The 60,948-nt window shown below is 42.5% G+C and overlaps 2 protein-coding genes across 3 annotated transcripts; both read right to left on the bottom strand.

Annotated features, from left to right (window-relative positions):
- Window positions 1-333: 333 nt before the first annotated feature.
- TBPL1 (TATA-box binding protein like 1) lies at window positions 334-14,809 on the bottom strand. Of its 2 annotated transcripts, none has more exons than XM_054819978.1 (7): window positions 14,032-14,572; window positions 8,123-8,309; window positions 7,380-7,462; window positions 6,412-6,475; window positions 4,693-4,796; window positions 4,498-4,592; window positions 334-1,594 (listed from the first exon to the last, which is right to left on the bottom strand). In XM_054819978.1, exons 2-7 carry the CDS (start codon window positions 8,255-8,257, stop codon window positions 1,524-1,526), a joined length of 552 nt encoding a protein of 183 aa, XP_054675953.1. In that variant the 5' UTR covers window positions 8,258-8,309; window positions 14,032-14,572; the 3' UTR covers window positions 334-1,523. The 2 variants fall into 2 exon arrangements, with proteins under 2 accessions (XP_054675953.1, XP_054675952.1); XM_054819977.1 differs by lacking the exon at window positions 14,032-14,572 and adding an exon at window positions 14,603-14,809 and having other exon boundaries at window positions 335-1,594.
- Window positions 14,810-25,057: 10,248 nt separating this feature from the next.
- Window positions 25,058-27,795, bottom strand: TCF21 (transcription factor 21). The gene is made up of 2 exons (XM_054822484.1): window positions 27,097-27,795; window positions 25,058-25,598 (listed from the first exon to the last, which is right to left on the bottom strand). Exons 1-2 carry the CDS (start codon window positions 27,544-27,546, stop codon window positions 25,509-25,511), a joined length of 540 nt encoding a protein of 179 aa, XP_054678459.1. The 5' UTR covers window positions 27,547-27,795; the 3' UTR covers window positions 25,058-25,508.
- Between the last annotated feature and the right edge of the window lie 33,153 nt (window positions 27,796-60,948).

The following is a 60,948-nucleotide window of genomic DNA, read 5'->3' as shown; positions in this document are numbered from 1 at the left end:
CTTTTATGAATATATCACTTCAGGCTCGTGGCAAATTTTTGCTTCTTTCTTTTTGTTCTGAGGGGTTTGGTTGAACATTTCCCATACTACTCCTTCCTTTCCATAACTTCTGCACAAAGACACTACAGATAGCCCCAACTTCTGTACCATCCCCTCAAACAGATTAAATATATTATGCTAGGCTGCCTCAGGACGTTCTACCTTTCTTTCGCAGCTGTGACTTCTGGTGCAGTAACAGCTCACCATTTACTATTTTTAGCACCCACTAAGACTGCATATTACCTGCAGCATACAATGGTAGCGTTACATTTCTCTTCAGTGAGATAGGGAAAAAAGACATACATACATTTATACATATTTATTGTATCTTTTTAAAAGTAGCATTTGCAGTTACTTTTAAGCATTCACCTCTCTTCTGCTTCAAATGTGCACTTACGAGAGAAACATCTACTGGCTTCTGAGTCCAAGATTAATACCAATAATAATACATGCCAGAATCAAGCTTCATTGCTTGCTGGCAGCTCCTGTCATGAAAATATTATACAGTAAGAAGAGTGTAGAAAAGGTCTGCGTTAATCATTCAGCAATAGGCTGGGGCTGGATTAGCGTGACCGCACCATCTTCTCGTGCTGAAGCACAACAACACTTTCCTGAAAACCGAAGCTCACACAGTGACTTTTTTCCTTTTCATCCAGAAGGTGGACAAGGCAGTTGGGTTTTCTACAGTAGCTTCTTTAGTTGATAAGATTTCCTCACCATCTATAGGAAAACACTTGCTGTAGACCTTTATATTTAGAAATGTCTTCTCTTCACATAACAGCAAGAAAATACTTGAAGTCTGGCATGTAGTTAAGAGAACTGGGAACAAACCAAATTTCATCCTCGGATAAACATACGTAACTACTATAGATTTCGATCTAACCCACGCACAAAGTTTTACACATACTACAAATAGAAACAGAAGGTATCAGCAAAAGACTATTCTTACATTGTTTCAAATTAATTTGCAACTATACAATTTTAACTGTAATAGAAAAGGGAAAGGAATATAACAGAACAGGTATGAAGAGAAATATTTTCAAACTTTTATTTGTGCACATTCATCAGGTGAAAAAGATAACTTTTACAGCTTCTTTGGTGCCCAATATTCAGCATACAAAAATGTAAAAGACTATTCACAAATAAAACACAAGCTCAAACTAAAAAAAAATAATGTTTTAAAGGTAGTGCACATCGTGACAGCTTTGCTTATGAATACACAGAAATTACTGCAAAAATAAATAGAATGTCTTTTTAAAAGCAGCAATTTCATATCTTGTAAACTTCTGTTTTTACAATACAGCACTGTTAAGAGTAAAATCCAAAAGAACTGGAGTTTATACTGTGGCCATGAGCAAGTAAGAGAGTCTGTATTCCTCTGCTACGGTTGGTCCAGTTTTCCTTTTTGCTTTTAGTCCAATGTGCAGCAGTCTTTAAAGGTGCTTGGTTAGGAAACCTAACCATCAAGTGGTGAATTATAAAATTTATTTCCGGCTTTCAAACACGAATGGGTAAATCTGCTCCACAGCACTGGCAACAGCCTTTACGTTTGGCCCTGAGACATATTAAAAAAAAAAAAAAAGGCAGTAGCAAAAGAAAAATCAGCGAATCATAAATTAAACCAACAACAGTATCTTTAAAATAACCTTAGTATTTTTAGCTACTACAACTTTATACTGTGGACAAAAATAATTTCTCCTCTGTTTCTCCCAACTTAAGAAGGTGTTTGATCACTTTTACTTACAAGAAAAGACCCTCGCATGAAGTCTGCAAGATGTTCTACACTGGTCAATGGCTAGACTACAAATAAGTAATACTGTCATTTAATTTCGTAACAACTCGGGTGCTTTTCGATTTACTGGTTTAAACAGCCTAGAGAAGAAGGTAGAAGCTGAGTGGCAGAGGTAAAATATACTTTTACTTATGCTAATCTTCTAGGAATTTGTATTACTCAAAGCCTAGCCACTTTTATCTCTTCTTTTAAAAACCTACCAACAAAAACTACTGCTAAGTAATGCTGTATGTAACCAAAGTGTGTTTCAAGCAAGGCTATTTTATGTTTTAAAATTACAGACTATTACTTTCTAGTCTGGATTTTGCAAATAGCTCCACCATTGATCTCAGGACAAAACCTGCAAGCCAGGGAAGGGTTATTGTCTCAGGATGAAGCATACAAAGGTTATCTAATGTGATCTGTGAGTATTTGGGGAAAGAAAAGGAAGAATGAACCAGCAATGCCTTCTAATGGTACTAGACCATTTTATGCAATGAACAATTAAGAGTGCAAATAGGTGAGTAGTGACATGCCAGAAGAAATTCATCCTGGATAGAAGTTTGGTGATGCAGATAAATGAAAACAGCAGTTTTTCACGTGCTTTGATGACTCTGAACTCAAGGGGTTTTCTACGTCACTTCAGACTTCAAAAGTTTCTTCCAAGTATAGAGAACTGTTCGAAATGGTTCCCAAAAACCATAAATAACTTATTTAAGTAAATCTGGAAATACTCTTTTAATTTACACGCTCAGTCAGAAGAAGAGTGGAATGGAATAGGATTCTTTCTGTACTTTCAAACTTGTCAAGTTGAGTTAAGCACTCACCTAAAACAAGCCTGGTGAAAGATAACCTGCCTTCTGGGCAGACACTGCACCTTCCTTAAATTTGTCTGCTATTATAGAAATGCACGTTCTAGAGAAAGCCTTCAGAAAGCGAGAGTATGAGTAGGCAAATAATTCTTGTAAGAAAATGCTACTCCCTGTATGGGTGGAAGAGATGTAAAAACTGGATCATAATTGCAGGGAGTATAAGAGAAGAAAAAAAACCAAACCCAAACAAAAAACCCCCAAACCAACCCCCTCATCACTCATTTTGGAGGAAGAAAAAATTCATACTTCTTCCTATTACATATCAGCTCTTTTCTTTTCTCAATGGAACTCTAAATCTTTCTATTATTTATTTTAAAAAACCCACCTTCCTGTTTTTTTATAACATTTCTAATTATGTATCTCAAATGAAATTCTTGGAGTTAGTGGCATGACAAGTACTAGTACTACAAAAGTATGAATGGTCAAAAGGAACCTCATCTGAATGCACTTGAGAGTGAGTACAGTAAGGTTGAAAAGTAATTTAAAACGTTTTTAGAAGCGTAAGACTGTGGACATTTTTTTCCCCCTAGAAGAAAGGCCTAGGCAAAACAGAAGCCTTCAAAACCAACAGAGGTCTGAGATATTTCAAACTCACTGTAACAAATAAACCAGAAGGAAGTAAAACTTTGTTGTTTACTGTATTTGCCTTCATATTTGAAAGGACAATTCTGGAAATACGAAAGTGATTTTGTCCCGTATATGTAGTAATAAGAATCTTACAGAAAGGCTAAATCTCATTAGGAGGCTGACAAGACACACTGAGGACCTTTTATTACTGCAGTAATACTCAAGCTTCTGATTTATCCTAAATTTAGTTTCTAGTTTTGGCTAGACCAGTTGCTCTGTTGAGAGCATATACTGGAATATCGAAATACTTTTCAGCCCTATATTTTCAGATTAAATCTGATGGAGTTTGTCATCTTTAAAAAAGACTTCTCCAAATATCTTGTGAGAAACATTCCCCATAAAGCCAAGTATTTGTTAAGGAACTAAGATGTGAAAATAAAAATCCCTACCTGACTGAGCTCTCTAACAACCACAAGACAGAATTCCTGCTAAAGTGATATAAAGTGATGGTTTTTGGTTCTGTACCATTTTAACACATATTCTCTAAAAAACCCGACTTCTCATATCTGGAAACCTGTGGTGGATACTTCACAAGCATACATAACAAAAAATGGAAAATGAAAATTAGGAAGAAAGAGTCCAAAACATGGCATGGCATCTCCAAGACCCAGGACAATCATGTCTCTAATTACATCGGGGAAAAAAAATCACTGATGCCTGCGATTCAGGTGGTGATTCTCTCTCACTTGAGCTTTAACAGAAGAGAGCACAACTCTGGAAGAACTGCAAGTATTGGTCAACTTCAGTTATGACAAAATACTATGCTATCCTTTACATTTCCATAAATCTCAAGTTTGGAAACATGTATTTATGAAAGGGATGTTAATGCTACATGCAGTGTAGTTTACAGCACTATGAAGATGAAAAAAAGGAAGAAAATTCAAATATTTAAATAAACACTAAAAAACTGCATTCTCAAGTCCTATCTCACTTTTTTTTTTATAAAAACCAGACTACATTCAAAAACCAGATTACATTCAAAGTAATTTTTGAGCCTACCAATAATAAAACTTTCTCTACAACTCTTCTGGCAATTTCACTCAAAAACAAACTGGGTGCTAGCACTGGGAAACAAAATCCCTTCCACATATCTTTTGACTGTTTTAAACATCTTCCTTTCCTAAACCTACTGGCCCTAAAGTTAAATATTCCCCAAAAGTTAAATATTTATTTTTGACATCAAAATACCTGTAACTGTGATACTGCCTGTGGAAAAAATCTGTAAGGTAGCTCTGAGAGTTTTTATTCTGTAACACACGGCAGGATGAAGTTCTGGTTCATAACTAGAAAACAAAATAAAAGGTAAAAAAGATAGATCTAGAACTGAAAAAGAAAAGCTTAAGAACTATACCAAGACTGTAATTCATTAAAGTCCTACCGTACCTCGCATGAGGTCTGTTATTCTTTGTAAATTCTGGCAATCTGATCTCAAAGGGCATGTTGCACACTGCTAAAACATTCACAACTTTAAAATCTGTGAAAATTACCTTTTCAGAAGAGGGGAAAAAAAGACATTAGAAATTTAGTTTACAGCAAGGCAGATGTACAGGTTGCAAAAAAACCCCCAAAACCCAAACACACCCAAAAAACCAAACCAAAAACCACCAAACCTGAAAACAAAATAAAAAAATCAACTAATTAGAATATTTTGATGAGATTTCAAAATGAAAACCTTGTGATTGATGCATTTCTAATAGGAATCTAAACTGTACTTAATGGACTCAAATCACTTACTTTATCCTTCTATGGTACAGTAACTGTTGAACTAGATACTTCACAGTTGTATTATATGGTTATAGTAAAGCTTAAGAATGAGACACAGAAACAACTTGTATTGCTGTACTAAACACCTCCAAATTGAAAATAAGCTAAATTAAATAGCTCACTGAACATCAAAATAAGCAGAGGAAAAGCTTAAATTTCATTGTTACAAGAATCTGAAGCAATTTGAAAGCTTCTTTAATGCCTTGTTGCATTCCTAAACAAACAAATGCACTTCTGAGAAGTCAGTGTTGGCAATACCACTGAAGAAACCTTTGATCGTTTTCTGAGATTGCCTAAACTTAAAATGACCATTCCTCAGTCAAAACTTTTCAGAAGTAAACTACCAGTATAAGCAACTTATCCTTATAAAAGGTCAACTATCAATTTAATCTTCAAATACACTCCACTTAAACTGCTCACTTTATAATAAAACTTGGTGTGTCCACCCTGGAAGCAACATTTACCTCACTGATTTAATGTTCCATTCCAACTTTAAGAGGCTGGGTCTAACGCATGCATTCGTAACAGTAAGAGTGTCTAACTTCTGCTTGGGTCTGATGCATCATTACCAGGATAGCCTGTCACCACTGCCTTTATACACTACAATCAGAGGTAGCCTCGCCCTGCCAAAGGACTGCCACTGTCTCTATTTAATTGTCTGTCCATAAACTGAAACTGTGGGTAAACAGCACAACTGACTACTAGGAAGTTTTAGAGTACTAAACCATGTCATTTTAAGTCATTCACGTTGCTCTCTTTCAGCCTTCACTACGGTGAAGTGGTGTTTTTGACTCGTAATGTTAACTCAAACCCAGAAAAAAAGAGGGGTTTCATGTCCTAAGTATTTTATTTGGCTTATTTCCTGCCACGCAACCTAACAGCACAGAAGCACTTCCCCCCCCCCTTTAATTAAAGGGGCTCAAACTTGCCTTTAACAAGATGGATGTGTATCTGCTGTTCCATCAGAAATGAGGGAAAATTATGTTCAAATGACAGTTAGGTTTATAATCTTCAGCACTCATTCCAAATAAATCTTTCAAGATATTGTAAATTCTATCCAAGAAACATCTGTGGGTGGTTCATTTATTAAACAAATTTTGTTGTTCATTAGCCAGTGAAGAAGCTGGCTACTATGAGCTGCCAAATGAAACTCAAATCCACAAAATAAAACAGCTTCTCTTTAACCAGCATCTGGAAAATGTATGCAGACACAAAAGGGGCATCTGAGTGAAAACATGTTCACTGCTAAATTGTTATGCTCCCTCATTTTTGTTTCTTTCTAAAAAATTGACTACCAGCATTGCTTGAGTCATACAAGTCCTTTTTCATTAGAATTACCTGAAAACCTAGTTTCTGTAGACTACGAGCTAATCGTCTGGCACCAAATTTAGCTTCTTCTTCACTATAAAGGAGAAAGAAAAGAATCTAGCATTAACAGAAATAGAGTATTTATTTGTGTGCACACATACCACAATAGCTTCTCAGACTATAAAATGAACCGTTACATCACGTAGCACATGAACCATGAGTGCATGGACAGCCTTCATTTTATCCTGCTATATGTATTACATTTTAACTATCTAGATACTCAAATGGAGTCCTTTATGCCCTATTTGAAGAATATCTTGGCACTTGGCTCCAGCTGAAGTGGGAGATGTATTGTGATCATACACGATACTAAATACTCTTAAGAGACAAATACGATCACGGGTAGTGTGGAGTTAACATCCTGAACAATCATCTTCCATTTTGAGACAGAGATCATATACAGAAAGTACGCAAATTTACTTACTCCACAATGCAGACATATCTTAGAGGAATTCAGTTGTTAAAGAGTTTAGCAAGTCTCAGATGTATCTGAACTGAAAGTCTGCTTTTGCTTCTCTCCAGTCCCTCAACACTGTATAACCTGATTAAATTCAGGCAGGTTTTCATAAAAAAATAACAGATATCCCTCAAAAAAGGCATTCCTTCCGCAGTTTCAAATTCTGGCTAAAAATATAAAATTCTTAAAGAGTTCTCATATGAAATCTCTAAGATTTTCTTCATAAAGTAGTTTTCCCTGCTGCTCTCCCAGAAGGGTGAACTGATGTTGCTTAAGATTTCAAGTGAGTCTGAGGCAGACACTTCACATAGAAAACTTCCTCCCAAATACGGTGCTTGGCAAGGATCTACATGTGATCCAGTGTGAGTGAATCTTAACAGTGCAAAGTACTGCCTCTTGCCATCTTCTTCATTTATAACATTCTATTTTTAAAAAAATACACAAGAATTTACAGCTAGAGAAAGAATCTTCACGAACTCACCTTGTGGCTCCTGTGCAAATAACTTTTCCTGAGGACCAAATTGTGGCCGTAATCCTAGGCTTCCTAAGCTTCATTAATACTTTCTAAAAAGAAAAATAAAAGTGGAAGAACTGGGAATTAGTGGTACTTCAATTTCATACCAGAAAAAATAATAATACTGTTAGACAAATCAACTGTTGCACTAATAATAATTCCTTTATTTTTGATAGCTTTGAACTGTTCCTTCATCTCTTTCAGTAACTTAAAAACAAAACAAAACCAGCTCCTGAGAAGAACAAAATAAGCGTGGGATACCTCAGCCAGTGATTCAGTGTTCACAAAACAGATTAAATGAAGGTATTTTCTTCTGAATAAAAAGCTGAAAGCCAGGAGCATTGTGCTATTTTTTTTTTTATTACAGTGACTCCTACATTGCTGACTCCATATCAAGATATATTTTCTTGACAAAACCATCAAATTTCAGGAGGCAAAATGGACCCTGAGGTATAAGAGGTCTCATCACATACCTTATACTAAATATTCACCTCACTAGTTGCAGTCTTCTGAGACAATATTTACCTACTCCATTTACCTACTCCCCTTACTGTACATTTAGTGTATGGCAAACTAAATGTCTATCAAGACAAATACAGAAATAAAGCTATGCTTTTCTCTATCCACCATACATAGACATCAGACACAAGAATGTTTAGCTTAAGGAACATTCATAAAAAGAGATAATTGAGGTATGTTGAATCTCTTACCCCAACATCACGCTTGTATATCACATTTGCTCCCTCTAATGCGATCTTCCTCAAGTTTAAATGACATCTTGTTCTAAAAACACACACTACATTTGTGATTAAAATGTCCAATGCAACATCACTGTCCGCATCCATTGGGGTGATTTACAACTCAGTTTTCCCACCAGCTCACCATGAAGATCACATCCTGAGAAACAAAAATGATAAAATTACACATACCAGTAGAAAATTGCCTACTAATACCATTGTATACATCTGTCCCTTAAATGAAACAAGAAGCAGAAGCAACTACACTCTGACTCATTTAAGTGAGCTGTGTGTGGGGAAGGGGGGAGTCTGCATCCTGTATACTAGAAAATAGGTTACTTGTTTGAAACCATGTTGCCAGACTTAACAGAAATAAAGTGTGTATAGATATATATAATATTTAAACTTGCCAGTTAAATATGTTACAACTCTTACCAACTATATTAGGACACAGTAAAGATTACTGAAACTTTTTCCATAGCTCCAGTGGATAATCTTTCCTCAGCTCATTTGAGGATGTCATTAGACACCTCAGGAAAATGCACTTCTCTGACTGCTGAAGTTGATAATTCTGAACAGCTTGACATTCGTGTTGGAATGGATGAGCCTGCTCAATAACTTTGAACTAACACGGGTTACAGAAACTACAGTCTGTAGACAGCTGGCTACCACAGCTTTCCCATCTTCATCCAGCACTCTTGGCCTATCTCTCCCAATATAATAGCGCAACGCAAACTATACAAAATGTCTTGGTGGCAACAAGAGCCTGGGCTGAGCCACAGTGGCCTCTCACCCCTTTCTGCGCTGCCCACAGGAACTGTATAGAATGAACGTATTGTACATGCAGAGTAAAATTGAGTGTTTCTGAGAAAAAGCATGAGTAACTGTGAAGGCACAGGACGGGTGCCCAGTGCACACCCTGCAAACCTAAGGCAGCCAGAAAGCACTCAGTCTGCCCGTGCACATTGAAGGTGACACTCCTAAAACACATCTCAACTCAAATAAATCTCAGGTGAAGTATTTGGAGAAAGGAGAGCAGAAAAGAGCATGAACATTGGTATACAATGAAAAGGACTTATATCAAAATACTGTAGTTGATTAAGGAATTTTTCTTTGTAGAAGAATGTAAAAATCTTAGTTTTACTGCAAGAGATGTAGCTTAAGTAAAGCACAGCATAAGAGATAGAGGCAATATTATCTTGATCCATTAATCTAAAATTCTAGTAGTATTTCATCCAAAATGAACAGAACAGAAAGCAAAGAACAAAAATTAAAGAAAAATAGTCAGACAAATGAAATGCTCTACATGATCATCACTATGGAAGAAGCAGGAGACTATGTATCAAGAACCACAATATATGTAATGCATTTATACCACTTTAAATGTTTTGGCCTTACATTCTATATCAGAAATCTTCAAGATACAAAATTAACGTTACTCAGTATTTTCATCTGACTACAACTTCCTAAACATCATGCCATAGTCTCCAACTGAGAACTCCCTCAATGTGCATCTTTGACTACAACTCACTGACAATACAGAAGTAATAAACTACAAGGCAGATGTGCATGATGTACCGGGTCAACTGCTGTGATGGTTACTGCTTCTACTGTGCAGCCTGTTCCCGGCTGAAAAAATTATTCTGTAATTGTTGGCTTGTCCAATATCAGAAAAGGCAAGATGGGTGACAACACAGAAAAGAGATGAAGAAACAGCAAGAGAAAAAACAGAAAAAACAAAGGCTATGTGTGGGGGTGGGGGGGAAAGCAGGCAAAGAAGAGAACGAACAGTAACTAATTAGTATTCCTGGATTTTTTTTTTTTAAAAACCCAAAAATCACATGAATCCTCAAAGTTAGAAATGACTTATCCCATCTGGTTTTGATGGACTACTACAGATTGGGTTGGCAATTTATGGCACCAGATCCAAAGATAGCACATGTGCAGATTTTGCATGGCACGCAGGCACGGCCAGCACGGAGCAAGGAGCTGGAACCTGTGGCATCTTCTGAGAGGCATTTGTTTTCCACCTTGGCTCCAACTCCTGGCTCTCGCTGAGTTCACTTACTGGAACCCAGGAACGACTGCCGTGTAAGAAAACAAGATACCTCCAATCAGCAGCGTCTCCCAATTATCAGCAAGTTTCTACTGGCACCCTCAATAGCTACATTCTGAAAGAATAACGCCGTCACGCATAACACCCTTGAAAGGTTGCTAACCTCCAAGCAAACCATAATACTGTACGATAATGTCTCCATAAAACTCTGATGGCTTGTCTTAAACAGATCCGGAGAGAAAAGTCACATGCTTATTCAGAACAAAGGAAAAAGTGGTTGAAAGAGAGAAAAATTACAATTTAAAAGGAAAAGATCTATCATTAAAGGGGGATCTACAGGAATAAAGAACGTTAATGTGCTGTGGAGCTGTCAGTAAGGATGTTTTCAGCAATTATGGTGTATCTTGGCCAGAAGTACAATCTACTTGCATAGATTTCAATGGGAGAGAAATTACACAACATTACAGTACTGTGTCCCCATTTTCATTAGCCATGTTCTGAAAGTTCAAGACAACAGATATTTAGGGAGGTGCTTTTCAATTTGAAATTTAATTTGAGCTGTAGCTAATATTCTAGACTATGTTTTGTGATATTCAGTTAAGAAGGGACACAATTTGCTATAGAAGCAGTATGTGAATACAGCGTAAAAATACTGAAAACTGCTTTTATTCTATTTTAATGTTACTTGATCTAACAGAAGTCTTTAATTGTTAAACTTTTCACTCAAATATTGAACATTTCAAATATTAATTACCAAGTTTTTCTCATTTGTATTGAGAAAGGTCTCTACTTGCTGCTGCTAAATACTAGTCATGCTCTTTGAGAACCTGAATCTAAGTGTCAACAATTTTGAATACACCCATTCCCATTTAGTATACAAATATAATATTAACCTCTTGCAAGGCATGGTTTAGAAATATTGAGTAAACCCAAATGCTTCTAGACTTGGATACTTCTGTCCAAGCAGTGAGCAAGCATAACCTATTACAATCTCTGCCTTTAAGCATTCATTTTAACGTCTCTCTCTGCACTGACAACAAAGAAAAAATCTAGAGAAAAGACATCCCGCTGCCTTTCTTTGGGAAGTCTCAAAGAAATATGAATTCATAGGAACCACGTGAACAGAAGAAAGCTAAAGGTTTTAAAAAAATAATAATACATGCACTATATAAAAAAAAAAATCTGAAGAATATGTTTATAAAAAAGGTGTAACAATGTTCAAAGAAAGAAAGATCTTATTGATACATATCTCCAGTAGCACGACAAGCTGGAATATAGGAGACCTAAACAACATTCTGATCCTCCTTTTTCCCAGTTTTCTCATCTCTTCTGTGCTACTAATACACACTACTGCATCCCTGCTGCGCAGCCCTGACCCATTATGTTATTTCCCAAAACCTGAATTTCTGCATTTCTGCCTCCTAGCTGCAAAAGGTGGAAAATAATGCTCCTATGCTTTTACATATACATTTTGAGATCAAGCAACAGCTTTACATATAAACATGTTACTATTCCATATTTATGCAGTTACACTTGCAGAACAGAGGGACTGAATAGAAACCAAACATCTTGTTCTTTCCGGTTCTGGATTTGCAAATGCTTAAGTTGGTTTTATTGAGCTCACTTTAGGTTTTGTTGAATAATTTCACTCAAAGGTTCTCTCACTTGAACTTCAGAACTTTGGCAACTTAAATCTCATTTCTAAAACTATGTTTTGCCAGTTAATGCTAATTTAATAATAGGCTAAAATTGAAAATAAAATTATTTGTCTATATGTGTAGCATTTCTTTTGAATTATGGACTTCATTCAGCTTTCTCCAGCACAAGAAACTAGCCAACTTTGATTTCAAGTTCTCTTGCACCAGTGTAACACAATCTATTCCAACAGAGGGGGAAAAAAAAAAAGCTTAAATGCATCTCTGTGGAAGTTTGCATTATTTTATTTTATCAAGGAAATTTTAAAAGTTTGTTCTTTCTGTTCAACACAGATTTCAGGGATACATCTGGAATATTACCCTAAGAAGAAAAAAAGAGGAAGGGAAGAAAAAGTAGATAGGTAAAGCATGATAATGAACTTAAAAATAAAAACAACAACAAAAGCTAACTCAAGGATATTTGACACTGTAATGTATTCTAAACTGAAACTAGAAAACTTCCCAGAATAAGAAATACTTTGGAGGAAGGAATGAGCACTCAAGTTCTTAAACAAAGCATTATCCATCCATCCCCAATTAGGACCACAACCATACTACTTTACAAGACAAACACCCTGCATCAAAATCTTACAATCTAAAAAAAGCCAGTGCTCTTTGTCTTCAAAAAGTTCCAAATCAAACCAACCACACCATCATCAAAGACAGACGAAAGGCACTTGGGATGGGGTATATAAACAAAGTATTATTTTAAGCTTTTGGCTACCTTTGATCTGACAAACTCAGAGCTATAAAGGTAGATGGGGGGGTATCTAACAATGGTTACATTAATACAGAACAGTTTAATAAACACCTTTTTCACCAGCAGCCTAAGTATAAGCAACTTCTACTGGTTATTTTTAACCTTGCTCCAAAGCAACTTACCAACTCCACAAACAGTTCCAACAGCCCAGCTGAAGGGATATCTGTCACTACTATGCCAGTAGGCATTTGTCAAGCTTGAAAAACATTTCTGAAAAAGTTAACAGGAACCTCCATATGAGGTTTCCATATGAGAACAGAAAACATACAAAGTAAAGGCCATCAGGAACAAGTAGAGGCAATTACATCCTTTCACTGAAGGTGCATTTTTTAAGATTTGTGTTCAGCCCCTCGGGAAACAGGTCCATATGAAACACTGGAGGTTACAGACCTCTGAAATCTGCTTGAATTTTTAGATACAATACAATCACAGTGGCAGGCGAACGACTCCCCAGAACCAAGAGTAACATAGCTACTACTGTCTATATAGAAAATCCTCTGGTCCAAACAACTTTCTTAGGTACAGCCACTGAGCTAGTAGGGCATGCTTTTACCTTTTGTTGTCTCTAGTGGCAAGTTAAATTGTCCCTAATCCAGAAGGCCATCTTGAAGCTAATACTGTCACCTTTCAAGATTTGCACAGTCATGACTACTTCCTACAGAATGAAACAAATATATTTTGGAGAAGAATTCCAAATATGCATAAAACCAGTGTGAAAGTAGGGATTGTCCAGTTAGACCAATGCACAGAATGATGATACCAGATATACCATAGGCAAGGAAGACACAAATGCCCAATCCTGCTGACAAATATCTTGGAAAAGCCTACTGCATCCCCACAGACCTGGGATCTTCCAACACAAATCCAGTTGCAGGAATAAAGTCAAACAGTTTATAGAACAAGATCAGGAAGTGTGTTTTTAAATAATGCACAACAGGCCATTTTACTCAAATCTTTCTCATCGAAACGGTCAGCTCATATTCCAAGCAAGATTCACTTGCATCCTACTCTGTGCCGGCTTTCCCTTATAACATGCAGTAACAGTTGAATGCCAAGCATTGAAAACAATCCTTTAGGTCTTTATGATACGTGGAAAATTGTTGTAAGTATGACAAAAGTCTGAACCGACCAGTAAGGTGGCCGTTACAACTTGACAAAACATTGCTAAAAAAAAAATAAAATATCTGTTTTACTGTTACAAAACATTTTAACACAACAAAGTCAGCCTCTCATCCTCCCCCCAGTCAAACATTGACCATTTGCGCGTCTCGATTGCAGAAACAGAAATACTCTTCCTATTCACACAGCTGGGAATCTCGCTCAAAGCCCTACGCGTACCAGTGCCGCAACGCTCAGGTTAACAAATAATTACCGTTTTCCCCCTTCAACCCCAGCCCAAAACTTCTCCGGCAAGCCCAGCAGAAACAAAGCGCAGGCAGCAGGCGGCCTGGCCACGCCGGTCTCCGCCGCTCGGCAGCTCGCTACCTGGAGCGGCGCCGGTCGCCGCTGCAGGGGACAGGGCTGTTACAAAGCCTTCGGGGCCGAGCACGCTATTTTGGGGAGTCGGGCGCGGGGCAGCCGGTGTCCCTTGGGGAAGCCTCGCCGGTTGCCGGCGAACCGGCCGTTTCCCCTGGGAGGATGCTCTGGCCCCTTCCCCAAACGGCGGCCCCGACCACGCACCGGCACCCCCCAGCCCGCCCCAAGGCGGGGGACCGGCACCGCGGCGAGAGGAGCCGGCAGGGCCGCGGCGAGGCCGGGGAGGGGGGGAGGCCTCCCTTACCTCAGCCGGGAAGGGACGAGGGAAGCGGGAGGCGGGGGAGGTGGGGGGAGGGGGCACGCAGGGGCCCAGTGGCCTCCCCGGCGCGCGCGGGCGGCGGGGCCGCGTCCCCCGAGACGGCGGCGAGGAGGAGGAGCGCGGCCCGTCGGCGGGCGGCGGCCGTTACCGTGCGGGCAGGCGGGCGGTTGGTCGGGCGGCGGCGGTCGGGACGGGGCGGAGCGGGGTGCCGGTTGCTAGGCGCCCCGCCGCTGGCGCCCGGCGGCGTTCCGGGTCCTGGGCCGACTCCCCGCGACAATAAACATCCCCCAGCGCCGCGGGCATAGACGCGACGCCGGCTAGAGCGGCTGCCGGAAGTCACGGCGGCGGGAGGGGAGGAAGGGGGCCGCGCTAGCAGCGCACTTCCGCTTTCGTCTGCCGCCCCCTCAGGCGCGGCGGGCTGAGGGCGGCGGCACCGCCCGGGGCGAGGGAGGCGGGCGGGAGGCTCCGGGCCGCCCCGCCGCGGCTTAATCGGCCAGTTACCGCTTCAGCCCTCGCTCGTCAGCGCTGGGGCCCGCTAGTGCCCCACCAGTGCCCGCGGCCTGTTGTAGTGTTGGCGCTGGCTCGGCGCCCCAGGCCGGGCGCAGCGAGGCTTCACCCTCGGCTGCGCCACGGCGCCCGTTGTGAAAGGCCCCTGAGCAGCCGCGTTGTTTCGGAGCTCACTAGGGAGCTGCCGGGGCCGCGCAGCAGGCGGGGAATTTTTCTGGTGAATTTTTCCGGCCGTGCAGTGGGAGGTCTTGGCTGTGGGCCACCCGAGAAGTGCCTGCCTGCGCGCCTGGTGCCGATGGGCCTGCGGTGTCCGGGTTTGGACCAACCGATACAGGCTCCGTCCAGCCACATCATCTGAGGTGGCGGCTTTGCCAGCAAACCGGCAGGAGATCTGATCAAGTTTGCAGATCAGATGGTGTCAACACTCGTGGCACGTACCTTGTGCTTCTGTGGGGCTGCTTGCCCTCAGACCTCTTTAGCTTGCCACACACACCTTGGTCAGTTGCTTGGCGGCTTCATACACTCTGACCCAACCGAGTGGTCATTGGTGCTCTTGACACAATCCGGCAATCATCAGTAAGGACTCAGCAACAAGGTGCTGTCACTGTTGCTGCTGCATGCATTCACGTTGCACTGCAGAAGGATTCTAGTCACTGTCTCTTGTCTTACAAATGCTTTAAAGATATTTTTTTTAAAAACTTAAAGCAACGTTGTTTGGTACTGAAGGGATAATCCACAGCAGGGAACTCTGGTACCTTGATGTGTGAGCAGACTACTGACCCCAAGTGAAGCAAATACAAGAGCAGGTGATTGAGAAGCCTCAGAGATTCCCAAGTCCCCTGAAGACTCTGTGGCCCTCAGCATTTTTTTGTGATTTTAATGTTAAAATAACTAAGACTGGTGCTTTGCACTCTTCCAATATGCAGCTTGTTAATCATTGCAAAGTGGGCACATGGTGTACGCTTTGAGGAGAGACAGAAGGGGACACGAGGAGATGGCTGGGATGGCGCTGGTTCTCTCTGTCCAGGACAGTCCTCCAAATTTGGCGCTGTCTCACCTATGCTGTCTGTAGGGAGTACAGCCTGCGATGAACTGCCTTTCAGCTATACTTGCATTTTCTCTTGGAAGAGCTGTTTGTTGTGCTTCATTTGGGAACCCAGGAACAACTGAGTGTGGCTGCAGTGTAGCCAATTAAGGACCCAGCACCCACACTGCAGAATGAAATAAAGTTGTCAGGTCGACTTTATAAAGACACATCAGACTTTATGTGAAAAATGTATATATATGTATATTTATGTGTGTAGTGCAAAGTATTCACTGGATTGAGATTGACAATTTTTTGAACTTGAGGTTCAGTAATTATGTACTTCCCACATCTGAAGTGATACCAGAATAGCTTTAATTAGGATAGAGGGAACAGTATGAAATTTAAATTTTGAAGTCTTCAGAGTTGGGATGTTTTCATTCAATTTAATCCTTCAAATGTATTACTAGGTTTACTTGTCAAGAATAATTATTTCAGAGTCTCACTTCAAATCAGCTGCGAGTACATCAGTGACAGCACTGCCTGCTAATGCCGGTTTTGTTTCCCTGTTAGCAGGCTGGCTTCACCCCCCGTGCGCGGCAGCGCTGCCACCCTGCGGCTTGTCACGGAAGCGGACCCACCGTGTCTCGGTGAGGATGGGCAAGGGAGGCGAGCTTTTGGAATCGGGGATTCTTGAGTTAGAGCGACTGTTACCGCAGTTCAGTAACTCGGCGGCATTTTTATGTAGTGCCTTAAGGATGTTTTAATTCTTTATGGGCTTCAGCCTAAAGGCTCTGAGTCATTACAATTAACACTGCTAACGTGGCGTAAATTATTATGGTGTCTTCTCCCTGACAGTTCTTTTGAGGTTTTATATAGTTGTATCGCAGCAGATGCTGATTTTTTTTTCTCAATAGTTGATCGCATAGGCAAGTTATGAAGAAATGCTTTAGAAACCCTGATTTTGCTTGAATTCTGACTGAGCTGGGGTTTTTTAGCAGACACATAAAGGGGTACATGAATTCGACACAAAATGTCTTCTAGTAAATACACATCCGTTGTCTAGCTCCACATGCTTGCTTTTTCAGGATATAACTTTTTTCTGTCAAGTGTTCCACAGAAATGTGCTGTCATCACTGGATATTAAGAAAATTTTTTTTACTGATGAAGAGATGAACCCCTACCATTTCCAAGTTTTGGCTGCTTTGTCAGCCTGAATTTTTCCTGTTTAGACTAGGACATGTTCTGAAGATTGCATCTTTAAATATATATTTGCAAAATGTGCAAATTGTGCAAGTAGTTATGATCACATTAACATGGAATGCAAATAAGGTGATTGGGCACCTACCTAATTTGACATGTAAGTTTATCAGTTGTGCCTGCAATTTTATTCCACACGTATATAGTTACAAAACTGATTATTCTGTCCTCATTTTCTCCCCCTCCTGGTCTCCATCGCTTCGTGCAACTCTAACATGGCTCCGTGGCTTCCTCTACTAGTATGCCTGAGATGCTAAGGATTGCCCACCTGCAGGAACTGTGTCCTCATCTGCCTCTTTCTATTGCATGTTCTCACTTCACAGATGCTGCACTGACATTAAACAGGGAAGGCACAGAGGCCATTTCTAACACTGTCGCTTCCTTACTATGTGATTTCATTTTCCTATGTCTTTGTTTCTCAATCCATTGTTTGGGAAGTAAAGAGGGGATGAAGGTGTGGGGAGGCAGTTTCCTGTGCTTGGACATTCTGCAGAGTGGAATTGTGGGCTGCTTGGGACCATCAGTACTAGCACAGTAAAAATAAGGATAGCTGAACTTTAGAACACTGCACATATTTCTGTTCTGTAATTACAGCAGTGAGAGGGAATGAAGATGCAATTTCATGATGTTGTTATTCAGATCTAACTGTGAGTTTACATCAAAGAAATAGCTTATCAAACTGAAGCAAATGCTTGATTATCTGGATTTTTGTGGGATTAATTTTCAGTCAGATAAGATCCAGTGCAAGGTAGACCACGGGAAAGTGTAGGGGGAAGAGAAGAAAGACAGATGGCCCCTTTGAGGTAGCCCACAGTGAAGGCTAGATGAAGAATTTTATACCACTGCAGCTTAAGTACTGTGGGCTCTGTACAGAAGACTATATTGAAGTATTTGTGTCTGAAGAGGAGGTACCTGGGAGCAACCCGTCTCTCACACATTCCGTAGAAATGACATTTTGTGGAATGGTTGTCAGCTACATGCATGTGATACTGCAGGGTAATTGTGAGACATCTCCCAAACTTGCAGCCAGCAGGGAACAAGCTTAACCCTGTGGCAGGAGATCAGTCAGGGAGGGAATCCTTCGCTCCAGGGCTCGGTTTATCAGGTGAAACTGTAAAATCAAATGTGCCTTCTCACACTTCTCTGATGATGTACAGTGTGATAACTCATGCTGGCACTATTAAACTGTTACCTCCCTGCTATTAAGTGCGACTTCAACCAGTTACACAATATTCAAACATTCTGCTTAATTTCATAATATATATTATATATTTGTATTTATATTAAAAATAAATATAGGTACTATTTACATGGAGCTGCTTGGCAATGGCGAGAAAGAGATACTCTGAGGGCATATGTCAAATTTTGGCATCAAGGAACTCACAAATCAGGTAGAAAAGGTGCTGCAGAGCTCAGTAGAGTTGGGCAACAAATGAACAGGGGTTTTCAATGTCGTAATTTAGGCTATAATATTGTTTAAATCTTGTGTTATGTTTGTTATTGAACTCGGACTCTTGCTTCTAGTGACCTCTGTCTTAATATATTAGTTATGAGATACAAATAGCAAAGAGGGTCCCCACTAAGAATTTTTGGCCCATAAAAGAAGATACCAGGTTGATCTAGAAAACAAGTGAGAAGAGCACAAGGCGGGTGTGAGACAAAGGCATCAAATACCTTTATTGCTCTAGCTTCTAAGGCTGCAGCGACACTGCTAAATGAAACAGGGCCGAGGCTTATTTTTCATAGTGCTTGGTTGTTAGCAGGGTCCTTGGCATGCCTTTGGCCCCTCTAACTTTCTCCCAGAAAGCATCCAAGCATGGTTTGGGAATAGCGTGTGCCGGGGACTGTTCTCACAGTTTGGTGAGTGTGGAATAAAACGCAGGCGTGTGTGGATGTGACCCCAGCTGCAGCACTGGCTGTCAGAGCCAGAGAATGATCCATAGTCTGTTTTATCTGTACTAGCAAGTATAGATAGATATAGATATAGATATAGATATAGATATAGATATAGATAGATATAGATATAGATATAGATATAGATATAGATATAGATACAGATATAGATACAGCCTGAGAGAGAGGATCCTTCCCTATGCCCTTCTCATTCCTATCTTTTTACTGAATTCAAAGAGCAAAGATCGCTGGTGATTTCAGCATGCCCAGGAGAACAGCTCTTAAGTTTGTTACGAAGAGAAGAGCTGTCACCCTAAGCCTTTACCTATCTTAGGTGTGAACCTTCAGCCAGTCACTTGTCAGCTCTGCGCCTCTTTTTCTTCCCATCTGTACAATGATAGCGACCTCCTATAGAAAAACATTTGGTCATGAGGTGATGGCAAATGCTCCAAGGTAACTGCCATCTACTTTGAGGTGCCAGTGGTATTAAAGTCCTTATGTAAGAACAAACCAACATGTTTCTGGTGAGGAAGAACTGTTCCTGTTCTGATCAGCTTGGCCATCAAAAAGAAACAGGATGCTGAAGCAAGAGACCGCGCTGACACTTGGATTGCTTGTCACACACGATGGTCTTTGCCTCATCCCTGATGGGGGAGGGAACTGCCGCTGCAGCAGCCTGGGAAGCCATCCAGTGGGACAGTTATCCGTGAGCACTCCCTGGGAACGCTCACTGCCTGTGCCTGCTGCTCCTCCCCTGCTGCTGCCGCGCAGGATTTCGCAGATGTTCCTCCCAGGGAAGGCAGCTGCAGCGCTCAGCCTCCCAGTTTCCATCTCCCCGGTGGTCTGGCTCCACCCGACTGTGATGGAACTCCTGATAGTTCCTCCCTTCCCCAGCCCGTCCTTTCACAAGCACCGAGCTGTAGTAGTCAATGGAAGAGGGATTATTCTATGCCTTTTCCCCCTTCCTCTTGTCCTCTGGCTGTGTAGCTGTACCCTTCCCTTTTTTCCCCCCTAGTGTTTCTGATCCTTGTCTCTTAAACAGCATGTAAACAACCGAGAGAAAACTCAACTGTGTAGATAATCCATATTTACAGTCAGATATGGTCTTATAGTTTACACAGTAGCCTGGGATGTAAATAAGTGTTGGGGGTTTTCTCCTTGCTTAAGGAAAATGGCCTCTTAGAATTTAAAGTGAAGGAAGGATTTGCATTGGTTTTTATCTTGGTTTTATTACAATCTTTTTTTTTCCTTGCAAGGAGGTTTGGATCTCCTTGCTCCCTATGTGAGGACGGTGTAGCCGTGTGCACGCATGCGCATTGGCTTGAAAACGCATTTCGTCTGTTTACAAGTTTCAGTTTAAGGGCAAAACCCTAAGGCAAGAAAATGCGTCATCTCAGGCCTGTTGTGACCCTAGGGTATGTCCACGCCACAGTTGGGAAATGTGATGACTGCATGCCTAGGCCTACTCAAAGTCGTTTTTATACAGCTAGCTCAGATACAGCAGTGTCTGAAGTGAACTGAAGAAAAGTCAGTTACTTGGAGAACTTTGCTGGATTTGGAGTCTGCCAGCAGCAGTCCTCGCAAAGGTGACACACATTTTTTTCCTATCCCTCCTGGGGCATAAGGTTTAGGTCAGACCTATGACATCTTCTCAGGGTTGCAGAAATTCACCAAGCCGTAACACACCAGTAGCTTTGCAGCACTAGAGACAAAAATGCCATTATTAGTAGTTGTGCCACTTCCCATCCGTAAAGCTTGCTGGGCTGAAGAGTGTGAAGCAGTCCGCAGCTGAATAGTGAGCACAAAGTTGTGTTTGCCCCATGGGTCTGTATGTGGCAGCACAGCCTTAATACGGGAATAGTCAGTGCTACATGGCTAGCAATGAATAGAGACAATTCAAATCGCTGGCTGTTGGGAGAAATTCTGTATGGAGGGTTTTCTAGGTGTGTGTATGCATGGAAATTACAGAATGCTCTGTTGTTTGACACACAAATTTCAATTTTATTGAAATTGAATTTAATTTCAATGTCATTGAAATTGGATTTAATGTCAATGTCAATATCACTGAAATTTCTTTTGAAAACCTGTCCCTTTTGGGAGACCATGAGTGATATGATAATCTACATTCAGATATCCAGACAGAAATTAGAAATACCCTGCACTTTTATTAGATTATACCCTCCACTTGTACACCAGATATATATGAGTTTTGTTCTCTTTTAGACAGCTTATTACCTGAAATTAGTTAATATATTTTACTTTTTTTTTTTTTAACTACAAATAATAATGAATAGCAATGACAATGGGGTTTCGGGAAAGATTATCTTTTGAAAAATATATGTGATTCATTTACAGGGAGGCATGTTTTTTCCAGGCAGACACAACTGTGGGGTTACCAATACAAATGCTTCAAACAAACTTGTGCTTGTGATCCTGTCATTATATCCGGGATTCAAACCAGCTTCCCTACAGGAGAATCCACACAGATTTTCTAAGTCTTTTAATTTCCAAGGTGAGCTGGGAATTTTGACCTTGGAGGCACTTTAAAGATAAGCCATCTAGCATATGTTCTCCTTGTGCACCTTGCAGGTTGGGGGCATGACCATCACCGTGGCCTCGCTGCCCCAGTCAATGCCCAGGACAGCAAGGCATTGTGCAGGTGTCTGCAAAGTGGCTTTCTTGCTATGCTGATGTTTCAGGCTGGCAGATTTCCATCCCAGTGAGAGGATACGATAAGCCTAAAACATATTTTTTGTAAAGGATGGAAAAACGCTTGCTCCTAGAAACCTTATGGACTGTGAAAACTGCTGCTAAGCAGTAGAACGTGAGCACCAAACCCAGGAGCCTGAGCACTGAGTGCAGCTCTGTGAATAAAGGGTTTTTCTAGTCTCTAGCTGAACTGAAAAATGGTCATGAAGTAGTTGGGTGGAACTGGGTTTCCTTCCAAAAAAAAAAAGAATAATAGTATTAAAGTCAGATGGGACTAAACTATTTTTAGAGAGTTCTTATCTTAAAACACATAGGTTCATAAGGAGGTTTTCTGTGAACTTGTATCCTGTGACTGAAGCAGCTTTTGAAGCTTCATCTAGAGCTGGCGTTCTGCTCTGTATGCTCAGGTATCTGATATGGGCTGAGTTCATGTTGAAACCTTTCCTTTAGTTGCAGAATTTAAAGATTTTTTTCTTTTCTCAGCTGCCTGTTTTCACAAAAAAAACCCCAAAACAATTTAGTTATCTTTGAGACCTCTGTCAAATTCAGTTGAAATCAGGCAATGAGTTCAAACATTATTAGGAGGGAATGTATACAGACACTCATGCAGCTGCATCTACATCCATGTAGATATAGAAAGATAGATCAAGTCAGCTTTGTTTCCACATAGAGAAGGGGTGTAAATATATTTCGGTGAATATTAAAATGCATCACTTTGTACAGAAAAGAAAGCAAACAAAATATTTTCTTTAAAATCATTGACATCAATATTTAAACTGGTCCCCCGTTTTCCCTTAGCACATTTGCGAATTCCTTTCAAAATCATCAGTTGGTTCAGTCAGACTAGACATACATTTTCTGTTTGCAAATATTTTTCTGTAAAATTGCACTCAGCAGCAGGGGAGAACGATTTGACTCATTGTTCTCCTAAGATACATGGTAGGACTCCTAATTCATCTAAGAAACGTGAGCTATTGAACCCAACTGCCAATACTGTCAGGGCTGTGCCCTTAGACAAGAAATCAGTAGACCAAGGGTTCCCAGCCACATAAATGCCTGTGGAAAATAGGCTCGTGGTCTTCAAAATGGAGATAAAGCCACTAATTGTTTTACAGTCAGAGTAAAGCCGTTATTTACCTTTCTGTGTATTGCTGGTTGCTTTTGTTTATTGCTTGTTGCTTTTTGCCTTTTTGTTTGTTGCTGAACTATTGCTCAGAGGCGAGGACTGAGGAAGGTGGAGGATGCTTGAGGAATATTTTAGTCCCCAAGAGGCTTGCAATCTAGATTACTAGATAAAGTGAATAGCAGCATGTGAAATAACGGTGTCTACAGCCTCCTCTTACCGTTCCGCTTATATTGCAGCTTTTGGCACATGGTTACAGTTGTGTTCCTCACATTTCATGGGGGACTATTGCATTTCTCCCTTCTCTTTCTCCAGACTGCACTTCAGGTGGCAAATGAAGAATGAACGTGGCTAGCTCAAAAGAGTGGGAAGGATGCTGAATGCAGTTAGTAAGCTCTGCAAAGCAGGTGTGAGAATATTCAGAATTTAACTCTTAATTTTATGCACATCCCAGTTGCCTATCAATTTCTGCTTTCTGGAAGGAAAACAGCACCTCGCCGTGAGTCTCAAGCAGGCATTAGTTAGTATGGATTTAAGTCGAGATTTTGAGTGGTTAAATCCAATGGTTATTTCAATTCAGTGAAACGGTATTTGTGCGTTTGCTGTATCAGTCATTTGCACTTAGCTTAAGGTCGGGGGGGCTCTATCCTGTCTCCTTTTAAGAGAACAGCAGTTCCCACTGAATTTCCCAGTGTATGTGGCGAAGAGATCAGCCTTTTCAGCTGTGCTTACCAGAGTTGCTCATCTCTTCAGCAAGACCTGTGGCTGTTCAAGGTGTTGTGTTTGGCAGTAAAGCCGGTCAAGCCCGTGCGTGTAACTGCTTGTCTCAACTGGTGCAGCCCTGCTCATGACAGTGAAGTTGCATATGGTGAGGGCAGGCAAGGAGGTCTGCTTTTAATTGCGCGGGATGGAGATCAAGCTGTGAAAAAGTGAAATTAAACAGCCCTCCCTTTCAAAACCGTTAGGACGATACAGCATGCACTGGCCCATTCCGTAACGAGGGCCAAGATGCTTGCGCAGCCCTCGGCTCACAGCGAGCTGCTTTAATTAAACCTAGCCCACGCATGAACCCAACTGGTGAATTTGGGTCGCCTGGAGGACGCGCTACCTCACCCGGTTATCTCGGGGAGGGAAGGGGGGGGTATGAGAAGAAATATAACCCAGCCTGCACTGATGCCCGGGGCAGCTTAGCGCCCGCTTGGGGGGGTGCCCGGGGGGAGGCAGCTCCCGGGAGGGTCCTTTGCCCCTGCGCTGCCTGTGACCGCGCCTCGGCCCCCGCCGCCGTCCCCCGCAGCCCGGTCGGGACGGAGAGCTTGGCCCGGGGGTGGCCGCGATACCTCCCCGGCTCCGGGGCGGCCTTGCAGCCCCCGCTGCCCCCCGGCAGGGTGCTGCCCTTCTCCGGCGGTGCATGCTTTCCGCCAGAAAGTACCCAGGTATCAAACGGAACCGGGGGACGGTATTGAAAGAGCAATTGAAGCGGAAATTTAAAGCCCCTCTGCTAATAATAACAGTATAAATAACCGAAGACGTCTTGTAAACAGTGCGGTCATAACCCTGAAACATTAAACAGCGCGGTGGGATCTGGCGCATCAGCTGCCGGCGGCCGCTGCCGGTGCAGGGGGAGCGCCCCGCACTCCTGTTTATCTCAGCCTCATCTCCCACGGGCGCGCTGATCGATAGAGGGGAGATGTTTAAGTTAAAAATTCCCAGCAGCAAGGACCGGGGCCAGAGGGGGATCCTCCATCCGACTGTAGTTCATCAGTAGATAACTGCTCCCGTCCCCGCGGAACACAGCGGTGCGGAGCGGCGCGGGCGGCTCCCGGAGCGCCCGGGCGCCGGGCTGCGGGGCCGGGCCGGACTCCCGCAGCGGGGCCGGGCTGCGGGCCCAGCCACCCCCTCCCCCAGGGATTTACTGCAAATCTTTAGCTCCGGGGAAGCGGCCCTCCCGTGGCCCGGGGCGGAGAGGCGGGTTGCCCGCAGCGCGCTGGGCGAGCGCGGCCGCTTGACGGAGCGCCGGAGGCCGGCGGAGGCGCGGTCCTTCCCCTGCCGAGCCCGAGAGTCGGAAACGAACATTACACTGCTCTGTGTTCAGTGGAAAGGAAGGTTTATTCACAGAAATAGAGCAAAACCTGCTTGAAGAAAATATATCTATATATCTTTAGGGTGAATTACTTCATAGAGATGACTGTCAAAGTCAGTTTTTCTAGGCATCTACATATTTCACAGGTCTCAGACAAAAGATACACGCGTGGTAGGTTTTGTTTGATCTCTGTCTTTTCTCTAGTAGCGCTTGAACCAGCAAGGCTGTTGTTGCAGGACACTCGACTGTACACGCATTTAATAAAGTTAAATAGAGTCGGGATCTCTCGGGGTGAAGTCTTTGCTAGGGCACATTTGGTCTCCTCTGCGCCGGGAGAGCGGCTCTCCCCGTCACTCTGCCCGGGGCCCGGGGCAGCGGCGGGGCCGCGGCGTGTCCCTGCCCGCCCCGCCGCCCGGTCCCCGGCGGCGCCGGGACGCTGCTGGCCTGGCCGCCGGGGCTCAGGATGCCGTCGGGCCGCACAAGCGGTTTGTGTTCACCACTTCTTTCAGGTCACTCTCGGGTTTGCCGGCTACCATAAAAGGCCAAGTCTGTAGCCAGGAAAAGACACGGGTGGGAAGGGGGTTACATACGGAAAAATGCACATTGCAACGCTTATTTCGCCAGCGGGTCCAGCTGGGGAGCGCCCCGGGGGATCGAGCCCGCCATCCACCGCCTGAGCCCGCTTCTGGCAGCCGCTGGCTTCGGCGAGGACCCTCTTTGCCTTTCGCCGGCGGCTGGTGCCGCTTCCCCTCCCAGCCGCGGCGGGCTCCCCCCGGGCGTCCTCGGGGCGGCGGAGCCCGTCTGATCCGCGGCGGGAGGGAGGGAGGAAGGAACGGAGGGAGGAGGGAGCCGCCGCGGCTCCGGCACATCCGCGTCCCCCGGCACGGCCACCGCGGACACCCCGCTGCGACCGCGCCGCCACCCGCGTTTGCTCGTGACCGGTGTGCCTCTGTGCGGGGGGGTTATAGATGGATTGGGTGTTGGGTTTGTTTTACTTTTGTTTTTTTCCCATGTTGTTGTGCTGAGGATTTTGGTTTTAGCAAAAAAAAATAAATAAAAAAAAAATCTCCCAGGCCCTTATCAGCTGACACAGCGGGTAATGTACTATTCCCCAGAGTCCAGGGCTCAAAAGGCAGAGCCGGAGTCCAGATCCCCTCTGTGATCCCTTTATCTGGCGGGGTGGGCAATGTAAGGACTGCATGTCTAAAAAGAGCCCAGGCAGATCTTGCCCACCCCCAGTTTACTTCAGTTGCACATATTTTTAGAGCTGGAAACTGGATGTTTCTGGCGGCCAAGGATGGAGGGGAGACCCTGGGCTGATTGGGAAAACTTTCTGTGGGTAGCGGGAGCAGCGGGAGGGATGCCACGCAGTCCAGGGAGGCTTTGAGGAGCGTGCCTGGGGCAGACACCCCCGTGAGGAGTCTGCACTCTGGGGCAGACACCCCGCTGGGGAGTCTGCACTGGTATTTATTTCTCCTTTGCCAGTTTATATGGATAGGAGAAGTGTCCCGGACCCAGCAAATCTAAGTGGCTGAGCACAGAGCCCCAAGACCTCTGTCTTTAAAAAGCTAGGGCTTGAGGATTATTATGGCAGGAAATATCAGGATAGAGAGAGGGATAAGAATAAATCCTGGGTCCTTGGACTGGGTCCTTCCTAAACCATACCTTTCCCTACCTAAATTCCGATACCCACCCGCTTGCAGGTAGAAAGCTTCCATCAACCTGCTGAGGTTTCTCAGGCATTTCTGGGGCAGTAAAGCCTGTCCCTGCCTATTTGTGGCCAGCGTGGCCCCTGTCTGTCCCCTGCAGGGGATTGCCAGGAGCAGCGGATGGGGCCCGGGCGGTTCAGCTCTCGGGGCACAGGGCAGGAGGGCAGCTGGGAGCCTGTCCCCTTACACAGTACCCCTTTCTACCCCAGCGGCACCAGACTCTCTGTGAGAAGCACAGCAAAAGTTTCTCCCCGCATATGCCCCATCCCGGCTCCTCGCCCGCCTCTCCCCATGCAGACACACACAGAGTGCCTGGCCCTAGCGGGCCGTCACTTACCAGGTTGACTGGGTGGATGTAGCCGTTTTCATACTTGTCATTGGCCAGTATCTGCCTCAGGTGAGCGATGTAGCTGGAGGCCAACCTCAAGGTGTCCAGTTTGGAAAGCTTGGTGTCTGGGGGCACCCAGGGCAGGGTGGTTTTAAGCCTGGAGAAGGCTTTGCTAAGGACCCTCATCCTCGCCCTCTCCCTGGCGTTGGCAGCGTTTCTCTGGACCTGCTTTCCCTCCTGGCTCACTCCATTTAAAGGGCTCTTCTTGGGGGGAGCTTTTTTCCTCTTGCCCGAGGCCCCTCTCCCCTTCTGAGGGGAGCCATTCTCGCCATTGGATCCCTCCTCGTTGCTCTCGTTGGACGCCCCAAACTCTTTGTTATTATCCATTTTCAGGCCATCGCACTCCAGCATCTCCACCTCCTGCAGATCTTCCACATCACTGAGGGACCCAGTGGACATGGTCTGGAAGATGCCAAAGGACGACCAGCGGGAAGGGGGCGGGGGGAGGAAGGGCAGCTCCTCAAATCTAGTTCAAGGCGGTGGAGGAGAGAAGGGGCGCCAGTATTTTCCTCCCCTTCCCTCCCCCCCCCAGCTCTAAGGCGATACCAGTCCAGAGAGGATCCCCGCCCTCCCACCCCCCAACCCCGCTTTGCCCGTGTTTGAGGGAGGGAGTGAGCGTGTGTGAGAGGGAGAGAGAGAGAGAGAGAGAAAGCCGAGGAATTTAGTGAGGACACTAGTAATTTATCTGGGGGATAAGAGAGGCGGATCCAGCCCAGGGGAGGGGCCCTGCCCGCTGAGCACACCACATCCCCAATCACAGACCTTTGCACAGGACAGGGAATGAGGTATCCCAGCAAGCCTTTGCTGAGAGCTCGGAACTGGGATTCAAATCTTCACAACTGGAGCAAAGCAACTCTCTCTCTCTCTCTCCCCCTTCTCTTTCTATCCTCCCCCTTCCTCCTCCTCCTCTTCTCCTTCCCCACTTCCCTTTCCAGCCCAGGGTTGCTCTCCCCCTCCCTGCCTCCTAAATGACCCAGGCAGCTGGTGTCATGATTCTTGAAGAAAGCCAAAATGGGTCATGAGCAGAGCGAGCAGCAGATCCACCAGCCAAGCCTTCCAGGGAGCTTTGTAATGCGTGCCGTCGAAACGCTGTCCTGTAACCTAATCTGGGGGAGATTTGTGAATGATTATATTTGTGAACGCATCCTGTCCAGCTACTAGTGTATTCCAGGAAGAGAGTGCTCTGCTGCCCAGCCAGCAGCATGGACCTCGCCGTCACAGCCCAGGGGCTGGAGGCAGGAGGATCTGACTTCTTCCAGCCTTCCTGGGTGATCTCCGACAAGTCCAGTCCCCTCTCACTCTTTGAATCCCCCCCCCAGGAGGCTGCCCTGTCCACAGGTGTCCCGGGTGGCCGAGATCCCGGTGGTCCGCCACCGAGACGAGGGAGAGCACACTGCGCTGCCGGGGAGGTTCAGCCTGGCTGCGGATGGGGCGGCGAGGGTGTGCGCTGAAATGAAGGAAAAGGGGGGTGGTTATTGGACGGTAGAGATTGGACGGAAAATCCCCCTTTTCTCGGTGTGTTGTTGCAGAGCAGATGTCAGTGTTTCGTTCTGCTGTATCCGTGGAGCGCTTTGTCTGCTGATTCATGCATACTCAAAAGTCAGGGAGTTTTGCCTGAATGAAGAGGCAAGATAAGGGTCCTTCTGTGGGAGCGGTGGGAGTGAGGGCATTGGGCCGTACTCTGCAACCACTGAAGCCAAACATCCCCAGTCGTTTTACCACTAGTGTGAACGAGCGCGGTGCTGTGTAGTTGGAGTGGGCAGACGTATGCTGCAGTTATGATCTTTATGCACGTGTGTGTTCAGTCTCTGCAGAGCAGGCTTTTAAAAGTGGTTAGCCTGGGCCTAGCTCTTCTTCCTCTCTGTGTAAAATCTTCTCCTAAACCCACATGTGGGGCCCAGAGAGGCCAGTGAAGCATCAGCTTGCTCCTGTAGCTCCTTCCCTCCTCACATACTTCCCAAATCCTCAGAGGTCCCCCCGCAGCCTGGGTTTTGAACATAGGGGACTAAAGAACTGGGCATGATCTGCACATGGGACCTTTCTGGACGTGGTGACCAATCTGATTCCAGGAGCAACTCCACTTATTCAACTACTTACCTGAGGATTCACATAGCTCTGGACAAAAATGTACAGACTGAGATGTCATCATGGCACACAGTGGCTTCGGAGTTAATCGGAGTAAGGTCACTGGAGCCACAGGAAGGTCTCTTACTGATCTGTGTGAGCTTCACATTGGGTTTTCTGCATGCACTAAACGAAAACCAAACAAATAAAAATCATGGAGGGCCAAACTGATATGTCTGCCAAGTGCTATGTACTGTCTGCAGATTAAAGTTTCAGTAGGAGGCAGAGTGTCATTTTTGATAACTAGCAAGGAAGTCTTTCCTATCTCTTGATCCATCTTGGTTCCTTGGCTCACATAAGCCAGAAGAAAAAGGGCAGATCTAAACTTTAAACCAACTCTTTACCGTTTGGCTGGAAGATAACACCTTCCCACTCACAATAGGATAAGTACATTAAGATATCATATCTCCAAGCCCTGGGCTCTTGGGAATTCACTAACCTCTAACGTCATGTTATGTTAACTGTGCCCTGTTTGTGTTTTCTCTGTGTATAAACTAAACAGATTGTCAGCATATCAGTCCTAATTAATGAATTAGCTTTGCTTTTTTTTCTTTTTTCTTTATAACATCTTTGTTGCAGATCCAAAATATTGCTAATCACCAGCGTGGAGATTTATGAGCCTCCTTATTTCCTAGACTTGATTGTTGTTTGTGCAGGTGGAGATTTAAATGGCCATATCCACTGCAGAGATTTATAGTCCAAGTGATTGATGTTAGAAATGAGCTACGAGACTCCTACTGGAGCAAGGATGACAGAAAGGCAAGTTGAAGTTGCTTGTGTCTCTAAGCACGAATGACCAGAGAGCACAAAATCCCATCCAAATTTCAGCATCAGAAGCTCCCAAAAGAACAAACCAACAAAAAAATTATATACTCACATCCTTTCTATCACTTATTCTTAACTTTACTTTAGTAATTTCTAAAAAATTGTTGTAAAAAGCAGAAGGAATGATCCGGCTTCTTAAAAATACCTTTAGTATGCTGCTACATGTGTGTTCTGAAAATCAAGGTATGCATACATGTGTGTTATGAGCCTTTAGAATTGCCACACATTTGTAGCTTCTACTGACTTGCATACATTTTTGGGTCCTCAGAGCCAGTAAAATTGCTCTAATACAGACCACACACTTTTGTGAAGACACAGGACACATTTTTGTATTCATTTTGTGGAGATTATTTTGTGTGTATGATATATACTCACATACATGTACCATAATGTACTTTGAGTCCTTTATGCATACAGACTATTACACACTCTTTTAACAACACAATCACCCCCTTTTTCCTTCTCCAAAGGGGCCAGCATGGACAGACCTAAAAAAACTGTATCCTCTCATCTCTGGGGAACTCCTGGTTCCTTATTTGTTTGTTACATGAGTTGAACCTCTGCTTTTCCAACCTTCCTGCTCCTTATGTCCTTCCTGGCTCCCAGTTTCGATGTCTCTCCCCTCACCCGAATTGCCTCACTCAATTGTCCTGACTCCTGTTCTGAACTGCAGCCCTGGTTTGGGGTGGAGACCAATGGGGTGGAGACCAGCCGAATCCTGTGGGAAGGGTAAAGCTGGGATGGCCACAGCCACCGCAGGGGTGGTGTGGCCACTTGCTGCTCCTGTTAAGTGACTGGGACCAGAGACCAGCAGCCACTGGGTTAATAACTGGCTGGGAAAGACAGATGGAGCTAAAGTCCTTTTGGTCTTTCCACTACATTCATTTCTTCATTCATGTTTTAAAAAGGAAGTTGAAATAGTGGCATGGGGAACATCAGTACAAATCGGTGGATTTGTCCTGTAGATGACTTTCTCCTCTGCGTTGCTCTGGCTACACAGGGAAGTGCATCTCTCTTTTACTTCTAATTGAGACCCACTAAGCCATAAGGTCATTTAGGACATGTCAGAGGTGCTGGGGGCAGAGATTTGGGATGCCTGGTCTGAAGGGTGTCAGACGGGGAACGTATCACACTGAGGCTTGTGTTGGTCTATGGCTGGTTACAGATATCCCGTTGGAAAAAAAGCCCCACTTTTTATGCCTCCAACCTTCCCTCCCCTGGGCTGGAATAACACCGTAATTTGAGAACAGCTTTGGAACTTGAGAGCAAGATTTCTGCAAGTGTCTCATGATTTTGCGTGGCATGGCTTGGGTGGTTTTTTTAATGTTCTGTGTCATTTATCAAGGCACCATATTTTCACTGTGCATGGAACAGTCACCCAAGAAAAACCTCAAATCACCCACAGCTGAGGAAAACATAATCAGTAGCCGCTTTTAAAACTCTATGCCCAACTATAATACAGGTGTTTTCCTATATTATATTTGGAGAATAACCAAGGAAGTCACCTACAGGCAGCCAGCTGATCATGAATCATGTTCAATCAGTTTTGAGAATAATCAGGAATAAAAGTACAATGAGATTAGTGTTTTCAAGTTGCAATTTAAAAAAAACTAATAATCTGATTGTGCTGAGATTTCTCCTGCTCACTCTTGGTCTCACCTGGAAACTAAGTAAAATGGTGGAGGGACTTTAAAAGCATACTTTTACATACCTTAAGTGAAATTATACTACTAATATACTATTATATACAAATAATACTAATAATAACTAATACTGATGATATAATACTACTACTAATATAATAATCCTATTTTTGTGATAGGATTCTGTCTTGTCCATTGTAGAGGATGGACAATGCTGAGGAAATGGATCAAAATTTTTTGTAGCAGTGGGGTAGCTTTTCGGAAGGGCCAGGGCACTGAAACCCTCCCACGGCTCCTTTCCAGTGCTGCGTATCTGTTTCTGGTCACATTTTTGGTTTGAAAGGTAAAAGACATGGTGATAAATAACATAAAGCAAGACACAAAGAGAAAAAATAATGTCACTGCCAAGACAGTAAAAAGGCTGTCCTGGAGAAGTGGCCCAAGAGGCACATATTTGTATGGGATACCAGCGTCACTAGCCCTCTCCAAGAAATCCCAATGTCTTGCTTCAAAGCCCCGAGAAATCAGAGCTTTTCGAGAAACTGTTTGCTAGAATAGTTTATTATGGGGGAAAAAAACAACAGTATTTCCTTCTGTTCTCATTTAGAAATATCTGAAAATTTTGCTGATACCTAGAATGGAAAAAAAAAAAAACAGTCTTACTGATGACAGGTTAGAACATTTAAAAGGAAATAAACTGCAGTTTCAAGAAAATTTATGTAGAAAGTTACGCAGCAGCCATAATTCCATTTCATGTGACTTTTTAAATCCTGAAATGTCACAAACCCCAAAACATTGAAACTCTGGGAAATGGAGTTCCAAAAAAATTCCTTTAGTGGATATTGAAAAAAATATTTTATGAAACTCAAAATATTTAATTCCAGATTTTATATTTTATTTCTTTTTGTCACATTGATGGCAAAATCTGTGACACATATAAGTAGTGCTCTTGTCTACCGCAGGGAGTATCTGTACAGGTAGTAACTGGATGATTTCTACCACCCTGACTTATGCCATCTGGTATCTTTTCCTTTGAGTAACTTCACAAAAATCAGCAGGGCTGCTGACAGAGTAAAACAGACTGTATGAACAAGAATGGCAAAAGCTGCCTTTGTAGAAATGAAGTCATGATTAAATCTCCTAAGGCCAAAGAGAGATGCTGACAACAAGGTCAGTGTCCTACTCATGAAGGATGTATCAAATCCGGGTGTGAATCGCTTCTCCCTCCTATGCCAGGTCTCTGGTGAGGGTTTCTGGTACTGCTGCTGCGTTAAGCAATGTCCTGCAGAGCATCTATCAGCTAGAAGCTGAGTACACCAGAAACAAGAAGCATGCAGAAGTTATCAAAGCAGAAACAGGACAGCTAATCCTCAACATGAGCACTGAGCCCAAACTTCCAATTAACTTTTCACAGAGATGCAAGCGAACCTCCTTTTGCTGGATGCTTCTAGGAAGCAAACCTAAGTGGCTGAGTCATGTTTGGTTTATAATGTACATTTATTCCTATGGAAAAGGAGACTCACAGATAGTGAGGAGAAGTATCCTCTTCCATCTCTACTGCAGGGACTATATTACTATCCACTGCTTCCACGATGCATCTCTGAAATATTAGTAGGTAGTTGACATTATAAACTGCAGACTCTTTTATGAAGTGGTCAAAAGAGAAATATGCAAAGAAGCCAATATATCTTATGCAAAATTATCACTGAAGGATTAAAGTGCAGGCATAACCAGTTTGTTTTGAATATCTCTTTCCGTGATGTTTCTTTGTTGGCTAATCCTTTGCATTTTTGTGGTTTTAAGACATGATGAAATTTGTCGATAAGAAATAAGTTCTCTTTTGCCTTCCAATAATTAGCACACTGGATAAAGTTTTGGATAATAAAAGATTTTTGCTTCAGAGGGAAATTTGGAAAAGAAGAACACTTTGTAGGGGAGTGGCAGGAAGAATTTCAACTATTCTGGTGAGCTTTTATTACTTGTATGGTTTATGGCATGATATGTGTGCACATAGACATAGATTTTCTGAAATTTCTATTCACTTAAAGTGCTCCCAGCTTCTGAAAGTCGGGTTCCCGCAGCATCCATCATTAAATGCAGTAGGTCGGCCTATGTCCTCCATTCCCATCCAAATGAAACATCACATGCTGAGTCCCAGAGTCTTTATGGGCTGCTTTACGCTATTACAGATCGACCTGGCCATTGTTTGTGCTGTTGGACTCCCTGCACTCCATTTGTCATGGGGGCTTTGTATTTTACCAGCTCTAATAGGTGGCCATGTTAAACCTTTAAATATCCATGCCTAAGTGCAGTAATATCAAAAGGAGTGGCCATACATAGCTGGAAAAATATTTGGGCCAAAAATACTGATATAATAAAGCAGCAAACTGGTAATATTCAGCTACCCACATGTACGATTGCCTATAGGGATTCACCCAACACAGTAGTTAGCTGGAGATAGCATGCGTTGCAGATGAGTCTTAAATGGGAACATTAGCTAGCAAGGCAAAGGAGAAAGCAGATTACACGTCCTACTCAAGTGACATGGAAAGACCACAGTCACTGTGCATTTCTTCTAACTCTGACAGGCCTTATACATGCTTCACAAACTGTGACTCTCAGAGCTCCTGGAACATCCCCAAAGTGGGGTCATGGCACTTTGCCACAGTGCAGTCCTCTGGTTTTATGGTGCATATCGTAGTTCATAATACATATAGAAAACGGTGCTGTTTTAGAAAGTGGTATTGCAAAAGCACATAATAAAAGTCTATTTAAGTAATTTGGAGGAAATAAATAGCTTTAAAAATTAAGCAGGGGAAGGGCGTAAAAAGAAGACCATAAACGTGGGTTGCAGTGGAGTCCCATGAGACTGAGAAAAGACCGAAGAACTGAAACTACAGAAGTGAGGGGACAAAAAGCCCCAAGCACAGACTGCGAAGGCAGTCTTGCTCCCTTTCCCCTCCCTGCTCCTCTGTTTTCCCTTATGTGTACAGATCCGGGGTGATGCCCAGACTGCCTAGCATTCAGTTCTTAACCGGGGGATGTGACTAACCCAGAAGGAAAGCCAGTTAAAGGAGGAAAACAGAGAGACAAGCCATCAGACCTTCTGCTAGCCAGGACTAGCAGGACATGCATGCTTGCGCAGTTCGGTGAGGGGAAAACAACGCCTAATAGCTGCTCTGAGTCCACCCAAAGCAGAAAGGCCAAGTTTTTAAAAACTGCTGGCAAGATAAGGCCTCAGTTCCAAGGGACCAACCATTAAAGCAGCCTTTGTTTAGAAAGAATGGTATGGGACTCAGATACGTATCTGCTTATGTTTTAAGATCAGATGGGATGATGGCTGAGGGTGGTGTGAAGAGAGATATGTTATCCAGAACCTCCTGATTTAAAACAGTAACAAAGGATTTTGTGGCTAGCTGAGGGATTTTCATTTTGATACCTTATTTCAATCTTCGTCTCATTTCAGCTTCTTCTACCCTGCACAACAGATCTCTATTAGCCAAATTTTTCATCAAAGTACGATAGACCTTTCTTTGTCACGCAGGCCATTTGGATTACATAGCACATTTACCAGATATCACGTGCCATACCATTTAGCTTATACTAAAATTTGGTGGCAGAAGTATCCTGACGTGTACTCTGTGAGGACTGAACAAAGATGTACATGTGATCACTATGAGCTGTACTGACTGTAATTTCCACAGAGCAGAAAAGATGACGTATACGTGTGACACAGCATCCACAAGTTTTTTCTCAACACTGTGGGTGAACTCCTCGGAAAGGTTGTCCATGTATGCAAAACCCTCACCGAGGACCTGCTCACCCAGTCTGTTCGAGCACAGAGGCTTCGAGGGGAGTCACGGTGCAAAGTGACATAGGGTGCCAGTGCCCATCGGGTGTCTGGGGCCAGCTTGGGCTTCACAGGACGAGAGCCATGTTCTGTCCTGAGGAACAAGCAATTCCAGGGAAAGCCTCTGTGAACTGCCCAGTGCAGCACCCATAGCAATACACCCCGTCATCTTCCTTTTTCTCCTCCCCCCATGTCCTGGCTCACTGTGGTCTTTCACCTCTTCTTGGCAGCATGTAGCCAGAGTCCTTTTTGGGATGCAAGCCCTAGGTTGTTCCTGTGTTTCTGTTAGAATTAGTCTTATAGCTAATGGCTCAGTGATATGTGTAACACAGCCTTGCCTCTACAATTTATGGTGCAAATTAATGAAGTGCAAACTGGGCTAATTTAAAAGAGACAGACTCTTCTTTGATTAAGGTGCTAGCCAGAGACCCAGGGTATGTAGGTTGATTTTCTGCTATGTTGTGGGCTTTCTAGGTGACCACAAAAGGGGCATCCTTTCTGTTCCAGTTCCTCAGTGGTGAAAAAGGGATGAGAACACCTCCCTGCCCTACAGAAACATTATGAGGGGCTTAGGCACTATGGTAATGGATACCGAGGGTAGCTAAGATAAATAACCTGATAGTTAGTTGCAAGAAAATGATTGATGTTAGAATACTACAAATATGTTGAAAGCCTAAAATATCTTTGTGATGTCTCCCCATTTCTTGAAATGCCAATTAACATTTTTCACTCAGATACCTGATGTTTACATTGGCACATTTTTATGCTCACATGTCTTACAAAATGGATACTCGCCTGACTTTGATTTTAGATGAAAGCACTCGTCCCTCAACCTCATAGTAATTCTGAAAGATAGAAAAGTTGCTTTTATAGGAAGAAAAACAATGAGTTTTGATCGTGTTAGTGATGAGTGACAAGCCGAAAGTTTAATAAACAGACCACGAGTACCATCCTTGGTAACACTATAGCACAAGTAGCAAATCACCATTGACTAAATTACACCAAAGTCCCCCAGCTCTCTGTGAAGAAAAATAAAGTGTTACTTTGGCTTCCTGTAATCCTTCCTCAGTAAAAACACAGGATTCCCTTAGGAGAGTTAAAATCCATTACTAGGCTTCTTTATGCCTTTTTGTAACTAATTATCTCTTCCATGAAGGGCCTTACTTCCTTGAATCAAGAGCTAATGGAGACGCTCAAGGTGCAATGGAGCTGCAGAGAAGTCAGCTTTTAAGCCATCTTCTTTCGGTGCCCTCTTTTTAAGTTCCACCGCTCCACCTCACTGGTTTCTGAGACCCCCTCGGTACTTACCTGTGCAGTAGCCGTGTGCAGGATAACGTGCTCTGAAGCATCTCTTCGTACGGGTGTGGGGAGCAGCCAGGCAGGCTGAGCGCCCGAAGCAGAGCGCTTTGCACCACAAGCAGCACGTGGCTCGACTTGTTAGAAGGAGGAGTAGAGCTTCATTTGCTTCCCTGACAGCAGAGCACACGCTCAGCTCATCAGAGCAAGCCTAGCTGTTTCTTCTCACCCGAGGTACTGCTTTTTCCTACAGCCGTATATATCCTGACTACTTTTGTTTCCCATCTTTCTATGCCACCCTTCCCCTTTTCAGCCTGCTTGTCTCACAGCAGATTTGTAATTTTTGCAGTTTTTTCTATGTGGAGTTGTGTCTCAGCGATTTAAATAGCTGATTTATCTCTGTTTTCTACAACCGAACGTTAAGAGCACACATTTGTAAGTTCATAAGCTGCATCTAAGCTAAGTTTGAGCTCCTTGGTACACAAAAATGAATGCATTTTTTTATGAATAGGTAAATGTATTTATGAGCGCAATTGTAGAGGCACGGCTAAAAAAGGAGATCCTTTGGTATTAAACTTACTTTAACGTAAGTGGCATGTGATGATACGTGTGTTGAATATAGCAACTGTAACAATAGCCAAGTAATTTCTTTATTGATCTGTCCCTTCCAATTCTGAACTATCTTTATAACAGAAAAGTTGTAAAACAGATATCTTGCTACTTGAAATTCTTTGTTTTCCTTTTAAGAAATGGATGAGGAAAGCTAAACAGCTCCAGGATATACAACCCTATACAAGGTGTTGGAGAGGGGGGAGGGTGGTTCAGTGATGAATGACCAGTCGTTCAATTGTTTTCTTTCTTGCAGAAATCAGAGACAGAGTACAGTTTATCTTACCCTGACTTTTAGCAAGACAGATTGCCAGGCAAAACCCCCGGGTTGAAGTCATCCAACCACCAAGTAGAGTAAAGAGACCATTGCTGTTACCTTTCCAGGGCTCACCCCCACCCCCAGTGCCTTTTAAAAGTCTATGGTGTTTCTTTCTGAGGTTGTAACATGAACTTTAGCTCCTTTCACACCATTTTTATGCTGAACGCAATCTGGAATAATTCATTCGGGGCCCGAATCCTCCACTGTTAGATGGGCTGAGACCATGTCATCCCCGTGCATCCCTTGCAAACAACAGTCACTGCCGCAGAATTCCCCCTCGCGCTGTGTTTAATCGCCCCCATGCTTCCTTTCAGCTGCCACTGAACTTGGTTTCCTCCAGTCTGAGTGTTTCAGGGCTGCCCAACTATACTGGCATCAGCCAAACCTCTCTTTCACTGCACAGGTGTAAACAGGGAGGAGAACTGTGTGCCGGGAGGATAAAATCCCTGAGTAACAGCAAGCTAAGTCCAAGGAGGGCTGTGATTCTCCCAGGTTTTTTCTGCACTTCCCTTTAGTTGTATTTTTCTTATCATCTCCATTCCAGTCATTTGGAACAATACTTCTGGACATGGCATCCTGAATTTATCCCATCTGCATCTGAGAGGCAACGTAGAGCTTAAGTGGGCTTAATCATGCCCTGAAAGTGCTTATTTCCCTGTGACAACTATAAATGGATCAGTAGCTTAAGTCAGTTCCAAAGAAACTGGGCCAAAGTGCACATTATTGAGCTGTTTGATAAAATTCAGAGGAGCACAAAAGGCAGGACAGACAGAAAGAGTTAAAAGAGAAAGATGGATGCAGTTGCAGTATCTATTACTTGCAAGTGACTGTAATGTGTTTATACAGCTCTCAGCCAGGCTAGCAGATAATTAAAGGGAAGAACTGACCCCAGACACTACACCACCTTATGCACTACAGCACGGGGAAAGTCACACAAGTGGGATCGTAAGAAAACAGCAGCAGATTCCCTCCTCCTCCTTTTTGCTGTGCTCAGTCTCTTCTCTTTTGCAGTTAGGTTGTCTGACTAGTGTGCCTTGCTGGGAGGGAGTTAAAATATACTGCCAAAGTTAGGGACAAATTGATCCTTCTGCATTACAGTCAAGTGTTTTATAAATTTGCAGCGGGACAAAGGCCTTTGCCAGGCCTCAGTTCAGCAGGACATAACCCTCATCACCATAAATCCGTCCCATGAGCTCTTTGTTACCTGCCTATCCCTATAGCTCTAGGCTATATTTTTGGCTCGGACTTGCCTTTTGGTGACACCAAGCAGAGATTTGAGCCACGGATGACCGACTTCTGGGTGGTTAGAGAATTCTTGGCAACGATGTGGTTTCTGTGCGTGTTTGTGATCGGGGGAGTGATTACCTGTTCTCTGGCCATGTGAGGGGTCAGAGAAGACCATCCTCCCTCTGGACTGCCCAGACCACTAGGCCAATTTGTCAAGAATCCCATAGGATAAATAGCTGTCTCCAGAGACCTTTATAGTGACAAAACCAAATAAATCAGAGTCACTTTTACTGAGCACTTCAGCAGACAGCTCAGATTTAATGAATCAGCCTTCAGACCCCCAAGGAAGATTTTCTTTCCCAACCCCAAGGGGAACAAATAAGTGCCAAAATTTGCTTCCAAGGTAAAACTCTATCAATCCAGCCTGTGATATTTTGTGATTGCAGTTACCAATACCACTAACAGTGTTTTAAAAAGCACTGGGAATGCAGCAAAGAGCTCTCAGGATCAGCAGTATGATCAGTGTGCCCAGTGCAGAGAAAAGGAGGCTGCTATGGATCGGATGATTTTCCTCATCAGTGATCGGGGACGGACTTTGCATTCCTTTATTAGTGCCCTTCTGCACTTTTGTCTGGAACTCCCCACCAACACAAAAAAGAAAAATGAAAAAAAAAAAAAAAGAAAAGAATAAAAAAAGAAATCAACCCAAGAATCCTGCACCACCAAAAGTCATCACACAGATAAAACCTTGCAGGTTAGTCATTGTGGGTCATTCAAACAGTTCTAAGTTTTTACATCTTGATCCCCTCTAAAAACTTCCATCTCCATTTCCTTCCCCCCTTTGGGATCCATCCAGATGCCTACTCAAATACCTGCTGGCGCCAGAGGAAATTCTCCTGTAACGGATACCCTGCGATGTAAAACCAATATTTTGTTTCCAGGGTCATCCCTTTCACACCCCCACAGATCCTCTTGCTTCACCAACCTGCCTTTTGGTCAAGCCAAAACATGAGAAATTGTGAATCCAAAGGGTGGGATTTCGGAGCAGTTTAATAGGCTTGGTGATTGCTAACCCACACATTTCCTCAGCTTCCTCCTCCGGTTGTGGTAGCCTCGTCTGATAATTTATGTCAGATTAACAGGCTGCTGGGCAGATACCTCTGCTCACAGTTCAGCAAAGAGAGAGAAAGAGTAATTTAACCTGACCTAAAGTGTTCATGACAATCAGGCTGGTGACACCTTTTCAGATAGGCTAATACCTAATACAAAGGCCTAATAAAATGAAGAAGCATCTTTCAGTGGTAGGGTGTAAGTGAGTGCATTAGGATCCAGTCCCAGGTAAAACTGTTAATTAAAAAGCAGGTTTTGGTATCATTCATGTGCAAACAAAAAGGCAGAAACATTTCATTCGTGATGGTTCCTCATCACTTGTTTAGGGAATCGTGTTGGCAATAAGAAATGGATCAATCTTTGGAATTTGATCAGGACCACCTTGGTTTGACACTTTATCCTGTTCTACTTTTGGTTTTTATTTGTACTCTCTGGCCATTCATACACTTTATGTGATAATCAGCAAATTGATTTATATTAATCTATTGCGATATAATGAGCTTTGTTAATTGTCATATGGGATACATGAGAAGGAGTTCTTCAGAAAGGATTGAAAATAGGCACTCTTTTAAAGGCACGTTTTAGGTGCTCATTTCCTCATTTAGCCTTATAATACGTAATATAGGCAATAATTCCAGGATGACAGTTAAAGAAAAAAGTTAAGATTATTTACTTATATAAAATAGATAATCCTAAATTTATGTAAGTTTAATGAAGCTAAGTGCAAGGATAAAATAACAAGGACTCATTTCAGGTCCCTATAATTGGATTGCAACTGAATTTTATTTAAGAAACTTTGTGTTTTTAAATTTTCCTCATGAAGGAAACAAACAGAATAGCTGGCTTTTTTCTCCTTTCAATCTTTTAAATAAAAAAATAATATACTGAGAATGTCAGGAAACAAATATTCTTTTGTTCATGACTGAAAAAAAGAACCTATAAAATAAATTTTTACTAAATGGCTGCATGTAAGACTTTGCTTTAGAGTGGGCAATTTATTGCACTAGAAATTTGTCATTCAAAATCCTGCAGAATCTGCCAGAATGCTTGTTCACTTCTTAAAAAAAATTCTTCCATTTGGACATAATATATTGCATAAAGTGCAGGAGAACAAGAGTAAAAATGTGTTTTTTTAGTGATTAAGGACTGATCTTGTTCCAATTGAGTCAATGGCAAAACTCCATGGAATTGAGCTGAATATATGGGTGTAGATAAGATGTTGTTTACTGTGCTTTCGCTTTTTCTGAGAGCAAAATGTAAATGAAATATATTTCTTGCACAAATTAGATTATCCCAAGTCATCTGCTGACTCCTGCTTAAAACAGAGCACAGGGATCTCTACATGTTCTCCAGGAGCTGCAAGCCCTTATATCCATGGAGCCTTAAGGACACTCCTGCCACTGTGTGAATTGGCTGTTGCACTGAAACAGGAATTAACCCAGTCATGGAACAAGAGTTCATGAGATTTTGCTTGTATATATAAATGACCGTAACATTAGCAAGTTCTCCCCGCCCTCTTTCTGCTGCAGTTACAATTTTTTTTTAAAGCAGAGTCTTGTCTGGTTTTAGCACAGCTATGAGCAGGGGGAGAGCAAGGTTTTCCTCCATGTGCCACATTTGAACTGGGAAATGAGCAGAGGGAGCATGAGCTGCGTCATTTGTGTGTCAGCTCATCCCTCAACAACTGGGTGGGCACTGGTCAAAAGCAAAAAGAGAAGAGAAATTAACAGCCTTGAGTTGGGTTCTGCCAGCATCAGCCAGGTGATGCACGTAGTAGAGATGGACGGAGATTGTGCCAGTGGTGGAAATTATTCCTTCCAAGGAAGAAAACGGGAGCAGAGAAAGCACTGTGTCTCTGCAAGTCCTTGATTTTCCTGAAACACCTCTTTGGGAAGTAAAACTCCTAGTTTGCACATCTTAGACTTGAGACTCAACCAGTCTCTTGGAAGATGAGAAACAAGAATATGCCAAGAGGGCTCTCATTTTTGTTAACAAAACCTTTGGAAGACAAACGAACCATCTGACAAGCTCCACCTAATTGCTTCAGTGGCACAAAACATTAATCAGCTTGTATAACGCTTTACCAGCAGAGACGGAGCTGCATGAAAAAAATAATTACATCTGAAACAGGAGGTAGGGAACAGTGCTGCAACTGCTACAGAGCAATGTTATTAGGACGTGTGAAGGAGTACAAGGGAGTTGTTTATGATAACCTGACCAAATTATTCCTAAATTGTTGGTCGTACAATTCATCAGCCCATCAGGTAAAAAGTGCAAGGCAAAGTGAATCAATATGGTTGCCCCCTTCCCTCTCTGGCCCATCCTGGTGGGTGATAGAGCATAACAGTGTTGGTTCTGACATTATTAGGTTATCCTGAAAATAAATCACTTTTGAAAAGGTGAATAATTGGACAGAGCTTAGTGCTGACAAGCAAAAGGTTGGAGGCGGAGGGGATGGCGGTGAGGGGGATGGGGCAGGGGGGCTGTGGTGTCAGAGATGAAAACCCATTCCAGGAGGCCATCAACATCTGAGGAGCTGTAAGTCTCATTCTGGTTTGTACTTTGGCAAATGAGTGCAGGTTTTGGTCTGATAAGTATCAAACTGCATTTATGGTTTCTGAAACTATTTTTGATCCAGCAGAGAAATGAGACATACCTTCTCATGTAATCTAAACCGTGAAAGGTATACTCCTGCCCAATAAAATTAAAAGGTAGTAAATTTTGTCCCTATAAAAGGAAATCCCCACTTTTCCCAACATTTAGCTAATCTGCGGATTTCACTGCCATAAGTGGTCATCAAGATAATATACCGTGGCTGGACTCTTAAAAGAGCTAGCTAATTTTATGACCATCAGCAACATCTGCAACTATGCAAACGAAGATCATGATAACAGTAATCCAACTTCATATTTTACAGCATAGAATAAACCCCCTTTGAGACCCAGGAAAGACTGGATAATTGACTAGTTATTTGATAGGTGGTTTTAATCCCTCTTCTGACACCTAAGAGACAGAGCACCATTAGACACAGGGTACCAGACTATTTGCCTGTATCCACTCCCACCAAAGGCAATGGCAATATTTCAAGTGTTTGATGTGAACTTGAACTCAATGTAGACATGTCTGAAGGTTCGATGTCAATAATGGATTGTAATTTGTCATTTTTGTGATGAAAATTTAATGAGGTCAATCTACCATTCCTGAAAAGTTTTCTGAATGTGAGTGCTGTGGTTCTGGCACTGTGTTGGCATTTAAAATGTAGGTTCTCATCCTAATGCCCAGAAATTTGCAGTGTGATCATGAGTAAGTCAGGCATAGCTGCATTGCACATTATCTTCCCCTCTCAAAATGAGTGTTAGAATAGGTTTTCTTTCATCCAGTGTCTTTCTGTCCCAGCCATTCCATCTCAGCTTGTCTAGATGAGGACTCTTACAGTAATTTTATACAATATCTGACACAAAGACACAACGTGCATTCTGAATTTCTTTGGGGAAGAGTTCCCCTCCCAAACAGCCCCATACATGTCACAGTTCCTCGCTGTGCATGCTGGTGGTGTGGAGGTGGGAACACAAGGGGCAGGATAACAGGGGTTGTCAGGGAGCTGGGTGAAACATCCACATCTTCTCCCAGGCTTTAAAACATTTTTGAGCAAGTCCTTCTTATTCAGAAAATGCATGACGGAATTTATGACAGGAAAACGCCAACAAATGAAATGGGCCATGAGCCATCAGCTTTTAAGGCTCCACAAAAGTCCAAAATGAGCCCTCCTCTGAGGGAACCCTTATAAAGCAGTGCATTTTGCAACCCTGGACATGCTTCTTCCCCATGCCAAACCCTATGATGGCGGAACCACTCAACAAGATCCTCACCACCCTCTTTGCCTTCACAGCTCTGTCCCATCCTCCTCCCTGCAGTGCCGGAGTTCATGGTCTGCTCTGCTGTGATGAGTCAACTGTTTGGGTGGCTGTGCTCCCAGCCAGATTTGTCATAGTGCCTGCTTTCAAAACAACGGATAAAGATATCTCTTTTCTTGCCTTTTTTTTTTTTTTAAAATCAGACCATTCCCCAGGTCTGGTTCAGCCACCCCTGCCGTCGAATGGGCATGACTGAGGGGAGGTAAGCCCTGTCAAGAAAGGAAGGAATCCCTTAACACTTCTCTGCTTTTAAAGAATTCATGCCCTGGAAAAACACCCTCTTGTTAGATAAGGGGCAACCCAGAAAAGCACCATCCAAGAAAAGGGGAGGGATATTTCAGGCCAGACTGCTATTCTAATAGAGCTATTCAAATTCATTATCACTGCATGATACAATCAGTCCTATATAGTTATCAGGATTTGGAGCTGTTTTCTTTTTCTGCCACTGACAAATAGGCCAAAGTAAACCAGATCACTGATAAGACAGACCCCAGGGAAGATGGTTTGCCACACTTGATGCATGGATAGGGCTTTTTGTTCACCACTCAGATGATTTTGTCTTGCAGCATCTGTTTATTTTCCCTCCTCTTCAATTGCCCAAGTTTGAAAGCAGCCTGAAATAGAATAGGATTTATGCTATGATCTGCAAACCCTGAACTTTTTATTTAGGAGACTCAAAGACTATAAGGCTGAGAGAGGCCTTTGGTATCCTCTTGTCTGACCTCTGCTACAACCCAGGCCATTAGCTTTCTCTGATTTAATTCTTGTTTGGTCTATCTACTGGAAAAACATCCAGTCCTGATTTAAGAATTGCGAGCGGTGGAGAGAATTCATCACAGCTCTCCATGAACTGTTCTTATGGTCAGTTACCCCATCTGTTAGAAAATTTCCATCGTACTTCAGTTTAGATTTGCTGAGCTTCAGTTCCCAGCCGTTGGCTCTCGTCCTTGCTGCGCCTTTGTAACCCTAGATTTCCATCAAGAGTCAGCTCAGAGAATGGGGCGGTAATTAGGCACATACATATCACTCAGAGATATTTTCAGTCAGCTTGCCTCCTGAGCAGAAATGGGGTCTGAACAGAGTCATGTAAAGGTTTTCTGAGAAATAGATTATAATTTGTTATCATTCCAAATACAACTGTTTACATTTGCTGCCTTTTGAATTACAGGCATATAATTTTCCAATACCTATGGAAACGTAACTCCGACTAGATGCTTTTAAAGATTATTGGGTAAATTTTTAAATGAGAAATGGCCTGTTACCCAGAATTGCAGATGAATCACATTTACCATTGTTGTTAACTGAATTAAACCAAAATATTTTATTTGCAAAGAGAATTCAGGAAGTAGGAGAGGCCAAAGTGACTTCAGATATCATACTTTTGATGTTACGAACTTATGAATTACAGTTAACAAAGGGACTTGAGATCTGTTTCTGAAAGGTGCTTTCATGATATTACAGATGTTTCTCTGATGTGATGACCACTTTCCTGAGGATGGTCTGTCAAACACTGTCCAGACCCAGGGAAGTATGAGAAGATGGCACAGCTAGATTGCGATGATTAAACACAACCAAGTACCCATGATTTACCTTTTTAATTGTGGTCTCTAACAGTATTATGTAACTTTACCCTTTCTAGGGGAACATCCACCAGCACTGTATCACATTTACCTCAGATGACACTTTCTGCTCTGATTACATATAGTATTTTCATTTTTGGTTACATATAATATTTTAATTGCCTAATTATTGTTATGGTCCCTGGCCTTTGGATTTGGCTACTGCCAGCATCTTGTACACCAATAACTTCTCTCCTGAGCCTTGTCCCCTTTGATCAGAAATACTCTGCTCTTTTTTTCCCTGTAGTCTGGGAAATGTGGGATTATCTAGCCAACCACTGCCTGGCGACTGAGCTGGCTGATCTCCTCTGTAGGAAGGCTCCTTTCCTTCTGTCCTCAGCTGAGGTGAAGGGAAGACCAGAAAGTTTTGAGCCCGCCGTGTGTCATTCTTGTAACAGAAACTGAATTGGCACTGAGAAGAATTTCCTGAGTGTTTCTTGAGACTTAATTCTTTAAGAGTCTTTGGATGGGAAGATCTTAATGAATCTGAAAAAAGAGTGAATCAAAGATTAAAGACCAGGAGAAACAACAAAGCATGCATGCTTGATCTCTGAACTGGGTTTTGCTATAGGCACTGGTGCACTTTCCACTGGGAGAGGTGGGTCTGGAAATTGAAGACAGGTTTTCAAAAGACTTTGTGGAAGAAAAGCAATAGTGAGAGTATTTAAACAGTGAAACACAACTCCGTAAACCTTTATGGCACTACCTCTTCTCCTGGTCTATTTTTCTAATTCACAATACCACAGTCTTGCGAGGGCCAGAGCAGGGACAAAAGAGCCATCAGGGATCAGTTGCCTTGCCCTGGTTGCTAGACCTCTGGGGACCTAGCGTGCAGGGTAGATAGGATGTTCCATAACAGATGCAGGAATAGGCATTCAGACCTCTTTATTCCCATGCGTAGCTGTCCCCAGGCAGGAAGAGCTGCTTTCCACATTGCTCTCTTGTGTCGCTTAGTCCTGCTAGCTCATGAGGCCAGGACAGACCGTGAGTTGGATCTGGGAAGTTTTCCCAGTGGATTATGCCACAAGCCAGTGAAGAATTGGCAAGGCATGAGAAAATGCCCTGTGCCATGTGTCTTCTCCCACGCAGAGGAAGGAGAGTAGCTGGCCTAGGAGGGAGCTGTGCTGGGTTGATGCCAACTGGGAGTTTCCCTTTGCGGATGATGAATTCCCAGTAGCTGTTTAAGATCATCCCACATGGGGGGGGCAGGAAGGGGAGAACCTGGGCCATAGGTGGATCATGCTGACACTTCCATGAAGATAAACTGGCTACACCAGAGGCACTCCACCAGCATAACTGAGCAGACAGCTTGGTGAAAAAGACTAAATCTACATCCAAGTGAAGATGGCAGTAAAAAGCCTATTGTCACCTTTGGGACTCAAATACCACTCTAACCACTAGCACAGTTTTTCTTTCAGTGTCACTTGACAACAGCTTGGTGCTGGGAATGGTGAACATTTAAATAAAAAGCAAATATAAATTTTGTCAATTTGCAGTGAAACTCTGTAGATGTTCCAGCTAATGATCCTAGATCATTCATTGAGACATACGGCATTTCCATCCATGTGATGGAGATGCAAGGACAGCTTACTTTTTAAAGTCACAATGGGCTGGTTTGGGGTTTTTTTTGTCAGTCAAGTTGATGCAGTAGGAATTAATACTACATGTGAATGAACAATAATAATTGTTATGCTCTGCAGTTAGGTGTTCCAGTGTTTTTTGTTTATTTAATAATTTTCTGGAATAGTTCACAGACATTGGCTCCCGTTGTCCAAATATTTCATTTAGATTCAACTTTATAGCTGTCCTGAAATATAACTGGTCATCTGGCCGAAACCAGAAGGCAGCCAATTAAATTCACAGGAAAACATTAATCTGAGATGAAGAATTCAGAGCACATGTGTGCAATCATTCCTCCTTTTACGTATGCTTTCTGTTCTTCCCTCGCTCCTGCTCTCCCAGCTCCCACCCCCCGCTTCTTGTTTCACCAGTTGAAGGAGAACGTGCCAACTCTAACAGCACTGTCCGAGGGAAAGGAAAATTAACACCAGCTTTGCTTTTGTGCATTCAGGACCCAGTCCAAGAAGGCCACTAGAATGAATGTGAGTTTTTCTCCTGCTTTTACCAGGCCTGGGATCTGGCCCAAGCGTTGTATTGCTAACACATATCAGGGCAGGGTGTGAGGACGCAGGAGGCAGAAGCAGGGGTGTGGGTGGCAATGAATGAGCTGAGGGCTGGAAGGGAGGAATGAAAGGGAGAGGAAAGGCTCACGGGAACTGGTGTGGAGGAGAGGGGAAGTTGGGCAAGCTGGGAGCAGAAGCAGAGGTCTGGGACCATGAGGACATACTGTCTCTTGGGTTGGGAGCTGAGGCTGGTCTCCTTACTCGTCTGCTGTCAGTAAACATCTGTCAACACCCACTGGAAATGTGTATTTCTTGTCTCCTTCTCCCTTCTGTTTCATTCTGCAAAAAGCGTCCCAGCTCTGCTGCAAACTGCAGCCGGGGAGAGATGTGCTGTGGCTGCAAGGGGGTCACGTTCTTCCAGCAGCTCAGGCTGGGGTCACCCTGCTTGCACCTCCCGGCATCTCAGGACAAAACCGGAGGTGATGTTTTTCCAAGGAAGGGGTTGCATCAAAAAACAAACAGACTTATGTCAAAAGGGCATCCAGGTGACAAAGTTAAGCATTTACCATCTGGGAAATACCATAAAGGATGGTACTTGCACTCTCATGTTGAATGATAGCTGTGCAGTGCAGGACGGGGTAGTCTATGGCACTACCGCCTTAGGTGTAGCAGATGGTCGTAAATGGGTGATAAATAAGGTGGAAGAAGATGAGAGTTAAAGTGCCTAGTTAATATTCATGGCAAAAATGATTCTACCCATTGCCTGTGCCACAATGCTCCTAAGTAATGCTGGGTCCTAGATTTCCAAAATCAAGAACCTAGATGTTAAACAGATAATTATGTATTTCCCCACTTGCCAGGATGCGTGGTTCCTAGGCTGCACTTGCACAAGTGCAGAGGTCTCAGAAAAGAGTCTTGGCATGATTTGAGCTTAATAGGCATTAAAAAATGCTCCACACATTGGCAAATCAGATCCTGGCTGTTGCGAGGCCTGCCTCTCTCCAGGCATTCAGTTTCTCATCTTTAACTGTGAGCAGTTACATTGCCAACTTATGGGTGACAAATTTCACTGTACGATGTTTCAGTGTCTCTCAGGGTTAGAGGTGATCTGTACATGCATGGAGAGCTGTTTGAGTGTAATAAAGTGCACAGATTTATATATACATATATATGTGTATATGTATGCATGTGTCATATGTAGTATTCATGAACATGTAGAAAAGCTATACTATCCCATCCATAAGGGTCTATGTGAAATGAGGCACTCTACCATAATAATACCATGATTACATCTGGCACTGTTTAACACCCTTATTGAGGGACACAAAGAGATAAGGTTGAATGGGGAAATATATTATCTTCTCAACGCCAGAGGGAGCCCATCTGGGATATCATCCACTTGTTGGCAAAGTGAGTATGCTTTATTCGGAATATATCCTCCAAATATTTGTCTTTTTCTTTCTCTCTGTCTCATATTTGTGTGTTTGTGCACACACACACACGCACACATGCACACTGAGGTTGTATCAATCATCACAGATCCACACCAGTTACGCACGTGTGTGTGTGTGTCCATGTGTGTGTTTAACCAAAGTTGCACGACGTAGTGTGGTTTATGCTTTTTGTTTTGATTTGGTTATTTAATTCATAATTCAGTTGAGATCTGAGATACAAATGCTAAGTAGTTTTTTGGCTTGATGTCATACAAAGTTTTAACACAATGCTTTTGCTTATGGCCTCCAGCCAATGTGTATGCCTTGCACGTCATTTGTGGATGCTTTCAGGAAAGAATGTGCAGAATTGCATTTATTTTTTGGCATTATGGGTTGTATGAAAGCTACTTTAATGCTTATTCTAGGCCAGCTATTCAAAAAAATGTAATACTACTTGAATTTTATAAACAAGAGTTTAAACAGGGCTGGTTTATGTTATTGTTAGTTAAATTTTACAATGAAGAGGCAACATACTGACCATCACAAGTCAAACTGAGCTTTTGCTTCCTAGCAAATGTATAAGTTACAGGTATGTTGAAAGCTTTTCTTACTGTTGGGCCCAATTGTTTCTGACAGAAAGCACACAAGTCACAAGCAGTATGCAACTCATTTAGTTAGAAGTTTTGCCGTTGTTTTCAAAGGAAGCAGCATGAAGTACAAATGTGAAGGACTATTCACAGGGCAAATACTACCTAGACTGTAAAAGGAAGCATTTTTGGGGCATGAGCTTCATTTTCACTGTACAGATGTGAAATGCCCATCAGTAAAAATTGACTGGTCCTCTCTGCAGTATCACATGAAAAATACAGTTTTAGTAACTACATACAAAATTAAATGTTCCAACAGTTCAAAAGGGAGATGGCTGGAGGGGTAAATGCCTTGGCTGCCTGGAGCATGAAACAAAGTTGATCCATGTTTAATACCTGACAACTAGTGTTTAGGAGCTGGGATGTGGACCTCAGTCTGGACATACCTTCTCCATTTCAGAAGCTTCCCTCAAACTGCATGGCAACTGCTGACCTGTTCCTGCAGTCCTTGTTCCTGTCACAAGTGGTGGCACCAGGAGCACAATCATTTCTGAGGAACGTCACAGCAGATGCTAGAAATGGAGGGAATTTTGAGGTGAAAGTTGTAAATATTTGACCAGTCAGCCCTCACAGCTTGGTCCTGGCAATCTCTTGTCTGGAAAGAAAGGAGAAAAAAAATTGCTCGGGATCTTTGGGTTAAAGCTCTATGATACTCCTCTATCCACAACCCAAAGTGAGCAGCACCTTCTCATCTTCAGGCTTTGGCTTGCTCAAAGGAACATTGCTGTAAAATATAACAGGCAGGGGCTGTTCTAATTTACAGCTGTCTGCAGGCTTCTTAGCAACCAGCAGGCAGGACTGCTAGCTTTCCCATATGTGTTTCTTCCTCCTTCCAATCCAGCCCTTGGCAGAAACTAAGGCTTAAAGAAAAGAAAGGGAATGGCTTGAGGTGATCCTATTCAGAGTCAGTTTGTTCTCCTTCAAGCAGCCTAGGGAGCCCACAGCAGAAAGGAAAGCTAGTAACAGTACCAACTTGGTCTGGTGACATTGATATGAGAAATACCTGCAAAATGGCAATAAATATTGAAAGCCAAGAAATACAGAGAGTGATGTTGTATAAAATGAAGAGCCCTTTGGACATAAGGAGTGATGAAAAGCACTGGAGTAGTGTGGACCATTTGGTTTGGAGAGGAGCAGGTCATATACTAAAATATCTATTAAACATAAGCTCTAGCAACAGCTTTAAAATGCCATCTATTCAATTGATTTTGAAGTGACTTTCAAGTGTGAATATAATTAGTTCTGTAAGAAGTAAAAATGAGGTAAGCAAACATTTTGCTTAAGTACGGCCTTCAATGCCTATGAGGCTGGATAGCTGTGCTAACTCAAGGTTATTGATTTAGAAACAAATACTGACTTTTTAAATTTTCCTGTGAATGGGTGTAAAAATCAGCTAGAATAACATCACGTATACATATAAATCAGAGCACAGTATATTTAGTTATATCAGTTGAATAAATTATTGGAATATTTTTGCATAGTATGAAAAGGACCAAGACCTCATTTTTTACCTTAAAACATTCCTGAATCCAGAAACTTTAGTTTTGATTACATCACGTAAAGTATTTTTTATTATAGTTGAATGTTAAGATTGCAGAGAGAAATCTTATGGGAATGCTTGTTATTGTCTATCAACTAAGTACTTTTAATCAAAGAGGTTTGGAGTCAACAGCTAGACATTTCTGTGCTTGCTCTGAATTTCCAAGCTGGATATGCCTGACATTTTGTAGAATATTATTACCTTGATTTTTTCAGTGTTTGATGGTTTTACAGCTTCCTAGCTTCCTGTCCTCCAGACTTCTTTTCTAGGTGGCTACTGCTGCTCTCTGTCTACCTCCATACTAGCTTCTTTGAGTAAATGGATGAAAATCTCTCTATTGAATGCAATGCTAAAGACTTTGCAAACTGTTTCAAGAAAAGGGGAGACTTCCATCAAAAGAAGACTGGGGGATCCTCATTACTGATGATTTTTTAGGACCTGTTGAATAAGCAAGTGTCTGGAATGAAACAGATGCAATTGAATCTGTACTTAGGCAGGAGACTGTTGCAGATGATCTCTGGAGAACCCTTTCATTCTTAAAATACTGTCTATCATTCTAAAATATAAATAAAGAGTTAAAGTCCTTTTTTTTTAAAGTATCATAATTTCTAGAGTTTGGTAGCATAGCTAAAAATGTGTTTGGAGATGCATCATTCTGTTACATCACATGTTTTTTTTTCTTCTTTTTGGAATAGCTGCTGAAGAAAACTTTTCACTTGATGTTTTTGTATAATGATGCTGTTGCCACCTTCATTAAATCCTCTGGAACTTTGCCAAAGGGTTAACCTTTGTTAATCAAACAGAAAACAGCAGAGGTCTTGCTCTCAGGCTTTGCTGCTCCTTATCAGGCGCTTGCAAGATGGACAGCATGGCAATACAGTCTGAGAAGGTCTGAAAGTCTCTCAATTCTGGATACGGCAGCAGTGCTAAACTACAGTTTTAGAGGGTCTTATGTACCATAATAGCAATGGAACACATAAACAGCCTTCAAGACTTTTTGCATGAGAGTTCAAATCATATCAAATCAGAGCAGGCCAGTGAGAGAGGACGCACTGGCCATTACCAAAAGGGAGTTAACAAGTGATGAAGTCAGGAATGTGCTGATGTCTTTAAGCTGAATGAGGGGGATAAAGTGTGGGAAGTCACAGCTTCATAGGGATGAAGCCACTGTTGGGTTAATTAATTGGGGTGGGATGTCTGCACATTGAGGGGAGGAAAAGAGCTTCATTTGGTACATGTCTAAGTTTTGAGCAGCAGCTACAAAGGATTGTGGAGCTAGGGGAAGGACAGACAAAGTGTTGGGTACAGCTCAAACTGGCAGGGAGCCAAAGAAACTTGTCAGATATTTGTGAAAATAGGCTGCAGCTGCTAGGGCTAGGAGTGCTTCACTGTGTAAGCAGCACGCTGGGCCTGAGTGAGACCCCACACTGACTGTCCCCACAATGTCTGACGGCTCTGTCTGCCACAGGCCAGATGTCACACATGGGGCCTTGGTCCTGATGACATGAAATGCCATGCAATGGGCTTCCCACAGTGCAGCGTCTCCCCTGGCCTGACAATGGCAGGTGAAAGGACTCGGTGAGATTTCTCCTGAGGCCCTATATGCCTATTCCTACATGCTTCCAGAATCAGAAGATGTCTCTCCTCCCTGACTTTTGGCTTTGCAGCAACAACCATAAATTATGTGCCCTGATATCAAGGAGGAGTAGAGATGTCTGGTTTGTTTGACCAAGTAGTGGTCATTCACCTTACACTCAAGCACAATTTTAAAAGGCTTTCTTGCTTATTCTTCTTTCAGTCCAATAGTCTTTCTCCTTCTTCCTCTTTCTTTTTTTCCTTTGATAATTTCCCAGATAGCTTTGGAGGAGGAGAAGAGAGTATTTTCAAAACCAATTTATCTGGATATCTGACTGCCTAAATATGTATTTCAAAATTAACCTGTCCACAGGATTGTTTGGCTTAATCCTAAAGGTATCATCCTCCTTCAGAAAGTATATTCTAATATTTGGGGGAAAAGGATAATTTTGGGAGACAAGAAGTCACCAAGATTTGGTTCAGATTGCATAATAATACCTAGAAAGCAAAAGACTTATAGATGGCATGATTTTTAACACTTTTATATTGTGATATTTACAACTATTAATGTCCAATCTTTTATATTGTTTGGTGATTTAAGATGAAAATATTCTGAGGAAGTTCCAATGTATTCTCCTGCCCTCAGGTAAGCACCACTAAAGAACAAGTTTTATCTTATCTTCTCTCAAAAATGCCTGTTGGTTTTCAAGAGGAAGAAGAAAGGAGAGGAACTGTGATGGGTTGTTTTTGTTGTTTTACTCCCTAATTTAGTCCAAGATATTAAGTTAAAGCTGCATCAAGGCTTATAAAAACTTCGGTACCTGTATGCAACATTTGTTTTCTGCGAGGCTGGAGACAGCAAGTGTTCAGCATGGATGGCTTTGCCCATCCTAAGAGTTTCCATCTCTCAGTTGCCCCTGTGAGCAATTTGATGGCTACTCACCCTGTGGAGAAAGAGCAAAGTGTGCTGAAGGTAAAGGCAAGGATTCTTTTTTTCCTGTTTTAAAATACAAAGCAAGCAGAAAATAAGTCAAAGGAAGGGTTGCATTTCACACATTGGTCACATATTGCAGCTATTTATGAACATTTTATAATACCCTAAATATAAGGCAGGAACTTTACAGACTGTGGAGATGAGTCCTGGCACTGGAATCTCAGCTGGGGTATATCACAATACCTGATTTATACCAGCTGAAAGTCTCTAGTTTTGGATAAGGCTCAGATGTTTCACCTCAACCCTTTTTCAGGCCCTGAGAGCTACTTTGTACATTTATAAACTTATCTAAATGTGACTAATGACATTTCCACATGCCCATCATTGAACATGTTCCTTCTCTCTTTCAAATCTGCTCAAGGTGGAGGAGGGGAAAACAAAGGAGAGGGCTTCTTGCCTTTTTTTGTCTAGCCTGCTGATGGGCACAGTTAGGAGAATGTAGCTGGAGCTCCTCTACCCAGACTCAGAATGGAAAATAAAGGGCGAACTGGATGCAGAAGCATAAGAAGGTGAAATGGTTTCTTTCTTTTTTTTTTCTTTTTCTTTTCTTCTTTTTCTTTTAAGCATCTAGTCTCCTTGAACTGAAGGACTGATGTTTTTATCTCCATTTTTCCCTCCACTCCATCATGCAAAAAGTTATTCCAAAATCACTTGGCAGCCGCAAGACAAGCTATTTCCTAACCCTCAAAATAACTCTTGTTTTGAATAGTTCCCAACTCCTTAAAAATGCATACACATGTATGTACATTTTGCATGGGAAAGAAAACTTATAGTAGAAATAAATACTCACGGTTAATGACTGTTAAAATCCTGTCACAATCATTATTAAATTTGGAGTGGTTCTGTGTGTAGAGTCCTGGGCATGAATCAATGTGTATTTGTGATATAAACTGTGCAAGCACTAAGGAAATGGGCAGTCCTAATCCCAAATTTTTGCCAACTAGACAGAAAGGGTGAGTCTGTTAGACCCCTGGGTTCAAGCAGGGAAGGGAATATTTTTCCTTGCTACACACTGAAAAGGCCTTTTAAACACTTTTGGCTGGCAGCCACATAAACAGAAACACCAAGGCTGACCTACACAACACAAAATAAAATCATGGGGGTGCAGCTTGCCCAGTTTTGCCTGACAGCCTTGCTTCACTAACATGTTGTTGAACACTTCTGGTACCTTTCATCTGCTCGTGAACTGCTTGAGCACAGACTTGCCGGGAAGTTTCTTCCTAGCATTGGTCAGCAGTGAGCTTGGCAAGTTCATTTACACTGTAGCTGTTGCCGCTCCCTGCTACTTTCACGAAGATGGAAACTTTGGTATTCATCTCTGAAAACTCACTAGAGGCATTACAGCAGAAGAAATTATACTAGTAAAGTAGACCTTGGAAAAGACAAGACATCTGTACTTGGCGAAACCCAGGCATTAGCAAACAAGGCTGGCTTTTTCTGAATCTATATATAGCACTTCTTGACTTTTCCAAAGAATAAAATTTACAGATAACCCTACCAGCACTTCCATAGTAGAAAATGTCTCCCCTCTTCAGGACAATAAGTGGAGAGATTCATTGCTAGAGAATGATGGCATGACAAAAACATTCTGAAATTGCACATTTCTCAACCAGTTATTGTCTACTTCTTCTTAACCTAACTCTTTCTGCTTGAAGACAGGCTAGGGATTTCCAATCTACCTTTCCCTTCAAACTGGAGCTGTGAAAAGCTATTGTTGCTCTTCTTCATCTGGGCTTGTTACTGTCTAAGTCCTATCACCATCTTCCCCTTTGTGAATCCTGAAGAATTTAAGAACTCCACATGGCTCAAGAAGAGAGAGGCTTCCACGTGTGTTGGGGTCCCTTTCACAAGCACATTTAAAAATTATCCTTATTGCCGATTTCAGCAGATCTCCAGCCTACAGACTGTTTGTGTCTAATTAGCTGCTTCCAATTCACTGATAAATAAAAATGTACTTGTATTATGCAAATATTAATGACTTGCTAAGGCCAGTTCAAATTAAAAAAACGATAGAAGGTAGAGTTAACTAAGTAAAATAAAAGGACAGGAAAAGCAGTAAGTGATAAGCAAGTATTTGACTGTGATGCATCACTGGACTGGAAAAGTTGAACCATTTGACCTCTGGAGGTCTGTTCCAACCTGAATTATCCCATGATCCTAAAAATATTTGGCTTTCTCATCCTGCAGGATTGTCTCCAAAACAAAATGCTCATTTAATGTCTTCTTTTTGTCTTTCTGTAGTTCTCTGCTTGCTCTTTTCTTGTCTTGCTTTCCAGCACTACAAGTACAGCAGTAAAATCATTCCCCTTTCTACACATAACTCGGGCAAGGATTGGATACTTAAGGAAGATAACAGATTTGATGAAGAAATTCAGAAACACAAAACTGACAAATAAAATAAACAAGTTTATCTTACTTCCTGCATGGAAGCATAAAGAGGAAAGTTTCAAAGGAAACAACTTTCAAGCAACAGAACATGTAAGAACATGTGATTTAAATGAGTTTACGAAGTAAGTTTTAAATATAGGCTTTTAAGTTGGCTGGACGATATCTACTCAGTTCTTTAAAGGTTCTGGACCATTTTGTTCAATGACAGGAATGATTTAACTTGATTAATAACTTTATTTTTTTAGTTAAACAAACTGAAATATAACAAAATAGTTAAAAAGAATGAAAAGAAAAACACAACACTTAAATCCATCAACACCCAGCAAAGAAGCCCCAGACTATCACTCAGTCTGGGCCATTAAAACTGGGCCATCAAAATAAATTAGGAATTAAGCAATGCAGCTATCAAATCAAGACCAGGCCAACTGTCAGTCTCCCTTCTTTGAACTCTGTTCTGGTTATGATGATTTTACCTCCAGGAACCACATCAAGCAGTGGTATTACACAAAAGACACCAGGAGAGCACTCTTGATGAGCAGAATTTGGTAACTTTTCTTTTCCAGAAGCTGTCTTTTCAGAACTCCATGGACTATTAACAGAAGCCATAAAACAGTCCTGTTTTGGTCCTTCTTAACTTGTGAAGTATAGCTTACAGATAGAGGACCAAGGAACACAAAAGCATCGTGATAAGGCATGAGAAGGCAACAGCATGTTGTGAGTGAGGGACACGCTGAGCTGTCTCTAGTGAATGCTTAGGATGGTTTCAAACGGAGAGACCAGTCAGCCATGGACATAGATCCTTTCCAGTTCCAGCTATGTTAAGGGAGATGGGATCTGCCTTTCCTGTCCTCCAGCTGCTCATCACCATTCTTCTCCTCGAAGGGTATGCTTTTTTCAGGTCTTCTTTTGGCTCATTTTGTGTGAGCGCTTCCCATGAAATAAGTTAGCAATGACATATATATGAAACTGCCAGTTTCATTTTGGCTGTCTGAAGTAGTTCTGGGTGAGGAGAGTTCACTGAACAGCCTGCCACCTCCTGTGTAGGACTGAGCACTGGTAGCAATGGGATGATGGCAAGGACTTGGGAATAGATTGGAACTGTCATCCCTGTAGGGAACAGCTGAAGCTGTTCTGAGGCTGAAGGAGGAGTGTCTACAGTATTATTTGTTTTGATGGGGACTTTGACTGACCCTCATATAGACCTGCAGCAATTCCACAGCAAAAATTTAAGTATTTAAAAAGACTGGGAGATTTCCCAGCTAGAGATAAATCAACAGCTAAAAAAGAAATCCAGAAGACAAAACAAAAAGGAAGGAGAAATATTGCAGTTCATGAACTCTAGCTTTCACAGCAGTTGAGATTCTCTTAGAATGTATCTTGGAGCTCTGTTCAAAAAAGGGACAATGCTGGCAAGTTCCTTCTACTAGTGGACCCACTACGAGTGAAGAAATGTTGGGCAGCTGTTGGCACAGTCTCTTTAGTGACATCTTAAACTTCTTTTCCCCAGGAGGCCCATGGAGACATTCAGTGACAGCAGTGTTCCTCAGCTTAGGGGCTTCCTGGCCTTTCCCTGGTCTCTTACAAACAGCTGTCAGTGTGCTTGGTCAGATCTTCCTCCGGACCTATGGACAAATCAGTTCCAATGGGACAATGTGGGAACTATGCAACTTTATCTGGTTGGGTTCAAATGTGCTTTCCTTGGTTATTGCCTGTTTTGGGCAAATTCCTACTGAACCTAAACTTTGGAAGATTTTCTCTTTATATCAGAGCATATATGCCTGTGATCTTCCCCTCCAAATAGCAAAAATGTAGACACTGAACACCCGCATTCCTGAAGGAGCCAAGATGGTTTTATCTGAGTGACAAGGTCCAGGGATGATAGTACATTGCCAGGTTATATAAGGTCCAGTTCACATATCCAATTAAAAACAGGGCTTTTGTCAACAACTGACCACTTAACGTTCATTTATCAGCAAAGATAAAAGTTAGCGAACCAGAGAGCTGACAATCATCTTTCCATTTGGAAGGCAGCATTGCATCGGATAGCTGATCTTCTGGAGTCTTTCTCAGTACAGAAATGCCATTTTCAAATTTCTAAGATGAAATGCAGTTAAGAAGTAAATTTATCTCACCCTGGTGTATCATTGCTCTCACCATGCGTAATGTTCATTTCCTCTCCTGGAATCCTGATGTGCAGCAGCAGGTTACACAGCCCTGGCTTCTGTGAACCCATTGGATTCACTTAGGATACACATCTTCATTTTCAACAATGTTGTCATGTTCCTTCCTAATCCAGGCCACTGTGTCTGCTTACTAACTAATAGGAGGTATTTCCTCAGGACAGTTCTTGTCTTCATTAGTATGTTTGCTGGTTTATCTCAGACCTGCCAAAATAAAGAATGCATAATAAATTTCAGAATAAAAGCCCTGGAGTTTTTAAAACTTCATCCTTATAATGAAGAAGTAATGTCTAGGTTTTTGACCTCTTACGTTCTCTTTTGGAGGCACAGTTTGAACATGCCAAGAGCCGGAACCAAAGCAGTTGTTAACTAATTAAGATTTAGAATCATCAGACCATGAATGAGCTCCAAACATTACTTGTCCCTTTGCCCCTCTTGTGCCTGTCTTCCCCTCCAGGTGCCACGCTTCTGTTGTGTGCCCAACTGAATGGGTCAGGCCAAAATTTAGCCCTTAGCAATCTCAATAAAGGGTCCACTGCAAGGACCCATGTGGATAACACGATAGACAGCATTTAATCTTTTGACCGCCAAAGCTGGTACAGTCACACTGTGTAATAAAAAAGCACTGTTAAAATGAACTAAGAAACATCAATGGGAAAACTGATAGTAACTGGGACATAGGGAGCTTTAATGAGAAAATTTTAAAATAAGCTGTGACAGCTCAGTCCTGTAGTCCTATTCTAAAAGACACTCATCTCACAGCCAACGGAAACGTTACCTGATGGAGGACTGTGCACTCCAGTATGACATCAACAGCGTTCTTGGTATTTATAGTCCTGTAAATTATGGATACGCAGTCATTTATCTTTCCTGGAGCAGATTCAAACCTGGCGTAAGCTTGCTAGGCTTGCAGCTGGGTAGACTTGGCCCTTTTTCTCTTACACAGATCCTACTCCAGGAAAGCACTTAACTCTTAAGGACGAGAATAATCTGATTATTTTTGCTGGAACCTGCGCATTTGAATTTAGGCATGTATTAGACTTAAAGGGCCCCCGACAAGGATGCCATCGTTCAGTTAACTCTTACTGATAAATAAAAATATAATTATTCCTAATTGCATCTGAAACTTTCAGCTTTGGAGCAACCATTTCCTTTTTGCTTCACACTGATACTAGCACACAAGAGCAGCTAGATGTCTCACTAGAACAAACTCTGAAAAACTTTTCCTTTCCCTGCCAACATCAGTTAGAGACTCTTTGTTACTAACTACAGTTTTCCCCAATTCACAGCTTCAAGCTTCAGAACTTTAAAAAAAAAAAAAAGTCACCAAGAAAGCTTGTTGGATAGGCTAAAAAACAAGTGATGCTGCTCCACTTCAGTGTAGATTGTTCCGAAAAAAATACATAGGGAAAAATCACCTATTGTCATTTGGATCGTTTGACTGCTTCAGTCTGTTCTGTACAGCATGTAACACAAGGAAGTGAAAATCTCTCTGAAAGGAGAGCAGTTAGTATTTTATGTGAAACTCCATGCACTCATGATTGTACTCAGAAATATTCACCGAAAGAGGACTGGAGCGTTCCATCTTTCTATTGACTGCAATCAGTATTGCATCAGGTTTTAAACAATGGGTGCAATTATGCTACTTCTTTACAAGCTAGCCAGCTTGCTCTTATTGACCTTTAAGAAATAAATATGTGGTCATTAAACAACCTAACAACCTTCAGAAGTGGTTTCACCCCCGGAGAGTCACGCTTTAGAATGGATAATGAATAAAGAGCTTATCAGAATCTTTGTAACATATTAGAAACATTCTCCAGAATACCTATAAAATTCATTAGAGACTAATGACCTGCACTGAAGCCTGATAAGACAGAAGCTCAGGAAAGAGTTGAGAAAAACATGATCCATCAGAGTCATGGAAATCAAGGGTTTGGAGTAGAAGAGTACTAAGTATATAGATAGGGAACATTTCTATTTGGAAAAAAAAATAGTGAAAGAAAAAAGAAAAGGGTTTCTGATGGGGTACAGAAAAAAGCTTAGAATTCTTAGTGCTGCAGATATCCAAGGTGAGAGCTTCAGCACTGAATTGTATAGTCTGTAGGCTATATCTATATTGCTAAGTAAAAGAGGGTCAGGAGTCCAAGCAGTTTGCACAAATTTGTGTCTGCCCTGCTCAGGGCTCGCTTGCCCTGGATTAGACAGACCACATCCACATGACATAACAGTTTTATGGGTCTCCTATGGCCCTAAAATACAAATGTCCTTTTGCATATAGTTTTTTATTTCAGGAGTCCAAACTGCTGTGATGGCCACCTGGCTGGTGCTTTAGAGCATGAAAGGGAGGGCAGGAATGGTATATCCCGAGGCATTTAGGAGTGGTCC

This window comes from Grus americana, chromosome 3, assembly GCF_028858705.1.
Source record: "Grus americana isolate bGruAme1 chromosome 3, bGruAme1.mat, whole genome shotgun sequence".
In the NCBI taxonomy this organism is placed as follows: Eukaryota; Metazoa; Chordata; class Aves; order Gruiformes; family Gruidae; genus Grus; species Grus americana.
This window is presented reverse-complemented; position numbering and strand designations above follow the sequence as displayed.

Excerpts from the sequence above, each read along its gene's own strand:
- TBPL1 (XM_054819977.1), bottom strand. The coding sequence starts at position 8,257 with ATGGATGCGGACAGTGATGTTGCATTGGACATTTTAATCACAAATGTA. Across the intron at positions 6,476-7,379 it reads ATTTGCACAGGAGCCACAAG|TGAAGAAGAAGCTAAATTTG; the intron begins GTGAGTTCGTGA and ends TCTCCTTTATAG. Across the intron at positions 4,593-4,692 it reads AATAACAGACCTCATGCGAG|TTATGAACCAGAACTTCATC; the intron begins GTACGGTAGGAC and ends TTTGTTTTCTAG.
- TCF21 (XM_054822484.1), bottom strand. The coding sequence starts at position 27,546 with ATGTCCACTGGGTCCCTCAGTGATGTGGAAGATCTGCAGGAGGTGGAG. Across the intron at positions 25,599-27,096 it reads ACATCCACCCAGTCAACCTG|ACTTGGCCTTTTATGGTAGC; the intron begins GTAAGTGACGGC and ends TCCTGGCTACAG.